Source organism: Silene latifolia, chromosome 6 (genome assembly GCF_048544455.1).
Source record: "Silene latifolia isolate original U9 population chromosome 6, ASM4854445v1, whole genome shotgun sequence".
In the NCBI taxonomy this organism is placed as follows: Eukaryota; Viridiplantae; Streptophyta; class Magnoliopsida; order Caryophyllales; family Caryophyllaceae; genus Silene; species Silene latifolia.
In genome coordinates, this window is record NC_133531.1 from 3,630,556 (window position 1) to 3,695,290 (window position 64,735).

Sequence of the window (64,735 nt, forward strand, 5' to 3'; positions counted from 1 at the left end):
AAGAAGGTTAATTAAGTGCTTTATTATTTAATAAAGTGGCTGAAGCTTGTGAGTTGTTTCATACTCCCATAAAAATAAGAGAACATTAGAGACAAGGAAGGCTATAATTGGGAAAATAGCGACATAATTTTGGCAATTCTTAGTAAACATCCGGCGATAAAAAGCCGCTCTCAGTTGTTATAGTTATAATAGGGGGCGTTTGTTTTGCACATGGGTATGAGTTTGGAATCAGGAATCATAGCTGGGTGGTATGGGGTTGGAACTCCATTTGTTTGTTTCAATTCTAAGTGATATGGGTTTGAAATCTGGTTGAAGTAAAAATATATAAAATAAAATATTCTAAATAATAATTTTTGATATTATAAAATCATAAAATTTTTTTTTTGCTTAAATAAGTATATAAAAAATCGATTAGAATATGCCATAATTTTTTTTTACATGTTTTACTCATTTTAGTTTGAAACCCATGAGTATCAACCTTATACCCACCCCACTCTTTGGGTATGAGAAACCCATAACTCATGGGTTTGAGGTATGAGTAAAATACCCTATAAATTTCAAACAAACATTTTGTACGGGTTTGACTCATTTCAAATTCATACCTCATACTCCCTCCGTCCCGGTCATTTGTTGTCCTTTTCCATTTTTGGGTGTCTCAGTCATTTGTTGTCCTTTCTATTTTAAGAATGAACTTGATGAGTAATTTGATCATTCTCATTCAATTTGTTCCACTTGTCATTAAGTTATTGGTCCTCTCCTCTTTCCTTGTTCTTTGTGCCAAAACCAAAGGACAACAATTGACCGGGACGGAGGGAGTACCTTTTTTATTTGAACCAAACACCCCCTTACATCTATTAAAATTTTCCTTATTTTCGATCAACGTAGTTAATTAAATAATCTTTTACTCTCGACATTAACTTGTTTGTTATATATATATATATATATATATAAACGAAACAATTTTGGTAAGGTTGTTGCCCACAATAGGATGTTTGCTCGTACGTTCACCACCGTGAAATCAATTACGTTAACCGGGTCGTTGTGTCCACGTAAAATGGCTTTACAACTTAAGAGTATCATCACCAAGTTTCGTAAGATATCTTATGTAACGCTTGCTATGTGCTTATTCCTAAGGGTTGAACGTGTCCCATTATCGGGTCGTCGACACTTGGTTATTCGTTCACCTAAGAGCACTTGTTATTATTCTTAACCCAAATTTTCTCCAAAATTGTCGTCGAGGTTGGAGCAAGTAAATTGGGAAGGGTCCTACCCTCGGCCGACCCTAAAACCTTACGATTTGCATCAATTGCACGCGAACTAGGGCCAGGGATGCATGATGTACTGTACTAGAGCTAAAGTAATATTTTAAGGTTGTGACGTATGAAACTTTGAAAGTGATCAAAGATCCGCTATTACTAAGAGAATAAAAGTTCTCTTTTGTCTTATTTACCTATGTGGTTAGTATTTGACTTGTCGTAAATTTGTGACAGATATATCCGCCACAAGGGAGACTTGCTGAAGCTTTAATTGACATGTTAAGGACAACAGAACTTTTCGAATGTTGGTTAGTTAAAAGGTTTTTTTTGTCAAATACAACGTTTAAAGAACTTTTTTTTTCCAAACATTACCTTTAAAAAAAAGTTTATCAAACACAACCTTTAATAAATTTTTTTTGTCAAACACGACATTTTGGCCAAAGTTTGAGCACTTGTAATGGGGTGACTTTCAGTCGATGTTTGAGATAGCAAACGAGGTCATTTTGAGGTGTTCTTAAACTCGTTGGAAAGGTGGGAGTACATGCTTTCCAGCGGTTGTCAATACGGTGGTCAAAAGTAGCTTCATGTGGGGTAGATTTGTGTCTAAAGTAAAGCTGGTCACATGAGGTTGATGTATATCAAAGTAGGATTTTTTTCGTGGGTCAATTCACTCCTCTTGAACCACCCTTGCAACCAACGACCACCACAAACAACACAACTACGACATATCCTGCACTCCCCTCAACCTACATACTAAATTTCAGACAAAAAAAACATCATAACCCCATTAAAAGACCCTCGAAGACCACTCTAACAACCCGTTTTAATCCCAAACTTCTAACCCTCTCTTACCAGCCTTTACGCACCAATCGACCCCACATAAAGCCACCTTTGGCCACCGTGTTGACAACTCCTGGAAAGCTTGTACTCCACCTATCCAACGAGTCCAAGAACACCTCAAACCAATCTCGTTTGATATTTTAAATATAGACTGAAAGTCATCCTATTGCAAGCGGTCAGGAAGATTAGAATCCGGCCAAAAAGTCGTGTTTGACAAAAAAAAAATTATTAAAGATTGTGTTTGACAGACTTTTTTTTTAAAGGTGGTGATTGGAAAAAAAAAATTAAAGATTATGTTTGACAAAACTCTTAGTTAAACTAGTAAAATCTTTGGGTGATTGATTATATTTCTAACTTGGGTATGAAACCCATTACATTAGAATTGTTTCGCCGTGTTTCATTTTGCACGAGAAGAAAAAAGACCTTATGGCTTTTAGAAAAACTCTATAACAGAACTTGTCTATAACTCGTCTCAAACTACATACTCTTCAAAATCCGATACAAATTAATTTATGTAATTTTAAACAAATAAATAATCTGCACCCTCTTGATAGGTTTATTGCATTTGGATTAATTTATGTAATTTTAAACATATAAATAATCTACACCCGCTTGAGAGGTTTCTTTGCTAAATTAATCGTGATACATTGTAAACCGCTCTTTTACTGAATGGAATGTTACCATGCCGAAACTATTAAACAAGCTCGTCTAGCTCAGTTGGTAGAGCGCAAGGCTCTTAACCTTGTGGTCGTGGGTTCGAGCCCCACGGTGGGCGTTAACTTTTTTACGCTCATTACCTGAGTAGCCACTACAATTGAAGACGCATCATCTACAAATGCAACATCTACAATTGAAATAAGCTTTGAACATCAGAAATAAAAGACTTGACTAACAAACCACAAAGTGATGTCTTTAATTTTTCGGACACAAGCATGAAAACCTTGCATCACATAAACCGGACAGTTTTTGTGAATGACACCAGATAACCAAACCACATATACACTGTACATACAGCGATATATCACTTTGTGTGTTTACTGCCTCGAAAATTACATCCTGACATTTACAAGACAAATAAGAGCTAGAAAGACGATACTAATCTGCGATTACCGTGTTGAGGTGGTGCTGCAACAGGAATGATATAATCACTATGACGAAGCTTTGCCTCAAACCTAATGTTCCCTCGCTTCAAGCTCCTCTCACAATTGACATAGGTGCCATTGGTGCTGATAAAATCCAAGAGCACAAAATTTTAGAAGCATTCAACTTCTCTTTTAAAGTAAACGTCTAAGTTCGACATACAGCTAGTACTACCGATTTGACAAATGCAAGAAAGCATCAAGAACATACAAATAAATAATACTCGTAGTAAATAATCTTGGTTTCGGTCACGGTTGAAATACGAACTGTTATTCGAAAGATGCAGAAACAGAAGGAGAATAGAATTACCAAACGAATTAGAAGCGATCAGAATGTAGAACCCGTAAGTAGTGCCGTGGTACACTACAAAAAAAAGGATACGTGGGCTGTATGAACAGTGCCTTGCGACGAATTTTCCATCGCAGATGTTGACTTTCTTGTTGACCTTTGTGCCTACGTGGCCTGCATGAACAGTGCACTGGACGGACTTTCCGTCGCAGGGCCAAATTTTGCGACGAGCATTTGCGACGCTTTAATCCGTCGCAGAATTTCCTTTGCAACGGAATTTCCGTCGCATAGCCAAATTTTGCGACGAAAAAACGCGACGGGCTAATTCCGTCGCAAATCCTATATTTGCGACGGGAATTCGTTATTTGCGACGGATTTGTCCGTCGCTATGGAAGCTTTTCTTTGTAGTGGTAGAAGCCACTGCCTTGAAAACTATTTCTCCGGTACGACCGTGGTAGCGATCAGCTAGTGCCGGTAGTTCCCCAAGGATAACACTACAGTCTCCACGCAGTTCCCCCCACTCGGAACTGTGAGACTTGGAACGATAATAGAGCGTGATTTGATTATCTGTGTGTTGAAAGTGTGGAATAAGTGTTGTATATATACAGCAGAGTAGACGGTGAAAGGGGGAGAGAATAACTCACCCACTAACAGCACTGACTTATTCCACTAACAGTCTCATTGACTGTTTCAACAAAACAGAAGCACTCCACTTGGATCCGGCCCAAAAGATAGGCACAGCCCGCCGCGGGCGTTTGCCAAATCCCAAATCCGGGCCGGGCCGGGCTCGAGCACGGCCCCCGTGCGCGCGAGCTGAATTAAGCACCTTGCAAGCCCTCCACAAAAGGCTTCCTTGACCCACTAGTGATATGGTAAGGAGGGTGGGTACATATAAACCCACAAAAATCCCTTTTCCTCACCAATGTGGGACAATTGGAAACACTCCAAAGGCAAAAAGCCCCTATATTTTTCAACACGAACTAGTTTTGTGGCCCGTGAATTTCACGGGATATTTTGTTTTTAGTGTGATGTTTTTAGTGTTTCTAGTAATTGAGACTTTATAAAATATCAAATCACATAGTAAGATTACGTCATGAATAATTCATGATAGATTGTTAGTAGAACTAAATGTGTCACTAATCTTCCTATGATTCTATTCCAATTAAGGTAAATGTATTAAGATTTTAGATTATTAACTAATTTATTTCTTTTTTAGTGTAAGTTCCATTGGTATGAAGTTTTGATCATATTTTTCAACTTCATCGTATGTATTTGCTTTGTTCTCATTTAGGGTGTGTTTGGATACCATTTTAGGAGGGAAAGGGAGGGGAGGGGGAGTGAGGGGAAGGAAAGGTAGGGGAGGGGAGGGGAGGGAAAATAAATTATGGTTGTTTGGATAACAAAAATGATGAGAGGGTGATGGAAGGGGAGGAAGAGGGAGATGGTAGAGTGGATGGAGAATGATGATGAAATGAGAGTAAAAAAAAAGTGTTCCTTCCAAATCTTGCCAATGATGGAAAGATTTTAGTTTGGTCTAAAGGAGAGAAATTAAATCCTATCATTCCCCTCCCCTTCCATTTCTCTCCTTCCATATATTGTAACCAAACAAAGGAAATTAAACCCCTCCTTTTCCTTCCCCTCCCTTTCCCTCTAATTCTCTCAATCCAAACACACCCTTAAGGTGTGTTTGTATAGCAAAAAAGGAGGGAAAGGGAGGGGAGGGGGAAGGAGGGAAAGGAAAGGGAGAGAAGGTGAGGGAAGGGAGAATGAAGGAGGTGATTTTCCTTCCAAATCTTGCCTTTGTTAGAGAGAAAATAAATTGGCTTGGAGGAGGAAAATGGAGGGACCCATTTTCCCTTCCCTCCAAATCCCTCCACCTCCATTTTGCTAACCAAACAATGGATTTCCCATCCCTTCAAATCACTCCTCTCCCTTTCCTTTCAAATTCTTCAATCCAAACATACCCTTAGGGTGTGTTTGGATAACAAAAGTGGAGGGAAAGGGAGGGGAGGGGGAAGGAGGGAAGAGAAAGGGAGGGAAGGGGAGGGGAGGGGAAATGGGGTGTGCGTGTTTGGATACAATTTCTCTCCAAATTTTGCCTATTGTGAAGAGATTTTGATTTGCTTTGAAGGAGGGAAAATGGATCCCTCCAAATCTTTCCCCTTTCATTTCCCTCAACCCTTATTTGCTATCCAAACAAGGGGTTTTAAATCCCCTACTCTCCCTCCCTTTCTTTTCCCTCAAAATCCCTCAATCCAAACACACCCTTAGGGTGTGTTTGGATAGGAGGATTTGGAGGGAAAAGGAGGGGAGGGAAAGGGAGGGATGATAAATCCTTTGTTTGGTTAGCAAAATGGAGGTGAAGGGATTTTGAGGGGAGAGAAAATGAATCCCTCCATTTCCCTCTTCTAAGCCAAATTATTTCCTCTCCAACAAAGGCAAGATTTGGAGGAAAAATGATCTCCTCCATTCTCCCTCCCCTTCCCTTCCATCCCTTTCTCTTCCCTCCTTCTCCCTCCCCTTCCTTTCCCTCCACTTTTGCTATCCAAACACACCCTTAGGGTCTACCAAGATTTATGTACTCTCTAAGACTTCATTCCTATTTCCTCTTTCTTTCTCTATTTAAGAGGAAGTTTAAGTTAATAACGATAATATTGTATAAAACAAATTCCACTATTTTGTTGGTTTATTCGCGGTAATTACCGAGTTACTTTTTTTATAGGGACAATTCATTGGAGAAAGAAGACTATATGGAGAAGTAAAATATTAGGATTGCTTAAAGAACTATATATAAAAACTAAGTGTAAGATTGCCGACATCAACGTGAATGAGTAATAGTTTATTGGACATAACAACAACAATACTCAATAATAATACTCAATATACTCTCTATAATCAAATAAATTAAACCATAAAATATAATCCACGACTTAGAAGCTCATGGACAAATGAGCAATAGATATTAAATAAATATTGTGAATAAAAAGTATCATAGGTTTTATAGCCATCACACAACCATAAACTCCCATATTTTAATTTTAAATTAGATAATTGATTGCTGAGAAACTTGAATTAAATAAGGAAAAATGTTAATGAAAATTATGGGTATTAAGTATTATAAAGAAATCTAATCAATTTATTAACATATTATATTACAAAAATTAATTAGATATGAATAAATTTTAATTAATTTAGTGGGTGTTAAGTATTATGAAGAGTTTTAATCAATTTATTATAACGTTTAATTAAAAAAATGAATTAAATAGGAAAAAATGTTAATAAAAATGGTGGGTGCAGGTTAAGTAATATGAAAAGTTTTAATTTATTAACATGTTTTATTATTACCAAAATTTCAATTAAAATGTCAATTTTAATTATAAATTATGACATTTATTAACATGTTTTTATCACAAAAGTTCAATTAAAATGTCAATATTGATTATAAATTATGAATTTTGATGTAAATTTGTAAGAGTTACATAAATTTAATTTATAAAAATGAATTAAATCTATAAAATAAGACAATTACGTGGCAATGAGTTTTGATGCTCACATTTCTGTGGCATTTCTTTATCCTACTTGGCTTTGTCTACGTGGCGTTTATTAGTCATTTTAGGGTAACCTTTTAATTATATTTTATAGATAATACTAACTCAAAATGCAGTAATACACAGTTGTTACAGAACATTTACAAAGCGTGCAATGTTGACGAGTACAGGCAAAAGATCATATTACCTGACCACAGCCATATTGAATAGTTTACTAACCATCAATACCTCATTTCCAAGCCGCCCGACCTGAAACAATCGGAAAGATTAATTCAAGAAACTATTATTTCAACAATTATACTATTAATTCAACGAATAAGCCGAGGTCGACGCTTGCTAACCATCGATACCTCATCTCCAAGCCACCCAACATTGCTAACCATCAATACCTTACTGTCGTCCGCCTCCTTTCACCGCATCTTTTAGCTAGTTGATCCGGCAAACTTGGTTGATGCAGTGCTTTTGGCGCATGGAGTCTCGCATAGGAAGGCGCTCCGCTGGTAGTTTATGTTCGGTTTTACGGTATCTGTCAAATGGATTTATTATTAGTCTTTGAAAAAATCAGGTGGAAGCAAATTAAAACAATTCTTGATACCTCATCTCCAAGCCGCCCAACCTGAAACAATCGGAAAGATTAATTCAAGAAACTATTAAGAACGTCAATAAAAATAAAAATTAAGAACGTCATCTAAACGAAAGTCTACCGCATCTCAAAGCAATGAATCACACAAAGATGATGTTTTGAACAAACCTTGAGTTCTGATCGATCAAATATGGCAAGTGCACAAAGACCGAGATTAACGCTCGCTGTTGTCCGCTTACCGCAACAACTTGATCGAATTTTTGAAAGTTGAGCGGCTACATTATTTTCTTGCGATTGTTGTACCGGAATCGTTAAGTGTTCGTACTGGTAAGGGGAATCGTTTGCTCGGTTTTTTTTTTTATTATATTAATCGCGGGTGCTATTACTTTGTCGTAAAAGTCGGGTGGGAGGCGGTCTGTAATGTTTGAAATTTTTTGCCATAGTGTATACAAAAAATGAGAGCAAAATCGTAGAAATATGTAGTAATCAAGAATTAGAAAGAGAAAAGAATAGAGAGAGAAGATTTTAATTGAGTAATAAATTGTATTATAGAAAGCGTTATGGAGCTGGTATGTATGTATAAACGCTCTGCTTGAGCAACTTCCTTAACGACCTCTGTAACAAACTTGTAACTAACTTGCTGCAATCTACATTCAGTTAAATCGTATACACCTTGAGTGGGTCCACCTGATAACCCAGTACCTTGGAGACCAATAGACCTGTCAAATGGGTCAGGCGGGTCGATTTCGGGTCGGGTCAGAATACAGGTTGGGTCAAATATGGATCGGGTCATACGGGTCACGGGTCAAGTTAGGGTCAGAATACGGGTCAAGAAATAATTTCTAACGCTTTTTTTTTACTATTTTTTTGATAAAAAAAATATTTTTTAAAACATGTAAAACATATTTAAAATCAATATTTAATTATATTCAATGTTTACATTGATTATACTGCGTCATTTACATAATTATTAAAATAAAGTTTTTTTTAATAATTATTTTAGTACTAAATATTATATAAGTTATATAAAATTGACTTTTTCATTGTGTTTGTATTTTTAAGTTATAAAAAAATAATTTTTTTAACTATTTTTTCAAATATAATATAAAAATATTAATATTTTAATAAAATTCTTGATTTATGTTTGACTCAACAGGGCGACCCGTTCGGGTCGGGTCTAGACCCTAACATAACATGTTATTTCGATTTCGGGTCAAACAGATCGTCGGGCGAAATTTTCGAGTCTTGACTCTGATAAACGGGTCGGGCCAGATTTTGACAAGTCTAGAGACCATAGTGTATAGTTGTACTTGTACCATAGTAGTCTATTTTCACTTTCCAATATTTCCTCTATATTTTTATTTTATATTTTTAAGAAAATGTACCCTTATTGGAGGTTAAACATCCACTATTTATTAAATGAATAGATAATCTCAAAAATTTTCCCTTTAAAAAGCATCTTTTTACATAAGTAAGTTAATTACAATTAATTACATTTATTAAATAAGGAAACTAACACTTATATAATTATATTTCATTAACTTATTATCTTTTCATTAAAATTAATATTTTCATTAAAGTTTAAACTATAATCTTTTAATTAAAATTTATATCAAAGTATAAATTGCTAAATCTTTTATTGATACTATTATTTGAGAATGATTTAATCGTACTACGTATAAAACATAACTGTAAATCGCTATTAATACTTTTCAGACAGGAAAAATTAAGAAAATTTAAAAATTGAAATCATTAGCTTTGTGTTTAAAAAAAAATATATTTTGTTCAAATACATTTCAGCACATTAATCAATTCCCATGATTAATTATCAGTTACAACTTCTTTTTTCTTTTCAAATCAAGATATAGTGACGAAAAATAGGAATTAATGAGATACCACTGATATATATATAATTAAGTAATTTATTAAAAATTAAAAAAAAAACTTTATATACAATGCATTTATTACACGGGATCTAAACTAGTTAACTATTAAATCGGAAGAAGCAATGTCACCAATATACATCGGAAAGTTATATGACCATTCCCGCCTACCAATTTGCCATGGTGTAAACCGGGCAAGCTCATGAGCCACCCTATTAGACTCCCTACCAGGGGAGGAACCAGGAATCGTACGTACCTAGGGCTAATTTTTTTCTTCAAGGTCGAAATACATTAGAAGGCTTTTTAAGTCGATAGGTATACATGCTTTTACCTGATATTATTATGAAGTACTCCTATATTGTATGTGGCATTTTCGTGATGTTTTACCCATACATGATAAATTTCGTGTTTTGTTAGTGGAGTTCAGTAACTTTATACAACTAATTGTATAATAGATTAACTGAAAGATATTATGTGGCTCCAAATCTTTTCCCTCAATTTCCTTCTAAATTACTAATCCAAACACACCCTAAGCATACCACAAACTCACAGTTGATTAAATTACAGTTCAGTATAAAATTAGCTTGGGTACTCAATAGGGAAATAAACAAATATTTGAGACAAGAGGAGGAAAGGGGAGGGGGTAACATTTTCTTAAAATAGAAAGGTTAACACTTGGTGAAACACCTCAAAATAGAATAGTAACAAATGATTGTGATAAAAGGGGTAATTTTTTTTTTGGTTAACCCATCTTTGTTATTTAAACAAAAAAATAAAAACGAAAGTGAAAGAAAAATGCCTTTTCTTACCCACCATTTTATCCATTTTTATATCCAAACAAGTTAATTCTCAAGTGTTCGGTACATAGCCACATAGGTACTATAAAAAGTGCGGTTAGCTTCTCAAAATTACGGTTTTTCATAGTTACTCACTTTGTCTCAAATTTTTTTTTTTACAGTATTAATTAATAAAACTAGCACAAAAACTCCGGATAGAGGGTATTGAGAGACCTCTCACAAGATAGAGTAAGGGACTCACTGAATTTTTTTCCCTATTATGGCTCCCATTAAATTAGTGAGAGACGATCGACCTACGGTAAAACTAGATTGATCTCTTAAGGTAAGACTAACTTATCTCATCCTTTCGAATGATAGAAGTAACTTTCAAACAAACTCAAAAGAGTTGGACATGAATGTCCAATAGAAGCCATAAAGTCGGCGATTTTGTTGGTTTCATGAAAGCAATATTTAATTATTACTTTATAAAAAACTGAAAATCTAATTTTACATCTTTGATGATATTAGAAATCTCTCAAGAAATTTGTCAAGTACTACAGATTGAGTTGATATCTCAAATTTTGTTTATTTTGATGAAAATAACTCTTACAAAGAATAAAAAAGTTAAAGTACTTTTATTGATAAACAATGTTGCTAGTTTTATCCATATATATTACGTTTCACTCTCACTTTTTCTTTCATTTTTCTATTTTCTATTTTTATTTTGAGGCGTGCGTTCACCCATGACGGTTCTAAAAGATGATTCATGTCAGCCGATCAACCAAAACCTTAAGGCGATGGTTGAGGCCCAACTATTATAAATATTTCTATTACGCTCCCTCACTCAAATGCCTTCGGGCTTGAAGAGTGGTTAGTTGTGCACCGGCTCCCCCGTACCGTGTGCTGGGTTTCCATTTCGAGTTTTTGAGGAGTTTTGAGGTTGCTAGGATTTGACCTGTGACCTTCGGTCACACTAGCTCTGATACCATGATAGATGAACCATCTCAACCAAAACCTTAAGGCGATGATTGAGACCCAACTATTATAAATATTCCTATTAAACTCTAATAGTCTAATGTGCGTATCTAAGCTTGTATGTATTTATTTTTCAGTTGGGACATAAAATAGGTCGACACTACATGCAATGACGAAGCTATGCTTTGGCCAGGCGGGCCATGGCCCAGGTAGAATTACGAACAAGTAAAAATTAACTAATGTAACAATAAATAGAAATGACCTAGTGGTTCGTTCATCGTTTAAACTTTGGTTGGGTCTCCTGTGGTCTTGTGTTCGAGCCATAGTAAGGCCAACTTTTTGCTTTTGTTTTTCTTAATTATTTTACTTGTTTCATATTCTTTTTACCTTGTTTTAGATTTTTTTTTTACCTAGTATATTTTCTCAAACAGTGTTTTAGCAAATCTCTCTTTGTACCTTGATCTTTATAAAGCATATGTAAACAATTCATAGAAACATGAATCATATAGTAAGGGAAAACCTGTTTTTACCACCGAGAATAATCCTTATATCAACAATGATATTGGTGGTGATTAAAATTTTATCACAAAATCACATTATGATACATATTAAATGTTTATTTATTTTTATCATGGTATAAACTATCGTTAGAAAATAATCACGGAGTATATAATATGGAGTCAATTATTTGGAAAAATCAATGATTAAGTCAATATTTAAAAGTATATTTTAATTATTGGTACATTTTATATAAAATTTAAAAGTCGTATTTAATATCGGGAGTGTTATACTAGTTGTGTGAGGTCTAGATAAATTGGTATACATCGGCGAAATTAAAATCGGCCCCTGTCTTTATTTTGTCCGAGCTTCGTCCCTGGTAATTATATCGAATATTTTCCCACATATGAACATTGCCTAAAAAGCAAACGTATAGAATTGAATGAAATGGGGAAGTAAATAATATCCATAACCGATAAAATATTTTTTCCAACAGTCGGGTATCCATAGTAATATCTCTCTAGTAGAAATCAATCAAACCGACGGACGATAAAGGTTTCTAAACTGTTTTTCAGGGGGAAATTATAATGGGGATAACTATAAGTATAAGTATTAATCTCAGATATTGAAGACTCGGCACGCCCACAGCGTATAATTGTGCCTGCTAATCCAGCAGCGACGAAGGCAGCGAGTGAGGCAGAGCGAAGGCCACGAGGAGACCACATTAAAGCAGCGCTGGCAGCAGTACAGGTGCTCATGTCCAACAGGTTCTCTTTCCCTGGGGTTCCGCGGAGATGCCCTACGGCTAATCTAGACAACTCTATGGAAAGTGAGAACAACGCGCCAAACCCGCCAACTCGGACAACGTTGGGGATTAGCTTTTGTTTAATCCCTCCGGATTTAAACTTGCAGAGATTGTATAGTAATCCTAATGATATTCCGCCTGTGAATCCATAACCGGTATTTACTATGAGATTGTCTTCACGTAATCCTTCAAATTCAATATAACTCGCAAGTTCTGAGGAATGTCGGCTCTTTTCCATTGTATTGTACCAAAAATAAACAAAGGAATATATTTCCCAACGATTATATAGAGTATTGGAAAGGGGGATGTATGGGATTCTTTGGGATTGATTTTGATTTAAGATTAAACTAGGGTTTTGAGATGCAAAGGGGAACTGCAAAGCATGGGATTCATCGTAACTCCGTGTATATAGGCCATGCCATAAGCCCACAAGTGAGTCTGTTTCGAAAAGGACGAGATTTTTTGGTAAGTTGGGTATTATTTATAGGGTTAGTGAGGGTAATTTGTCTTGTAAGACAATTCTCCCACTGTTAAAAAATAAATTTTTTTAATAGTTTTCCCTTTAAAAGAAATCTCACTAAATATTTTGATCAACGTGTTAATTAAATAAATCCAACACTTACCAAGTTTATGATTTCCTATTCCCACAAACTTTCCAAGTTAACTTGTTTGTTGTAGTCCGTATGACCGTATATATAAATAGAGTAAACACTTAATTATTACAACCATCAAATAAAAAAAAAAAAAATCAACTAGAAATTAATTCACCATGTTTTTCTCTAACGTTAAATCAAAGCTTCTTCAACTCTACCCTAATTTCACCACAACATCTCCATCAATTTTTGTTAATGTCAATGCTAACCCAAATAAAAACCCGTTAATCCGAAAAATAACCACGTCATCGTCTTTTGTTAATCAAAACTTTGGCAGGGTTGTTACCCCCAATAGAATCTTTGCTCGTACGTTCACCACCGTGAAATCAATTACTTTAAACGAGTCGTGGTGTCCACGTAATATCGCTCTACAACTTAAGAGTATCATGACCAAGTTTCCTAAGACATCTTGTGTAGCTCTTGCTATGTGCTTATTCTTAAGGGTAGAACGTGTCCCATTCTCGGGTCGACGACACTTGGTTTTTCGTTCACCAAAGCACATATCAATATTTAGAACTCCAGTTGTCGCCGATTTTATGTTAAAGTGTGTACGATTTGAAAATGCAACGGTTCTACCATCGACACACGTAAAAACCTTACGTTTTGAATCAATAGCACGCAAAGTAGGGCAAGGGATGCATGACGTATTAGGGGTAGACCAAGATTTTAAGGTAGTGGCATATGAACCTGGGGTCGACAGTGAATCGAACCCGGGTTTTACGGTGGGACGACAAACGAGTTATAATACTCCGAAAAGGTGGTGGTGGTCAAGTAATAAGGGTTTGATAAGAGGATATAGTACGAGGAATTTGAAAGGTCGTGAATGGAAAGTCAGTGTGATTGACTTTCCCAAAAACTATGGTGATTATGCTTTTGGCCACATTGGTATTTGCACTGGGTTGCTTGATAAGGCTTCAGATGAAGAAGTGGCTTTCATTATTGGACATGAGGTAATGAGTAATTCCTAACTTTATATTCATGAATCAAGTGATGTTAATTAGTTTAGTGGTAGCCGAGTTAAACCTTAAAATTTGCAGAAATGCAGGAGTTGAGAGGTATCGGGTTCGACTCCCAGCTGGGGCGCTGATCACTTGACCACTGTACAAAAAAAAAAAAAAAAACTTTATATTCATGAATCAGTTACGCGTCACCAAGTTGTATGCAATCTAGATATCACCATCTCACATGCAATATACAGACCAGGGGACGACTATAATGATTGGCCTATATAAGCTAAACTCTAATGTGTATATTGTACCTACCTTTTATTTTTCAGATGGGACACGGTGTAGGCGAACACACCATGGAGAAATTAATGTGGTATCTTCCAGAAACAATTATTATCGCCATGGCTATAATTATCTCGACGTGTTTGAGTCCACACGGTTTTAATTATCAAAGAAATGACGAAATTCGTGAGTTTGTTGAGAACGGCCGTCTCCGAAGGTATGTGTATCTAATCCTACTACTCTACTAGCAATTACATCTACTCGTATATATTTAAGCATTTTTGCGTAAGGTATACGTTCTATGTCACACAACTATATATAAGTTACTACGTCCCTTAATTAATACTTTCTCCGTATCACACCAATGGTAACATGGTATAAAATCTTGCGTCTTGGAATGTTCGATTTTAATGGCACACGTCAGTTACAACAATAACATATAAATATTAAGCTTTACAACGACCTTTTTTCATTAACAAAGTGTTTTATCTTTTATTTTTTTAAAATGATATTTTAATTATATCTAAAAAAATAATTAGACATAAATATCATATTATAACTAAGTTAATTAACCCGTTACAACGCACAAAAGTCAAACTAGTATAATGAATACGAGAGAGTAAGAATTTGTGTATGTATATCATTTAACTGAATATGGTTGTTACAATTCTAGGCGGGAGCACGAGGCGGACCATATAGGAATGATGTTGATGGCTTCAGCTGGTTACGACCCTCAAGCAGCACTAATTTGTATATCCAAATACCTCAGTTCCCACGATTTACCATCACCTAAGGGTACGCATCCAAATGGCTGCGATAGAATTACTTATTTAAAGAGCCCAGAAAGGATGAATAAAGCCATGAGTTTGTATAAAGAGGTAACATCAAGCTAAATAAAATGATCAATTTTATGTAGAATTTCTAAGGGGAAAAAAATTGGTTTAAATAAGCATTCTTATGACACAGGTGAGAACCGAACCCCCAATTCATAGTTCTCAAATGCTTTATCTAATAAATTGGTTAAAGTTTGTGAGTTGTTTCATACTGATACTTTCATAGAAATAAGAGAAATTAATAGATGTATTATATTGTTGCTATATCGTTTGTAATTTTGTTATAATTAGGTTATGAGGTACCCCTGTTATTCTTGGTGTGTATATAGAGATATACCCTCGGGTATACGTAATAGTCACCAAATTAAACCATCGTATCTAATCTAATTACTATTCGAGACTAAACTCCGCTTTTTTAATATTATATCAGAAGATTAGAGATAAGGAAGCCTATAATTGGAAAAATAGTGACATAATTTTATGATATTACTGTAGTAAACATCAGATGATAAATAAAAAGCGGCTTTCCCAGTTGTTATACTTTCTATTGAAAATTTCCTTTTTTTTTTTATCAACATAGTTAATTAAATTATCTTTTACTACTTCTATTAGGATAATGAGTCCATCTCTTACCAAGCTTATGATTTTACATGGTACCCCTATATTTTTTCATATTGTATGGGGTACCTCTCTTTTTGAGCTAAAAATATTTGTTTGTCTATAATTCTTGGTCATGAACTCGAAAACGATAATTTTTTTTTTCAAATTAAAGATCTCGTAAAGACGATCAATAAGAAAAAAAACCGTTATTATGAATTCGTAGCCATGAGATATAACCGGTCAAAGTTTATTTGGTTAAAAACGTCTGATTGACCGTAATTCTTGTAACAAATTTCAAAATTGACAATATATTTTTTTTTCAAATAGAATATCTCGTAAAGGCGATCAATTTGAGAAAAAAAAAGAATCATCGCATTCCGAATTCATTACCACGAATTATTGGTCGTCAAAGTTTTTTAGTGCAAAAGAAGGGGTACCCTTAGAAAACCAAAAAACATGAGAATACCATGTAAAATATTCCTTAATTTTTTTTACGTAAGCTTGCATCAATGAACAAAAGATCATATTACAACATAAGGTATGACTCATCGCAAATCAATTACGCCGTATTAATTAGCCCACAAAAACCAGTAGCTACAACAGTCTTCCGAACACAATTGTACCTGACTTACCAAATACTCTAAATCAAGCCTACAAAGCCACAATCATAACAAAAATGATAGTCATTCTACCATTAGTATTTTATTGTTATTATTTTATTTTTTATATATCGCCAAATATTATTATTATTATATATTATTATAATATTTACTATTATTATTATATATTATTATTATTATTATTATTATTATTATTATTATTATTATTATTATTATTTTAGTTGATTGGATCGATTAGATCAGATCGTTCGATTCGATTCATTTCAGTTATTTCGATTAAGTTGATTCGATTGACAATTTGGTCCAAACGAACAGGGCCTAAGACGATTAATGCCATTAGCTAATCGGAAAACCAACCGTTCCTTCACGAGTTAAACGATACGAAAAGGGTAATACTATGAAGAATAAAATCGAAATTTGAAATTATAAAAGATTTATAAAAGGAAAATAAGTTAGCGCTACCGGGTAGCGTCCAATCTCGATGCCCGCGTCACCGTCTCACATGCTTTTAAATATTTCTATGAGTATGAAACAACTCACAAACTTTAGCCACTTCATTGGAGATTTGAGTCGAAAATTCCAATTAAATTCACCATTTATTTAGCTTGATATTACCTCTTTATACAATCATGGCTTTATTCATCCTTTTTGGGCTCTGTAAATAAGTAATCCTATCGCAACTATTTGGATGTGTATCCAGGGACGAAGCTAGAGAAGAATAGCAATCGGAGCCGAATTTTAATTTTATAGAATTTTTTTTTTTGGGTAAAATTTTAGTTTCATCTCAAGTGAACCTTGCATCATTACATTTTAGAACTCTTATATGTAATGAATAAATCTAACAAATAATATGAATGTCAATATGTTTATTGTTAGAGACTGTATTACAAACTAAAATAAAAAAATTAGTACATTTATAAAGATCTCACTTGAAAGCTCTCCCTAAAAAAAAAAAAAATTGCTTGCAAAATCATAATAATAAATAGAAGAATCATTTTATTTATGTAAAGTGATAATCTTAAACTAAGGAAGAAAATTTAAAGAAGGAAAACGTGTTAAAAAAAGGTCGAAATTTTTGAAAAAAAAATTAGAATAATAGAAAAGAAAAAAGGAGCTAGTTGGATTTGAAACCTTGACCTTCTATAATTAGCCCCTACTAGACAAAAGAAAACACTACCATCTCAACCAAATAGAAGATATGCTTCTCATTCACAAAACATTCTAATTATTCTTGCCCGGGCCATGGCCCAGTGGGCCAAACCATAGCTTCGTCACTGATAATTACTAATATATAGCAAAAAAAAATAGTTATGTGAGATATTGTTTAAATTGTCTTACCGCATACATTGTAAATATCAAATTTTTATAATTTTTATTAATATGTAACTAAATTTTTATAATTTCTATTAGGGGGTGTTTGGTTGGGGATGTTGGAATGAAATGGAATGAAATGGAATAGATTTGAGTGATTCTAGTATTTGGTTGGAGCATTTTGGAATGGAGTCACCCCAACCCCTTGGAATCCCATACCCACCTTCCTACCCAGGTTTCTAACTCCATTCTCCCTCTATACAATTAATAATAGGTATGAGTTTCTAAATCCACCCCTCATGATATCTCATTCCATTCCAATCCATTCCGACCTTTTGAACCAAACAACCCCTTAATATTAATATGTAACTAAAAGATATGAACAAAAGAAAACAAGCTTTTTTTTTTGTCTCACGAAGCGCGCACATAGTCGCATTACAATAAAGGGAAGGGGATTCGAACTTGGACCTATTGTAGACATCTTTGGTAAGAAAACAAGCTTTTTTTTGGACGAAGCGCGCATATAGTCGCATTATAATAGACGTGTGAAGGATCTCTTTTCTAATTTCGTTGTCATTTTTTCAATTTCTCAGATAACTAGATAAGGCAACTTTCGGTATATAATCATCTGTGTGCTCATAACAGTCATAAGATATATTAAGATCCCATATCGATATACTCATGGCCTGTGTTCAAACCACAACGGCATAAAATTGAGAGTATACCACAACAAATACGAAAGCTCAGAGGTCGTACACATTGAGAAAGGGAAGACCCGATATAGTTGGGAAATGGGGGCTGCAAAATTATAAATTCATCGGAAAAAACACCACCTCTTAACAAAGGAATACCCGAAAGAGTTTCTATAGAATCTCTTGATCCCAACTTAAATAGACCCAAATATTACGCTCTTGACCCGACATTGACTCATGACAACCCTTAAACTTAACCCAAAACCAACAGTTGTCTTCTATGACACCGACCATTCTTGACTCGTGACTCGACCATGACATTCATACTACACGACACAAGAGAGTAAACTATTCTTGCAGTAAGAAAGACATCAGCCATCCGATCGTATCCCGCGCCAGCCCACTCCCTATATTGACTTGCACTGAACCCAAACTGCAATCATTTAGATGACAAGCAAACTTTGATCAATGATATCCTCCTGCAAATAAAAATCAAGATAGAATGAGTTTTTGAGCACATGGCATATTGGCATCGTATTAGACGATACACGTTTGAAAAGCTGTTACAGTAGTTCAGTAAAGCCAATGAAATGCAGAAATTTTTCCGACTGGTACAGTGGTACGGGTACCCATCATATGTATTGAGTACTTTGAGGTGTACTTTAAGAGGCTATAACTCGTGTTTAAGAGCTCAGAGAGTGATGATTTTTATTCCAAATTGATTATCTTTTCGAGAACTACGACTTGAAAAAAAAAATTGTCGAGTTTGGAATTCATGACTAAGATATTGGTCACCCAAAGTTTGTTACGTAAAAAAAAAACTTTTGACGTACAAAAACTCCTAGCCACGGAATCCAAATACGACAATTTTTTTTTTCAAATCGTAGTTCTTGGAAAGATAATCGATTTGCAAAAAAAAATTATCACTTTCTGAACTCGTAGACACGAGTTATAGCCTCTTAAATTTTTCCGGAACAAAAAATTGGGTATTTTGGGCAAAAATTGGGTATTTCGGCCAATTAAGTGAGGAATTAAAGATTTACTTACTTGAACTAGGAAGATGACAGAGTACTGTAAAGCTGAGATAGCGCTTGCTGATTGGCGGGTTCAACATTCTCGCTGATAACAGGTCCGAAACTCCCAGAAGAAAACCCAGGCAAGTTAGCCAAGGAAGCTAACAAGAACTGCTTAGGGTCTTTTATCTCTTTTAAGGGGTCCTCTTCTTTTTTACCAGCATTATAAAGACGAACATAACTTGCAGAGTAACTACCAGCTTCCACAAAATCCGGTACCTCGGTTTCCTCTTCTACCCTTTCTTCTTCTGGTCTAGTAACAAGAGTTACAATACTATCCAACATTTTACCCCAGAGACTAGCAGATGAAGGATTCAGAAGACCAGGGTATTCACAAATAAGTTTTGTTGAAGCTACTGCGGTTAACTTGGTCTCGGTATGACCGGTGATTTGCTTGAGATTAGGCATCCAGAATTTCTCCAAGATCGTAAGGAATATGCCGAGCTGAATTTTGTCCATGATTTCGACAAGATTGTTCAAACCATGTTTGACTATAAACAGAGACATAAATATAATAAGGCACCTGATGAACTTTGTATTCGGGCTACTCTGGAGACGAGTTAACAAAGAAATCAAAATGCGTTCTGTTTTTCCTCCAATGACTCCCAAGCTAAGGTTCTCAATAACTGTGTTAATCACAAAAAATGCCTGTTCAACTGTTTTGTTGGAATTAAGAAGGTTGCCATATATATTAAGCACCTGGTCAAGCTTGCCCCCTTGGTTAAGCTCATTGGGAGCCATCCGAAGGAAAGCCTGAAGCAGACGTACAAGAGCTGGGACATCAGAAGATTTGGTCCACAAATCAGGAAGCAAAAGAATGTCAAAGAATTGCATGTAATGAGATGGCAAAGGAGGTCGGTTAAGCTCAACAAGCTGTGCCAATAACTGAAATGCATATGGGAAGAACTCAGCAACATTGGTGGTCAATATTGTCTGGAGGCTTGGGAAAAGGCTAGATTCAAAAGTTGGTATGACGGAGGAGTCCCGCTCAGAGACACGCCTAACAAGAACAGCCACTGCCTCAAAGAGATAATGATTAAATACAGGGTTTTTCGGGTTTTTGCACACTTCATTGAGGATTGAAGCTAAACTTGACATGCAATGAGGAGCAGCATCGTTAGGCACATCCACAACACCAAAAACTCGCATGATACACTTCATAATATATTGATTTTCTTCAGACTCTGGGAACTTCAGAGCGTTGAAAAGATTTTGCAATAACAACAAGAGAAATGGGCCAATATCAGATGCAATATACCTGGCTCTACCGCCTTCATCCTTGACCAAAAGAAGTTTCTCAATGAAGATAGCAGCATAAGAGTGGACCACATTGGACTCACTACCAAGAAACCGGACTACTTCAGGAAACAAGGGCATCACACTAGACTTTGGGAGCTGGTTTCTGAATACTGTTAGAAACTTAAGGGTACCAGCTTTGAGTAGCGGATATGAATTTACATCTTGAATTTGCAACTCAGGAACTACTACCAATGCAAAGAATGACTGAAGATCGAAATAACCTGTCAATACATTAGGAGCATTCGCTCTGACAGTGTTCAGAGATGTAACCAAATATATCGCAGAGTCCTTGTACTTCCAATTTGCAGCTGGGTTCTCAGCACATGAGGCCAACATGGTCTGTACAATGACATTGACCATGGGAGCAACCTTATCCCTATAGTGGATGGCAATTCCCTTGAGAAGTTCACAGGCTGCCCTTCTCCTAGTGTCAATATCACTCCCTTCAAGATCCCGTCTGATGAATTCTACATAATTCATCTCAAAGAGCTCTTCATCGTCTTCCGTCAACATCACATTTGGAATGACAATGCTTCGACATATCTGTTCTATAGAAGCATCATCAACAGCTATCTTGTAGTGGTGAGCCATCTCACTGACCTTTTCCAAGAACTTGATTCCTGTTATAGCAAGATGATCACGTCCTGGGGTTGCTGAAACTGTAACAAGAAGGTTTCGGTGTGCTCTCTCAAAGTCAACCACATATTTCTCGAAAGCCTCCTCGGTTCTTTGGACATAGAGGGTCAAGATTTCAGAAATAGCAGCACGAAGACCGTCAACAAGAGCCAACTCCCCTCCTTGTTCAAGAGCGGGGAAGGCAGTCGTGAGATATTTACCGAACACATTCATAAATGAATCCATGTTGTCTTCAAAGAGGTCAGGCAACTCCTGAAAGTTAAAAGAATAAAATATCCTACAACAAAGTCTCTGTGATTCAAAGAGAGGTTTCAAGTTTGCCGCAGTAGCACCAGAATTGCCGCCAGAATCAATCAGCATAGCAGTATGGGAGAATAACTTCAGTAACGGGACAGCGAAATTATCCAAACAGTACCTTAAATCAAGTCGCAGATTATCATTACCATAACCATGCCGGAACTTCTTAAACAGAGCATTTGCGGTGCCAAGAATTCCATTAATAGCTAAATAATTCCCGCCGCCGTTGAGGGCCTGCTCAAGCTTAACATTCAACGTAGGAAGCAACTCAGTCCATTGTCTCGGAAAATCATGCTTCCCAATCTCAACTAAAGCCTCGCTGAGCTGAGCTTGGACATTATGTGTTGAATCCAGCATCAGATCAACAATGTGCTCCTTAATCTGCTTCTTCTCCTCGTCGGGAATAGGGTTCGGTAAAACAACATTAGGCTCTGGTCGTCTAGCATACGGCGCCCAACGAGCTTTAAGATGATTTTTGAAATTCACGGCAGCAGCTTGCCTGACGTTCTGATCAACGCCCGGTGAACGTATAAGAGTGAGAACAGCAAGCCCATAATTAGGTTCATCAGCATTTTTCATAAGGCTGGCTTCAGCATTGCGACGAGGCTCCGCTTGGGGAGAAAGGGTGTTAAGAAAACAATCAGACAAAAACTTCAATCTTTCTGCAGTGATAGCCATCTGCAACCAGACAGACAGACAGACACAAACTTTTTAGCACGTTCTTAATACACCTCATATATATACATACTTCATCCAACACAAACAACAGTCTAAAATAACTCTATTCCCTCCGTCCCAAATCCCAATCATCACACTACCTTTTTTAATTCTTTGTGAGGCGTATTTTTCCCTCTTAATTGATAACAAATCCAGATTAATAACATCAACAATGTTTTGTGGGTTGTGGCATATCATCGACACCCAACTTTTTAGCACTTCCTTAATACACCTCATATATCCATGTTTCATCCAACGCGAAGAACGGTCTAAAAATAGCTACTCCCTCCGTCCCATTCATTTGCTTACCGTTTTTCATTCTTTGTGAGACATCTCCCCTCCTCCCACTTCAAAACCCCCTCTTTCTCCCCCCACAATTTCTCCCAAATTCCGCAACTTCAACCATAAACCCTCCATCCCAATCATTTCTTTACCTTTTTTATTCTTTGAGAAGCGTATTTTTTCCCCTCACTAATAACATAACAAATCCAAATCAAACTACACCGTCTACTAGTAATCAAGTATGAGAGCAATGTTTCGTGAGGCGTATTTTAATCAAACACTAAACAACCAAACTACGGAGTATAACATAAATTGACAATCATAAACCCTAATCGAAAAACCGCATAAAAAAAATTCAGAAATTAAATGTTAAAACAACGATAAATCGAAGAACTACAGCATAAATCGCAACTAATAAAATTGATTAAAACAATTAAATTAAAAAAAGAATAAGAAATCGTACCTTTAGAGAGAGAGTGTGACAGTATCGATTGTCTAGAGAGAGAAAAAAAGATGGTGAAGATTTGAAAATCAAAGGGGGAGAAGAATGGCGAAAAATAATAACGTTGTGGGCCGCATTTTATACTAAGCAGTATTGGTGTCGGTATATGACATGGGTATTTTGGTGGGCTTTGGTGTTGGGTTTGGATATAATTTAGAACTTGAAACTTTATTTTGACCCGAGTCGTCACTCATGTCTTACATATTGGGTCTACTACATAGACCTGTCAAACGGGTCGGGCGGGTTGGGTCCCGTGTCGGGTCAGAATACGAGTCCGGTCAAATACGAGCCGGGTCGGGAGTGGATCGGGTCATGCGGGTCACGGGTCGGGTTAGGGCCAGAATACGGGTCAAGAAATAATTTTTAACATCTTTTTTAAACGATTTTTTTAATTTAAAAAATATTTTTTAAAAAAATAAAACATATTTAAAACTATTATTTTAATCATATTCAACATTTACATTAATTATATTGACATAATTATTAAAATAAAGTTTTTTTAATAATTATTTTATTATTAAATATTATAAAAGTTATATAAAATTGACTTTTTAAGTTGAATTTGCAATTTTAAGTAATAAAAAATTAATTTGAAAATAAAGTAAAAAAATTAATTTTTTAATAAAAAAACGGTATAAAATGTCGGTCGACAATTTTTTTTCCCTCAAATCGTATATTATGGCGAAATATTCATTTTAGAAAAAAGATTTTGCCGAATCTGAATTTCGGTCTAGGAGTTATACTCAATTGAATTTTTTTTATAGCGACAAAAAGGGCATATTGTGCATAAAAATCAAACATGGGTATTATGTACACAAACTTAAAATATTGGGTACCATGTGCAAAGTGGTAAAGTTTAGGGGTACCACGTGAATTTTCCGTAAATATTAATATTTTTAATAAAATTCATGATTTTCCCTTGACCCAACGGGTCGACCCATTCGGGTCGGCTCTCAATCCTAAAATAACGGGTCATTTCGGGTTCGGGTTAAACGGGTCGCGGGTCGAAAAAACCGGGTTTGTAACCCTAAGAAAAATGGGTCAGGCGGGTTGGGTTTCCGGGTCGGGTCGAGTTTTAACATGTCTAGGTCTACACATGCATCCTTTGACCCGAGTTTTAGACTGTTATATTAAAAAAAAAAAAAAAAAAAAAATATAATCTGAGAAGTACTTCGTGAGGAAGCGAGAAAGGCTAGCAGGGCACTCGTTCCCTAGAAAATTAAAAAATTAAAAAATCTAAGTTAAAATTTTGAGTTCTTTACGAAATTTCCTTGTTACATTACTTATTTAAATCATGACTTCGCCACTAATCTCGAGTCTAAGAAATTATCCACATTGTTTAATCGCCTTGTTTAAAAGTAAACAATCCTCTTGACGACTTTCATTTTTAATTGCAACTATACATTCCGATCTTCCTGCATAGAGATGCTACTCAATCCGGTTATCAACTTCTAATTCACTAACATTCATCTTGATTAATAAAATATGGATCTGTTTTCAGCCATTTTCACTATTATAACAATCATAATCTTAGCCATCTTCGTCACCATCTCAACTCTGTTTATAAAGATCTTTTCAGGAAAATCAATCCGAAATCGTCATTATCCTCCCGTTGACGGAACCGTCTTTCACCAACTATTCTACTTCAACACATTATACGACCACCAGACCGAAACTGCTCGAAAACATGCTACATTTCGACTTCTTGCGCCCGATCAAAGCGAATTCTATACATGTGATGTTAGAAATATAGAGCATATTTTGAAGACCAAGTTTGAGAAGTACGCGAAAGGGAAGTATAATATTGATATACTTATGGATTTGTTTGGAGAAGGGATTTTTGCTGTTGATGGTAATAAATGGAAACAACAGAGGAAGCTTTCGAGTTTCGAGTTTTCGAATAGGGTTTTAAGTGATTTCAGCTGTGTTGTTTTTCGTAAGAATGCTGCGAAATTGGTTCGGATTATTTCGGGATATTCACAGGGGAATCTTGTTTTTGACATCCATGTAAGTAACTTCATGCTTTTCATTCACTTGCTCCGCTCTCCGTTGACTTTCAGAAATTATTGGGTGAGACGGTCTTATATTGTGAAGACGACCTCTTTATATAAAAAAAAGACTTATTTTTATTAATAGCAATAGATGAATGGTTTTCTTACGCAAAAGAACCGTCTTATTCTAGAATTTGTGGTTTTCGGATGAAAGTTGATCATTAAACAAGAATGTTAAGTAACTTCATGCTTTTTATTTATTCACTTGCTCTGCTCTGTTGACTTTCAGTAATTATCGTGTAAGATGGTCTTATATTGTGTGACGGTCTCTTTATATAAAAAAAAGACTTATTTTATTAATAGCAATAGATGAATGGTTTTCTTACACAAAAGAACCGTCTTATTCTAGAATTTGTGTTTTTCGGATGAAAGTTGATCACTAAACAAGAATGTTATGTTACATTAACGACCGATGGTTGGAGACCGATCTTGAGACTCCAACCATTAGCTTAAGCTTTTGGTTGAAATCGTTTCTTGATTTATTGACATGGTAGTACAGCCAGTGTAACCAGAAGGTCACGAGTTCAACTCACCGCCCTCACTTCTAAAGTGGAAATGTTAGCACCAGGTATGGGGAGGCTTGCAGTTACATCCACACTTCAAGCCTAACCGATTGTGGACTCTAACCATCAGCTTAATCTAAGCTTTTGGTTGAGATGGTTTCTTGAGAGTAACAATGACGGATTTTCATAAACCTTGCAGGATATGATGATGAGATGTACTTTGGATTCGATATTCAAAGTTGGATTCGGAGTGGAGTTGAACTGTCTTGAAGGATCAAGCAAGGAAGGTGTTGAATTTATGAAGGCTTTTGATGATGCAAATGCATTGGTGTACTGGAGATATGTTGATCCATCTTGGAAGATTAAGAAAGCACTTAATATCGGTTCTGAAGCGTCTCTTAAGAAAAACATCAAAATCGTCAATGGATTTGTTAATGAAGTGATCACCACAAAGCGGAAACAATTAGCTCAGCAGCAACATTCTGTAAGATATGAATAAGGACTCGCAATTGAACAACTTGAATCGATTTTTCACTGTCTCTCAGTTTTTTTGTTCGTGCAGAAGATTAAATTGCAGAAACCGTTTGTACATTCAACCGTCTTATTAACAAATCATGATTTTTTTTTTGATGACGAGGGGGTTGAATCCCCCGAGCCCATGCATTCCCGCACCACCACATGGACCATGTAAGCCACCCCCTTCGGGGGTTGCAGTGGCCAAGTAGTCATCGCCCCAGCTAGTAGTCGAACCCGGGACCTCTCAACTCCTGCATTTCTGCAAGTTTCAAGGTTTAACCCGGCTAGCACTGGACTAACACCACTTGGTTAACAAATCATGATTGTATTTTTTGCAGGGTGCGAAGGAAGATATACTGTCTAGATTTCTGGAACTCAGTACGGTAGATCCTGACCAGATGACGGATAAATATCTAAGGGACATTATACTGAATTTTATGATTGCAGGAAAAGATAGTACTGCAAATACAATCTCATGGTTTATTTACATGCTTTGTCGAAACCCATTGATTCAGGAAAAGATTGTTGAAGAAGTGAGGGAAGTCATATCAGGGTCCGAGTCTGTGCTTAATGTCGATAATCTGGTTGATCGAGTGACTGATGAAGCACTAGACAAGATGCATTATCTTCATGCAGCTCTTACTGAGACCTTGAGGCTATATCCTGGAGTTCCTGTGGTATAACCTCGAATTTTTTGGTTAATGAGTGTTTATTAGCAAATTAATTAGGTAATTAGCTTTCGTTTGAAACTATTTTGATTCATAGTGTCCACGTCATCACTTGTATTTTTTTTTTGTGTTTTTGTATGAAGCCGTTAGGATAGTTAGCGGTTTTAATTGTTCTTATTTTTCAAAACATACTGCAAGTATTAGAAAACGTCGAAGGATAAGCCGCTAATGTCTTTAGCGGTTTTAGCCCTTCATATTTCTTGAACATAGTGCAAGTGCTAGCAAAATATGGATTTTTGCGGGAAGCCGCCCATCTTCTCAGCGGCTTCATGTGTATTTTTTTTTGTTTTTAATCTAAAAAAAAAATATAAATGATGACGTGGAAACTATAAACCAAAATAGTTTCAAAAGAATGCTAATTACCTAATTAATTTGCTAATAAACACTCATCAACCAAAAAATTCTATAACCTCTGTATTTTCAGCACAGGGCTAATGTTGCGAGATTTTTGAATCACTAGGTAATTTACCGACTTATTGTTGTTGCGTATATCATAATGTAGGATGGAAGGTCAGCACTAGAAGACGATGTACTGCCAGACGGTAACAAAGTGAAGAAAGGAGATGACGTATACTACATAGCCTATGCAATGGGTAGAATGCCTTACATCTGGGGAGATGATGCTGAGGAATTTCGCCCAGAGCGATGGCTTGACTGTAATGGAGTTTTCCAACCAGAATCACCTTTCAAATTCATAGCGTTTCATGTAAGTATTTATTTTTCCAAACCAGGTTAAGTATTTCCGCGTCTTCTGAACATCTGACTGACCTTACTACCTGTATGATAATGGATGTGACAGGCCGGGCCGAGAATTTGTCTAGGAAAAGATTTTGCTTACAGGCAGATGAAGATAGTTTCAATTGCGCTTCTTCAGTTCTTTCTGTTCAAGTTAGGGGACGAGACGAGGAGGGTTACTTATAGGACTATGCTTACACTTCATATTGATGGGGGTCTCCATGTTAAAGCACTACCAAGAGCTCAAAGAATAAGCTAAACTACTGGATATGATTGTCAAGCAATTGAGAGAACTACTTGTAAGGTGTCAACTGTCAAGTAACCATATTTTGATTTGTCAATGTAAACACAGTTTTTCGACTCGTACTGACTATATATCACATATCGTGTCAACCGACCCCAAATTATTGTTATTTGTGAGTTCGAGTCTTTGTTGTTATTGTACATGATTTGTTGAAGTTCGGAAAATTTCAGGGAACACATCTCTGAGATATGATGCTTTATTTACAAATTGCAAGTTCCTAGTTTTTTTGGTGTATACGGTATACCATCTGATTTTATCTGGATTTGAGCCGGTTAAGACCACTATAACGATAAATTTCTCCCTCATAAATTGCAAATACCTAGTAATACGCGAAAAGCTTACACAAGAATTGTAAGAAAAGAAGCAATGTGGCTTATAAATTATTTGTGACACTATTTCACACTTAAAAAGTGAAAATGTTGCCAAAAGTAAGAAGACGGTTACATAAAATGGATCACTATTTTATTCTGATCAAATGTAAATAAATGATTTAGCCTTTTAGATGGTCAAAGTCTCAAAAGTAATAAACATGTCCAGTGCTAACTGTAAAATGTTTAATCTGAGTTTAATTTAGAAATACTAAATAATAACACTCTTTTAACTATAGAAATTTACAAAAAATATATAACTGTCGACAGGTTAAATTAGAGGTCGCGGGTTCAAAGCCCGTGGATACAACTGTGTTAAAATTTATGAGCGGAAATTTTATCGCCCTATTACCCGGCTCAAGTCCAGATTAAACCGGATGCGGTTGATTTATGCACAAACAAAAAAGTGGTCTCTCATGATCACAAGATTCTCTCTAGGGTTTTGCCTATGAGAGCCTCCGTCTACTCTTAGTCTTTAGATCCTCCTTGTTTTTGAAGGTCTTTTCTCTACTTCCTTCGTGGCTTTGGCGGTTTCTTCTGGTTACCTTTGCTTAGATAGTTTCAGGTTGGTTGGTTAGGGCTTGTGTGAATGGATTCATCTGCTGAGTCTAGCCGGCGGATGGATAAGAGGATTATGGAGCATGATGACGATTTTGTGTGGGACGTAGGGGATGCGGAAAAGGAAAAGGAAATCACTGAATTTCTACTCGTAGGCAGAATCTGGTCTTCAAAGGCTATCAATGCTAAGGCGGCGGTCGACACTATGATCAAACTTTGGAGCACGAAAGGTACGGTTATAGGAAATCTTATTGATGCAAAAAACAAAATTTTTCTATTTAAATTCGCCATGGAAATAGACAAAGCGAAGGTCGTGGACGGACAGCCGTGGCATTTCGATAAGTATATTTGGTGCTTTAATGATCCTAATTGTGAAGGGAAACTGTCGGATACGCCATTAAATCAAGTACCATTATGGGCTAGGGTTTATGATTTACCACTCCGTGGTCGATCAAATCTTTCGAACGTGAGTAAGATTGGAATGCAGCTTGGTCATTTTGTTAAATTAGATGAAGCTCCACTGCCCGAACTGGAAAGGGCAATAAGAATCAGAGTGTTACATGATGTGAGGAAGCCGTTGAAGGATATGGTGCACACTCGAATGGCTAGAGGGGAGACGATTGACTTCGAAGTGAAATATGAACGACTTCCTATCTTTTGCTATGGCTGTGGTGTTTTAGGGCATGGCGAAAAAGATTGTGATGATGGACCGTATGAGGAAGGGGAACTACGCTACAGTGAAAGGCTGAGAGCATCTCCTAGGAGGGTGGTTAAAACGGCTGTGGAGGTGAATTATAAATGCTCGAGGGATTTGGGTGGGGTATTCGAAGATGAGCATCGACGTAAAGAAGAAGAGGATGTGTCGAGGATGATTGCCAAACTTCAACAGATATCGTTGTTATCAAAGAGCAAGAAAGGTAGGGCACAAACTGTAGAGAAGGAGGTGGGGGCTGAAACTATGAGGGGTATGATGGAGGGACTTGTTAGTGTCGATTCTAATTTAGGGAGGGAGTCTGCAGGGTGGGGGGAGAAGGTGATAGGGCCGGAGTCCTTGAATGGTAATGAGGAGGGAGAGGGGACTGGTGTGTCTGAGAAGAGTGGAAAGGGAGGAGTTTCTAATGAGAGTAGGGGAATGGCAACTTGGCAAAGAAGAATAAGGACGGAGGAGGTGGGGAAACCGATGAATGCGAGTGAGGCAGGAGGTTTGAGGGATGGGGCAGTGGGAAGCAAACGAGGACTTGCAATGGTGGTGGGTGTTGAAGAGCAGGGTGTGTTGAAGAGCCGTAAAATCATGGATGTATGTTCATCTGAGGCGGAGGTTGAGGGCACTCAACCCCGCCGGGCCCAATGAATATCCTTAGCCTTAACTGCAGGGGGCTGGGCAACCCCGATGCAGTAGGCGGTCTCCGTAATTTATTACGGAGAGAGGCCCCCGCTATGGTTTTTCTCTCCGAAACCAAACTTAGCGGTAATGAATTTAGGAGAGTTAGGGCTAGCTTAGTTGATTATGAGGGTATGGAGGTGGATAGTGCTGGGAGGTCTGGTGGCCTTGCTTTTATGTGGAAGAAGCACTTAAACTGTTCTTTTAGATCGGCATCCATTCATCACATGGATTTTGAGATACAAGGAGATGAGGGGAGTTGGAGAGTGACTGGGTTTTACGGGTGGCCTAGTGTAGCTGATAGGCACCTTTCGTGGGAATTACTTAGGGAGTTGGGGGGCCAGTCGAATGATCCGTGGGTTTGCATAGGTGATTTTAATGAGATTCTCTTCGCGACAGAAATGAAAGGGGGAGTTCGGGCTCAGTGGCAAATGAACAATTTTAGGGAGGCTGTGGATGACTGCGCTCTTAGGGAGGTTGAGTTTGAGGGATATGCGTTTACGTTTGACAATGGCCAGGAAGGAGTGGATAATAGACAATGTCGCCTTGACCGAGCCTTATGTAACGAGGCATGGACTGATCGTTATCCTAGAGCAAAGTTGTATCATTTAACTCGGGAATGGTCTGACCATGCCCCTATTTTACTCCGGTTGAACAGACGGGAAGTGGAGGAGCGAGAGGTTCGTAGGCCTTTTCGGTTTGAGCAGATATGGGTGGGAGAGCAAGGGTGTGAGGAGACGGTGAAGGATGCGTGGGAGGGTGGGGATATTGACCTTGTGGCAGCTCTGTCTCGGTGTGCGGACCATCTACAAAAATGGAAGGGGATTAGTATAGGCAAAATCATGAAAGACTTGCAGACCAAAAGGCGCAAATTGACCCGTCTAAATGAGGGTGGCAGAACGAAGAGGGAGGTAGAGGAGAGGAGGAGATTGGTTCGAGATATTGCTTGTTTGCTGAAACAGGAGGAGGTGTTTTGGCGACAACGCTCTAGGGCGTTGTGGTTAAAGGAGGGAGACCGTAATACTAAATTTTTTCATCAAAAGGCGGGGCAAAGAAAGCAACGAAATCACATTGCTAGACTAATCGACAATAATGGGAGGGTTAGAGAAGGCAGGGAGGATATTTCGAAAGTGGCTACTGACTATTTTGCGGAGTTGTTCACTTCTGGGCAGCCTAGAAATTTCGAGCATATGCTAGATGGGATTGCGGGGAGAGTGACGGATAGGATGAATGAGTTGCTGCGATGTGATTATAGTGAGGAAGAAGTTGTGAATGCGCTGAATCAAATGCATCCTTTGAAAGCGCCGGGACCAGACGGGATGAATGGACTCTTCTACCAAACCTATTGGCATATTGTGGGTAATGCGGTGGTCCGTACCGTGCTTAGTGTGTTGAGAGGAGCACCTCTTCCGGAGGGCATCAATAAAACCCATATTGTTCTTATCCCAAAAAAGAAGGCACCCGATAAGATGGTCGATTTCCGCCCAATTAGCTTATGTAATGTGGTCTATAAGCTAGTTTCGAAAGTTTTAGCTAATCGTCTCAAGCTGTTTTTGGGGGATATTGTGTCAGAAAATCAGAGTGCGTTTACTCCAGGCCGGTTAATTACGGATAATATTTTGGTTGCCTTTGAATTATTCCACTTTATGAAGAACTCAAGAAATAAAAATGGGCATATGGCGTTAAAACTCGATATGTCTAAAGCGTATGATAGAGTGGAATGGCATTTTCTGGAACGGGTTTTATTACGTATGGGATTTGACTCGAGGTGGGTTAATCGCGTCATGATGTGTGTTTCATCGGTCACTTTTTCCGTTTTGATTAATGGTAGCCCGTCGGAGGAATTTAGACCGGAGCGTGGACTGCGACAAGGGGACCCGTTATCACCTTACCTCTTTATTTTGTGTGCCGAAGTTTTGTCGAGTTTGGTGAGGCGTGCTGCTGAAAATGGATCGCTACATGGGATTAGAATTGCACCGGCTGCTCCTGTTGTTTCACATTTGTTTTTTGCGGATGATAGCATTTTCTTCATTAAAGCCAACCTAGGGGAAGCTATTTGCGTACAAAATATACTTCAGGAGTATGCTGCGGCATCTGGGCAAGTCATTAATTTCGACAAAACCACTGTGTCGTTTAGCCGTGGTACTAGGGTGACTGATAGAAATTTGGTGGCTGCGAGACTTGGTGTTCGAACTGTTGAAGTACAAGAGCGTTATCTCGGGCTCCCCACTGTTATTGGACATTCAAAGAGAGTTGTGGCTAGTGTCATTCGAGATAAATTATGTAAGAAATTGCAGGGATGGCGAGGACAATTATTTTCGAAGGCGGGTCGGGAAGTGTTGATAAAGGCTGTGGCCCAATCAATCCCGACTTATGCAATGAGTGTCTTCAAATTGCCGGCCAATTTTTGCGATGAACTACGGTCAATTGTGTCTCGATTCTGGTGGGGGTCAACGAACGGGAAAAGCAAGATCCCGTGGATAGCGTGGTCAAAGCTTTGTCGACCGAAATGTATGGGAGGACTGGGTTTTCGCGATTTCCACATGTTCAACATGGCTCTCTTAGGAAAACAAGCATGGCGTTTAGTCACGAATAAGGTTAGCCTTATGTCACGAGTGATGGGAGGGAAATACTTTCCTGGGGGTGATTTTATGAGTGCTAGTATGGGCACGAATCCGAGCTATACGTGGAGGGGAATTATAGAGGCTAGGGAGGTGTTGCTCAAGGGGTTAAGAAGGCGGATTGGAGATGGGATGAGCACCAAAGTTTGGACTGACCCATGGATCGCGAACACGCAGACGAGGAGGGTACTTTCACCAAGACGGGATGCGGATGTAAACATGATGGTAGCTGACTTATGGAGCCCGGATGGTACGTCATGGGATAAGGATAAGGTTCGTGAGTACTTTCTCCCTTTTGAATATGACCGGATTGTTAGTATGCGCATTAGTCTCACTAAGCCAGAGGACGCCTGGACATGGGAACTCGAAAAGAATGGCGAATACTCCGTCAAATCTGCCTACAGAGCGTTAACAAATGGAAGGGAGGATGAAGGGGGTCCGTCTGACAACTCGAAGGACAAAGTTTTGTGGGCTCGAATCTGGAAAGCGAAGGTTTTGCCTAGAATCAAGGTGTTTATGTGGCTCCTCTGTAATGATGCCATAGCCACGAAGTACAACCTAGCTACTCGGGTTCGCGGATTTGGTGTTGGCTGTCCAGTTTGCGAGAACGATATGGAGACTAGTCTTCATTTGATTCGGGGTTGTGGGGTTGCGGGTGGGTTGTGGGATAGGTTGGGAATGGAGGTGCGGATGGCGGATGGGTATGAGCGGGTGAGGGAGTGGGTGGAGGATGTGTGGAGGGAGTTGGAGGATGGTGAGATAGAAACATTTATGACGGGTTGCTGGGCATTATGGGAAGCTCGAAATAAATGGGTCTTCGAAAATACACGTGTAGACATCGAGAAGGTACGGAGGAGAATTGTGGATCTGTGTAGGGAGATGGGTGAGGAGGAGGGAAGTACGTGCACAGGGGAGGGAAATGGAAGTGGGAGGAGGCAGTGGGTAAAACCAGATGGAGAGGTGGTGAAGATAAATGTTGATGCAGGGGTAAGGGAGGGATGGGGCTCGGGGTTTGGGGTCATCTGCCGTGGAAATGAGGGTGAGGTGCTGTGGGGTTTGAGCGAACATAAAGAGGAGATGATGGAGGTGCGGATGGCAGAGGCTGAAGCTATGGTGATCGGAATTCAGGAAGCACGAAGACGGGGATACACGAAGATAGCCATTGAGAGCGACTGCAAGCCTTTAGTTGATGCGTTGTTGACAAAGGAACAGGGACGAAGTGATTTCCATTTGTTGTTAGACGATATTCTTTCGGTTTGTGATAGTTTTGAGTCGGTCTCTTGGTCTTTTGTTAGTAGAAATTTAAATAGGGTAGCGCACGAGTTAGCTCAGTTAAGTGCGATTCATAGCGGTCGTAAACTTTGGGATCTTGGCGATCTTCCACGTTACGTTGTTGATCTTGTTCATTTTGATTCTTATGGAATGAATTAATCCCATCTTTGGGATTTCAAAAAAAAAAAAAAAAAAAAAAGTGGTCTCTCAAAAACTTGGAAAAATAATTCTAACCGCCTTTAGTCGAATTTTGAAGCTCGAAACTTCACAGGAGCCCAAATCTTCACAACGCATCAATTAGGTACGCTAACTTGATTTGATCAATCATCGTATCATCGATACCTAAAATATTTTATAGGAATTCATATATTTGATCAATATAGTTCAATTACTTGTTTAAATTATCGGATTTTTGCTCTCAATCTTTGCTTCACTCATCTTATGTTAAATGATATGATTGAAGAGTGATTGCACATCAACTGTTTGTTAAAATGCGCGTAAATTTTGCGGTTTTTTTTATTGTATTTCTATGATTTTAACATGAAATAATCAAGCAAACAATTAATTTTGATTAGATAGTTGTTGTTTGTATTACATGTAATGTTGTGGATTTTAGGTGTGTTGTTTTGGTTCTTTTCATGTTCATGTGACGGGATTAAATATACGCTAGTTGACGCAAACCTACTGCAATTCTTCTCTTGTATTGGCTGTATACATTGTATTAACTCTCAATGTCGGTCATGATCACTGTAATGGTCAGGGAGGCGCTTCTAGTGTCATGGTTTATTATGACATTTTTAATACGGAGTATCACTTAAAAGCCGTATTGGTCTAGTTATGTCTTTATTGGCCTTTTATCAGCCAAGTAATTGCATAATTAGCCTTGTATAAGCTGTATTGGTCTAGTTACGTCTTCAAATCACTCATATAAGCCGTATTGGTCTAGTTACGTCTTGATTAGCCTTGTATAAGCCGTATTGGTATAGTTTCGTGTTTATATCACTCATATAAGCCGTACTGGTCTAGTTATGTCGTTATTAGCATAGTATCAGCCAAGTGCTATACTGTTTAGCAGTTTGTGCTTCATTTGCCAGTGCAGTTCTCAACACAATCTAACATCTAGTTAGAAACAACATCTCTAAGTAACACACTGGTAAGGTCACAACCACGTTCACTTGTATTTTGCGGTGCTTGTTTTGATTTGTGTGGTTTATCACCAACTAGAGGTGATCGCATGGCAGATTGGAACGTAGCGTAGCTTCTATTGTTGCAGGATAGTTGGTGACAGAAAGAAGAAAATGAATATATTGAATTTGCTGTAAATCCTATAATTGAATGTGTGGTCAATCTTTTTTTTTTTTACCAGGCTCTGTTTGCAGCAAGGAGTCAGGGACAGATACAACATCGAGCACATTGGAGTGGGCATTCACAGAACTACTGTGCAATCCTGAAAAACTGTCTAATGCTCAAAATGAAATAGACCGTGTAATTGGGAAGCATAACAGACCAATTCAAGAGTCCGACCTCTCAAAATTACCCTATATCCAAGCAGTGGTGAAAGAAACCTTGAGGTTACACCCACCTATTCCGTTTCTACTACCACATAAAGCCGAAAAGATGTAGAACTATGTGGCTACTTTGTCCCCAATAATGCACAAATATGGGTTAATCTGTGGGCAATTGGTTGTGACCCAAGCGTGTGGCGGAATGCACTTTCGTTTTTGCCCAAAAGGTTTATGAAGAGTGAAGTTGATGTCAAGGGTAGAGATTTTGAGCTAATTCCCTTTGGAGCAGGAAGAAGAATGGGTCCTGATGTGCCACTGGCTCATAGGATGGTGCATCTAATGTTAGCAACTCTTCTTCATTCTTTCGATTGGAAACACGCTCATGGGTTATGTCCTGAAGATATAGACGTTGAGGAAAAGTTTGGACTTACTCTACAAAAAGCCCAACCATTTCAAGCTATTCCCCTTATAAGATGATCCAAGTATCCGACAACCAGGCAAGTAACTGCTTTGTTTTATGCATAAAGAAGAATAAATATCGTCTTATAAGCTGCTATAATTCCTCTGTCCGTGGATAAACATCTTGGTTTTCATTTTAGGCATCCATGAATGAACTTCCTGCTTGTGATATTTCATCTTTTTTATGTTATTTGTGGTCAATATGGTTTGTGACCTCACATCATTTTAGCAATCAATTTAGATTTCCGTTCACATCTTACTATGTTCGTTAACTTTTGAGCAAAATATACCAGGAAGTTTATTCATGGAAGAATGGAGTAGCATCTTTGTAATGGTCTGCTATGCTTTTTGGTTGCTGAAATGAAAGAGTGATTTTGTGTGTGGAAATTTAAGTACCAATAGTTTTTCACAAATTATGCGTAGACTATAGTAGAGTTGACCTGTTTAAGAGTGGGCGGAAGAGCAAGAAGGCTCGACACAGAGAGAGGCCGGCCTTGGTGAAAGTTCTTACTTGTATGGGCACAAGTAATAGTAACATGTCGAGGAAAATGAAAGTTTTCAAAAGATATGGAGCCATTAATCTCAGTGACCTTAAATAAAATAATATACATAAAGAAGAAATATTTAAATGTAAACGCCGTAGAAAGGGAGTAAGATTGTTCATCTAATTGTTGGAAAAATTGGTGTCTATTTGTAATTTTGTATTGTTTCTGAAATAACAACAAAATATTTATCTAGTACCTAATAACCTAAACAAGACGAATATGATTAGTTCAATAATTAATTTGAATATCCTCTTTTAGCACATTTGAAGTTTAATAATTCTTTGAATCGTCTCACCTGTTCAAAATCAGAAGCTTTTAGACTGCTGTCCAGTCTCACAAGTGACCACACGTATTTTTGGTCAAAATTGGAAGCGTTTGTTTATTTTTGGATATTATGTGGTCAAAATAAAAACACAAACACTTCAAAAGCTGATACTTGACTTAATGAGTATGACTTGAGCAAATGTACACATGACACAGTCGGCCAAATACATTAAAACTACCTACACAAGAAGTTGACGTGTTGGGATATTCTCACAATTACTTTCCAAAATATGAAAATTGTACGATTTAAAGAGTATAGATATAAGCAAATAAGGATCACATATGATGATGCAAGTGGGGTAAATGTGTGTCTGAGATGAAATGCAGGTGATATATTGAAAGGTAATTTAAAACTATCAAAAAGTGAAAAATGAAAGATATTTTAGAGACGGCGAGAGTATTTTCTAACATGCATTGTGATATTTCCAAGTTTTTTGTGCTCAAACTTGAGTAATATTCTTGTGGCCTATATTAAGGGTTTTTATGGATCTCGATTTAATAGGTTGGAAACTTAATGCTTTTATAACAATGGAACCTTACATCTTATCTCTAATTCTTATCTCTATAATCTTCATCATCTTTTTAGTCATTAAAATTTGTCAAAAATCTACTGTATCCAAACTTCCACCGGGTCCTAAAGCATGGCCTATCATAGGCAACATACACCAGCTCGGCGACAGACCACATTGTTCTGTCGCTGAGCTATCAAAGAAGTATGGCCCCATAATGACTCTCAAGTTAGGGACTAAGACCACTATAGTAATATCATCCCCTGCAGTAGCAAAAGAAATGTTCATTAAGCACGACTTAGCACTTTCTGGTAGAGCATTCCCGGATGCAACTAGGGTATCGAACCATCATAAGCATTCCATGGTTTTTCTCCCAGTAGGACAGAAATGGCGTGACCTTAGAAAAATCGCGGTGGTTCAGGTATTCACTAACCATCGTCTGAATTCGAGTGAGGGTTTAAGGCAGGAGAAAGTAGGTGAGCTAGTTGATCATGTACGACATTGTTGTGAGAAAGGCCAGGTTGTCAGCCTAGGCAAGGCCGTCTTTACTACAACGTTGAATTTATTGTCCAACACATTTTTCTCAATTGATCTAGGTAACCATGATTCGTCGAGTCAGCAAGACTTTAAGGTCATTGTTCGGCATGTGTTAGAGTTAGTTGGGAAGCCGAATGTTTCAGATTTTTTCCCGTTGGTTAGGCACTTGGATTTGCAAGGAGTGTTGAGAAAGACTTCGGTTTATTATAATAAGATGGCCGGAGTTTTCAATAGGATTATTGAAAAAAGATTGAGTGACGGTCTTGCCGTAAAAGATGATGTTCTTGGTACTCTACTTAAGCTGGCTGAAGATAATGAGTTGAGCCTGGAAGATGTCAGACATATGCTCACGGTAAGACTTCTGTTGTCCAAGCATATATAGTTCAATGCTAAAAAAAGATTGCATGTCTGCTCCCTACCCCTCCTTAGCAAGAACTCCTGATAGATTGCTACATAATTAACTACGGAGTACTTTGCTAAATTAGTCACTAGTTTGTTGCTGAAACAGAGAAAACTAGGAGTCATTACGGCAAATAAACGGTGATGACTCAATCCGAACCCCAAATGCTCTGACCCACAATTACCTGATCAGAACATAACCCGACTTGACTCCAAATGACCCAAGTGAATTCACGACGACCCAAGTGACTTGAATCAAAAATTACCCGACCCACTGACCTGCACCAAAAATGACTCGATAACATCGTGTCCTGGTTCAAAGTGGCTGACTCAGATGACTAGTTTGCAAGTGTCATTTGAATGTGGCCATTGTTTTTAGAGTTGCAAGGGAGACTCAGATGACTAGTTTGCAAGTGTCATTTGAATGTGGCCATTGTTTTTAGAGTTGCAAGGGAGAGTTTATGATCTAGAAATGACTGGGCTCAATCATTTTGGAATTTCGGTACCCTTGGTTATCCCATTTCTGATTATGAAGTAACATAGTTTTTATACAATTTAAGTCCCGATTTTCATCATGAATAATCTACAATCTATATTGAATGGGTAAGACTACGTACAATCGACACCTCAGCCCGCCACTGGGGACAATGGCCAATGAGCATTCAATACACTGATATATCTTGATCACATGCATCACCTGTTCTCATATATACTTTTGGTGTGCATCAGGATCTATTTATAGCCGGGACGGACACAACATCAAGCACATTAGAATGGGCAATGACAGAATTATTGCGCAACCCAGAAAAAATGGCAAAAGCTCAAGATGAACTAGACCAAATAATTGGCAAGAATACTACAGCAATTCAAGAATCTGACATCTCAAAGTTACCATATATTCAAGCAGTGGTAAAAGAAACATTCAGGTTACACCCACCAGCTCCATTCTTAGTACCTCATAAAGCCGAAAAGGATGTACAACTCTGCGGGTTCTCCATACCCAAGGATGCACAAATATGGGTCAACGTATGGTCCATAGGACGCGATTCAAGTGTATGGCCAAACGCTATTTCATTTTTGCCTGAAAGGTTTATGGAAAGTGAAGTCGATTTTAAGGGCAGAAATTTCGAGTTAATACCATTTGGAGCAGGAAGAAGAGTGTGTCCCGGCATACCACTGGCTCATAGGATGGTGCATCTAATGTTAGCAACTCTTCTTCATTCTTTCAATTGGAAACATGCTCATGGGTTACGTCCTGAAGATATAAATGTGGAGGAAAAGTTCGGACTAACTCTACTAAAAGCCCAGCCACTTCAAGCTATACCCCTTATAAGATGATCCAAGTATTCTACTACATAGCAGGCAAGTGACCGAGTTCTTTTATGCATAAAAATTACTACCGTCTTATAATTCCTCTGTCCGTGGATAAACTTCTTTGTTTTCATTTAAGGCTTCCATGAATGAACTTCCAACTTGTGATATTTCTTACTGAGTACTTGTGTTATTTATGTTATCTTTTATAAATATAGGTTGTGACCTTTACATCTTTTAGCGACTTATGAGCAAAACTTACCAGGAAGTTTATTCGCGGATTGATGGAGTAACACTTTTGTAATGGTCTACTATGCATTTTGGTTGCTGAATGAGACTTATATGGAGTATGTTTAAAATGAGCTTCACTATGGTCAGTATTGTTTTGGAGGCTTAAAGATGCTTAAATAAAAATAGTATTGTTTGTCCAAAAGGAGTACTTTTTTGTGTGTGGAAATTTAAGTACAAATAGTTTTTCACCAATTATGTGTGTACTGTAGTAGAGTTGTGTTTAAGAGTTTGTTGGCAGAAGATCAAGAATGAGAAAATTTGAGTAAAAGTATTCTCCCCTCTATCCTAGAATATACTCCGTAGTTCTTATGTTTTTGAGTACTATACTAAGGGCATCAATAATAGAGCTTTGTCAACAAAGGTTTGTGTACTTTTTAGAGGTTTGTTGACAAACAAACTCTCTATTGTTGGGAATGGGGGTTGAGGTTCATAAATGAGAATGTTTACAATTTTGTATACAGGTTTGTGTTTTTGGTTGTGAGTGATAGTGGACCCCATGTAGTATACTTTTGTGAGGTTTGTCTATATTTAAGAGATTTGTTTGTTGTTGTATTGAGATTTGTGTATTGAGTGATATGACATTAGACAAACCTCATTTGGGGTTTGTCTATTGCTAATGCCCTAATAACACGTTGAGGAAAATGAAAGTTGATGAAAGATATGGTCATTAATCTTACAACAATAAGTCTCTCTTGTGACGGGTCAAATATCACCCACATGGGTAGATAAGACAAAAATTAAAGTGTTTAGGGAGTCACAAATGATTTGTCTTATCCATCCATGTGAGTTTTACTTGACCCGTCACAAGCTTGTGACGGATATCGGCCGTCACAAATGAGAATTTGTGATCTCCCAAATAACAAAGGTAGAAATGTTTATTTTATTTTCTAGTTAGTTGTATAGAAAAAGTAGGAACTTTATTAACGGTCTCAGGATAAAGGGGGTTAAATATGAACTCAGAAGCTTGGTATTAAGAGGGTACAATAAGATTGTTTCTTTGTACGTATTTTGTTAAGCACACTTTGATTGATTGACCCTTCATTTCTCTTTAGTATATTTTTATTCAATATTTTGCATCTGCCTAAAGCTTATGTGGTCATACTTTAACTTTTATGAGTATTAAATCTTAGTTGACCAAAATGTACACACGGTAGAGTTGGCCGACTACACATGTTGACGCGTTAGGATATCATTTTATACTTCTTGTTGTATATTTTAATGTGCATTGTGAATTTTCTAAGTGTTTGTGCTCAAATTTGAGTATATAAGGGATTTTATGGACCTAGATTTAATAGATATATGAAATTTGCTTCTACAAAAATGGAACCTTACACTATATCTCTAATTCTAATCTCCATAATCTTCGTCATCTTTTTCGTAATCAAAATTTGTCGAAATTCTACTAAATCCGAATGTCCTCCGGGACCTAAAGCATGGCCTATCATAGGCAACATACACCAGCTTGGCAATAGACCACATCGTTCTGTCGCCGAGTTATCAAAAAAGTACGGTCCTATAATGTCTCTTAAGTTAGGGACTGTGACTACCGTAGTAATATCATCCCCTGAAGTAGCCAAAGAAATGTTCCTTAAGCACGATTTAACATTTTCTGGTAGAGCATTTCCGGATGCAGCTAGGGTATCAAACCACTATAAACATTCTATGGTGTGGCTCCCAGTATGCTCAAAATGGCGTGACCTTAGGAAAATCGCGGTGGTTCAACTATTTACAAACCATCGGCTTGATTCGAGCCAGGGTTTAAGGCAGAGGAAAGTAGGTGAGCTAGTTGATCATGTCCGACATTGTTGTGAGAAAGACCAGGTTGTTAGCATAGGCAAGGCTGTGTTTACTACCACGTTAAATTTGTTGTCCAACACCTTTTTCTCGGTAAATCTAGGAAGCTATGATTCCTCGGATTTGCAAGAGTTTAAGGACATTGTTTGGGCTATGATGGAATTGGGTGCAACACCGAATGTTTCGGATTTTTTCCCACTGGTTAGGCACTTGGATTTGCAGGGAGTGCTGAGAAAGACTGCGGTTAATTATGATAAGATGGTCGGAGTTTTCAATAGGATTATTGAAAAAAGATTGAGTGATGGTATCGCCGTAAAAGATGATGTTCTTGGTACTCTACTTAAGCTGGTTGAAGATAATGAATTGAGCCTTGAAGATGTCAGACATCTGCTCATGGTAAGGTTTCTTGTTTTTTATTTTTATTTTTATTTTATTTTATTGAATTCCCGTTTGTCATGCAAACGTTTATTTTAAGATAAGATGGTCGGAGTTTTCAAGACGAGATTGCAACGTCTGGTCCCTACCCCTCCATAGACAACAGCTCCCCATAGATTGCAACATTCATGACTACTAGGGTGAAGTAACTGCTATATTGTTGAGAAATATATATGGGTCTTTCTTTCTAATAAACTTGACGAATCAAATGATCCGACGTGAATCAACCCAACCAAACCCGATTTGGACATGCAAAGTACGACTTTAAAGTTGACTGAAACCCAAAGTGATCTGAACCCAATGTTCCAACCTGAGAATGAGCCGATTTGAAAGGTTTCAAAAAACAAATTAGCCCATCTCAAGTATGACCCGGTAATACTATTCCCGAAAAATGATTTCACACGAATCCGACCCCAGCTGAATGACATGTTAGCTAGATATGGCCGGTGTCTTTAGAATTGATGGAGCATTATACAAAGTGACAATTTAGGATAGCCAGCTCAAAATTGGTGTAGAGCTTAAATACCCTTGTTTATTCCATTTTCATCTGTAAAATTATAGTTTGATGCATTTATGTGGCAATTTTCGTTATGGATAATCTCCTATCTATATATTAATGGATTATTAATACATCCCAATCACCCGCACCACTTCTCATGTATACTTTTGGTGTGTATTAGGATCTATTTGTAGCGGGGACAGACACAACCTCTGGCACATTAGAATGGGCAATGACAGAATTACTGCGCAACCCAGAAAAAATGGCAAAAGCTCAAGATGAATTGGACCAGGTAATTGCCAAGGATAATGCGGCAATTCAAGAATCTGACATCTTGAAGTTACCATATATTCAAGCAGTGGTGAAGGAAACATTCAGGTTACACCCACCAGTTCCATTCTTAGTACCCCATAAAGCCGAAAATGATGTACAACTTTGCGGGTTTTTCATACCCAAGCATGCACAAATATGGGTCAATGTATGGTCCATTGGTCGGGATTCAAGTGTATGGCCAAATGCTCTTTCATTTTTGCCCGAAAGGTTTTTGGAAAGTGAAATCGATTTTAAGGGCAGAAGTTTCGAGCTGATACCATTTGGTGCAGGAAGAAGAATGTGTCCCGGCATGCCACTGGCTCATAGGATGGTGCATCTTATGTTAGCAACTCTTCTACATTCTTTTAATTGGAAACATGCTCATGGCGTAAGTCCTGAAGAAATAGATGTGGAAGAAAAGTTTGGAGTTACACTACAAAAGGTTCAGCCACTTCAAGCTATTCCCTTCATTAGATAATCTTCTCAATTGTAAGATTTCAAACTGGAAGATAATTTGTTTCTTACACCTAATGCAGATTGCATCCTTTTTTTTCTGAGTAACTCTCTTATAGGACATAAAACGGGCCAGTAGAGAAAAATCCGATTTAAAAGTGGAAGTTATTAATAAGAAAAAGGGATTTATCGGATTATGATTTCGGCTATTGTTGTGAAGGGTCACTCCTGAGTGCTGTGATATAAGGTCTCATACAACACAAATTTTTTTAAAGTAGTTGGTTGTATTTCTTTTGTTTGCTTTTATATCCGATTTTTCTTAGACATGAACTCTTTTCAGCCATCTTCACTGTTATAACAGTCATCATTTTAGCCATCTGTATCGATCTACTCTGGAAAATCAATCCGAAATTCTTACTGTCCACCCATTGATGGAACCGTGTTTTTCCAACTATTCCACTTGAACACTTCTTGCCTTGGATCAAAGTGAATTCGAACGACAGATGTTCGAACCATAGAGCACATTTTGAAGACCAAGGTTGAGAAGTACGCAAAAGGGAAGACTGGAAGTACAACATCGATATATTAAGAGTTTTGTTTGGGGAAAGGATTGTTGCTGTTAATGGAAACAAATGGAAGCAACAGAGGAAACTTTCAAGTGTCGAGTTCTCAACCAGGATGTTAAGGGATTTCAGCTGTGCTGTTTTTCAAAGAAATGCTGCCAAATTTAGTCAGGTATATTTCCGAATATTCTTAGGCTAATGTTATTTTTGACATCCATGTAAGTAACTTTGTGCTTCTCGAGTTGCTTGCAAGCTGTCTCGTCTCATTATCATCCCTAGGAAGACAATTGCGCTGGTCTGTTCACTTTTGATTTTGATGGCCTTTGAGAAGGTAAGATGACCCGATTTGGGGTGGATTGAACTGCCTATGATGATGCAAATGCATTGGTATACTGGAGATTTGTTGATCCTTCTTGGAAGATTAAGGGTGTGTTTGGATAGTAAAAGTGGAGGGAAAGGGAGGGGAGGGAGAAGGAGGGAAGAGAAAGGGATGGAAGGGAAGGGGAGGGAGAATGGAGGAGGTCATTTTCCCTCCAAATCTTGCCTTTGTGAGAGGAAATAATTTGGCTTGGAGGGGGGAAGTGGAAGGATTCATTTTCCCTCCCCTCAAAATCCCTCCACCTCCATTTTGCTAACCAAACAAAGGATTTATCATCCCTTCCTTTCCCTCCCCTCTCTTTCCCTCCAAATCCTCCTATCCAAACAGACCCTAAAGGAGCAATTAACATAGGATTAAGGATTAGGGATCTATTGGCCGTATCAAACCAGGATTTACTTCAGCCGACTCCAAATGATTTTGGGACTAACGTTTATTGTTGTGAAAGTGACAATTCGATTAAGTCAGTGTTTGAACAAAAAAATGGTCAGAATTTTTGCAGGATGTGAAGGAAGATATATTGTGTAGGTTTCTGAACTCAGCAGGATATATCCTTGTCAAATGACGGATCAATATCTAAGGGACATTATACTGAACATGATTGCAGGAAAAGATCGTACTGCAAATACAATCTCATGGTTTATTTACATGCTTTGTCAAAGTCCATTCATGAAAATATTGTTGAAGAGGTGAGGAAAGTTATATTAGGGTCTGAGACTGTGATTGATGTCCATAATCTCGTTGATCGAGTGACTGATGTAGCACTAGACAAGATGCATTACCTTCATGCTGCTCTTACAGAGACTTTGAGGCTTTATCCTGGAGTTCCTGTTGTTTGGCCTGTTTATAGATCTGCACTGTTTGTTTTTCAATATGAATTTAATTCTTTGGCTTGTAGGTATAAAATAAGGCAGACTGATGCACAAAACTGTCTTGTTTCCATTCTAAACTCCCTCACTTCTTTTTATAGCTGTCATTCAATGCAATTTTCGATTTTTTATCTTATCACATGTCATTCGTAAAAAGCATCCTAATTATTTTAAGACTTCACATATGTGAATCTCCTTTACCCCGTCAACTGAGCCTTGAGGCACTGGTGTAATATTGCAGTTGACACAATTATCTGTGCTTTCTATACAAAAAAGTAGCAGTCTATTCTCTTAATGTTAACATTACTTCATTACTGTTTTCTGTTCATGTGGAAATACCTTTGTATTTTCAACACGGTTAGTGTTACGAGATTTCTGAGTTACTAGGTAATGTTAAATACTGCTGTTGTTGGATATACCACAGTGTAGGATGGAGGGTCAGCAGAAGAAGATGATGTACTGCCAAATGGTAACAAAGTGAAGAAAGGAGATGACATATACTACATAGCCTTTGCAATGGGAAGAATGCCTTACACCTGGGAAGATGATGCTGAGGAATTTCGGCCAGAGCGATGGCTTGACCGTAATGGAATTTTGCAACCAGAATCACCTTTCAAATTCATAGTATGTACGTGTTTGCTTTTCCGAAACAGGTTATGACTTATAGTATCTACCCCTCATTGAATGTACCAGCTAAGCTATCAGACATCTGTACATTTCATTAGAGGAAACAGTACGTACTTAGTTTCAGTGTTTCCGCTTCTTCTGAACATCTTATTGACATTACTACCTGTATCATATTGGCTGTGGCAGGCGGGGCCATGAATTTGTCTCGGAAAAGACTTTGCTTACAGGCAGATGAAGATAGTTTCAATTTTGCTTCTTCAGTTCTTTAGGTTCAAGACAAGACGAGGAGGGTTACATATAGCCATATAGGACTATGCTTACACTCGGTCTCCTTGTTAGAGCACTACCAAGAGTTCAAAGAATAAGCTAACTACTGCACATTGTTTGTCCAGCAATTTATAGCTAGTACTACTAAGGTCTTAAGACTAATTTGTCAATGTAGACAGTTTTTTCAACTCGACTGCATCCATATATATATGACAAATTGTGTCCATCGATCCCAAATCATTGTGATGTGTAAAGTGTTTGCTATTGTATTTGTTTTGTCCAAGCCTGGAACATTTTGACATTTTCTTTTTATATCTTACAAACAGCGAGTGCTTGGCCAATTACAATTTCACAATTTAGAGTAAAAATGATATCAAATTAATAAAACGGTATAAATGATGTAAAATGGATCACTTTTCCATCCGCTCTAATCAATTATTTACACGTGACTAAAATATTCTTTACAAAAAAGTAGGGCGACGGATGGAATAATACACATGATTAGTGTCAACGATAAAATGTTTATCCTCATTTAAATGAAGTATTATAATAAATAAAAGAGTCATCTTGATTAAGGTTGTAAATGAGGTGAGCCCCTCGACAAGCCCTTGAAATCGGCTCGGTCGAAATTCGACTCGAGATCAGTCAACTGAGCTCGAGCCAAGCTGAGCCTAGCACACTAAGGCTCGGCTTGGAGGCTTTTTTTTTTTAATTAATTAATGTAACATACTCCATAGTGTGCATCAATAATATTTAAATTAATTTATATCATTTTTATGATAAATTAACTAAAATATTAATTTAAAAAATAAAATAACATATGAAATGTTATTTTAAGCTAATAAACGAAAAAAACTAGTTTAAATTCAAATTTTTAACTTAAAAATTACGCAAATTACTCTACAAGTCTATATTAGAATTTAAATAACCCTAAGAAAAAAATGTACTTAAACAAAACTTGAACTCGGACTCAGACTCGTAAAATATCATATGAGCCGAGCTTAAACTTTGGTTTCAAGAATTCAAGCTTGAGCTCTCGGACTCAATTTTTACAATATGGACTTATGGAGCTCCTCGGTTCGGTTACACCCCTAAGTTACCGAATGTATAAAATCCGTCATAAAAGTGGTCTCTCAGTAAGGTCTTGTTCTTTTGGACTGAAATTGTCTGAACTGAACTTAATGGAGCTGAACTGAACTGAACTGAACTGAATAGAGTTGAACTGAAATGAACTGAACTGAAATAATAATAATAATAATAATAATAATAATAATAATAATAATAATAATAATAATAATAGTAATAATAATAAAAATAAAATAAAAATAAAAATAAAACAAATGTAAATAGTAATATAATAATAATAAATATGTTATTAATAATATTAATAAAAATGAATATATTAATAAAATAATAAATATAATATAATAATAGTAATAATAATAATAATAATAAATATTAAAAAAAAATGTTATAATAAATAATAATAATAATAGTAATAATAATAATAATAATAATAAATGTTATAATAATATTATTCATTATTAATAAAATATCAATATATTAATAATAATAACTAAAAAACAAATATGATAAGTATAATATTAATATTATAAATAATAATAATTAATATAAATAATAATAATAATAACAGATGTAATATAATAATTAATTAATATAATAATAATAAATATGTTATTAATAATATTAATAAAAATGAATATATTAATAAAATAATAAATATAATATAATAATAGTAATTGTAATAATAATAATAATAATAAATATTAGGACCCTAAATATTAATACCCTAATATTGCAATTAATCATAATAGTATAATAATAAATGTAAATAGTAATATAATAAATATTAAAAATAAATTTTAATAAAATAATAACAATAGTAAATAAATTATTATAATAATAATGATAACAATAAGAATATAAAATAAGAATAATAATATTAATGTTGAAATAAACTACTCTGAATCGAATCAAGTGGTAAGTCGAATCTGAATTGAATTGAATGGAAATGAATCGAATCGAATCGAACTTAATAGAACTGAACTTATTAGAACTGAAATTAAGACCAAAAGAACCGGGCCTAACTCGGGAAAAATAATTTTAACCGCCTTTACTCGAATTTGAAGTTCACTCCACATGTATTATTTTAGTTGGTAGATTTTTTTTGTAGGACCATTTAAGCTACTAGCTCCATGAAGCTAGTAGCTCAATTTAAGCTAGTTCAATGGAAGTGCTCCAATGGTCAAGCAAGTAGTTTGAAATTTTTTTTATTTGTAAGCAAGTCCTTTTGGGAAACCATTGGAGATGCTCTTAGGTATTCTTTCTTGGATTTGATCAATCATCCATGCCTAAAATAATTGTTAGGAATTCATATATTTGATCAATATAGTTCAATTAATCGTTTGAATTACCGAATTTTTGCTGTCAATCTTTGCTTCACTCATTTTGTGTTAATGATATGACTGAAAACTAATTGCACATCACCTGTTTGTTAAAATGCCCGTAAATTTTGAGGTTCGTTATTGTATTTCTATGATTTAACATGAAATAATTAAGCAAACAATTACTTGATTAGATAGTTGTCGGTTGTATTACATGTAATGTTGTGAATTTTAGGTGAATTGTTTGATTCTTTTCATGTTCATGTGATGTGATTAGTTATACGCTAGTCGAACGCAAGCCTACGCGATTTTTCTGTTGTATTGACTGTATACATTGTATTATATCACATTATCACAATATCGGTTGTGATCACTGTAACGGTCACAGAGGCGCGTCCGGTGGCCATGGTTTATTATTACTTTATTACATCCCTTAAAAACCGTATTAGTTTAGTTACGTCTTTATTGGCCTTGTATCAGCCAACTAATTCGGTAGCCAAGTCGTATTGGGCTAGTTACGTCTTTATATCACTCATATAAGCCATATTGATCTAGTTATGTCTTTATTGGTCAGGTATCAGACTATCAGCTATAAGCCTTGGATAAAAGCTGTATTGGTATAGTTACGTCTCTATACCACTCATGTAAGCCGTATTGGTCTAGTCACGTTTTTATTGACCTTGTGTTAGCTAAGTGCCATACTAATTGCGCTTCATTTGCCGGTGCACTTCTCGACACAATTAACATATAGTCAGAAACAACATGTCTATGTAACACACCGGTAAGGTCACAATCACATTCATTAGACTCCCCCTTACCTCGTCATTTACAGGAGTCATTGAAGCACAGCTAATGTCGATGAACAGACCTTTATGCCTGTTAATTTCATCAATCCTTGAACAATTGGGTTGCAGCTGCAACCCATAAATCCCTTTTAAACCGGCCAATGCTACAAGAAGTACATAATTATACGGGTTGGTCGAACACATGACACCGTTTTTATACAACTCACTGATTATTTTTCGGATTAATGATTTAATTTGCTGTGTTTGTTTCTACTGCTGGTGTGAACTCATTTACTTCCGTTGTCCCAATCATTTGTTTACCCTTTTTATTATTTGTGAGGGATATTTTAATCAAAGGTAAACAAATGATTGGGACGGCGGGAGTGCATAAATTCTAAGGCCAAACTAAATCATTAAGAGTTCCTATATATATATCTGCTGCCAACATCAGGAGCATTCCTACATACCAAGAGAGCTCTTACAGTTCTAAATTCATGGATTACCGCAACATAACATTTCTTTTCTTTTCCATCTTAACTTTCCTTTTCTTACTTAAGCTCGCTTCAAAATCTGGCAAATCCAAACTTCCTCCTGGACCAAAATCATGGCCTATCATAGGCAACATTCACCTGTTTGGCGACAAGCTTCATTACTCTGTCACCAATCTTTCTAAAGCCTATGGACCTATAATGTCTCTTAAGTTTGGAACTGTCACCACCATTGTTATCTCATCCCCGGAAATAGCCAAAGATATGTTCCTTAAGCATGACTTAGCCCTCTCTAGTAGGAAGCAGTCAGATGCCGTTAGGGTGTTAAATCATGATAAAAATTCCATGGCTTGGCTCCCTGTATGTCCCAAGTGGCGAAATTTAAGGAAGATTGTAACCATCCAAATATTCACAAACCATCGACTCGATGCTAGCCAATTTATAAGGCAAAAAAAGGTCAGTGAGTTACTTGAGCATGCAAGATGGTGCTCTGAAAATGACCTGCCCGTTGATATAGGCAAAGCCGGGTTCACTGCCTCGCTAAACTTGTTGTCCAACACGTTGTTCTCCGTGGATTTGGCTAGTCACGAGTCCTCCTTTTCACAAGATTTTAAGGATCTTGTTTGGCATATAATGGAGGCTAGTGGAACTCCTAATATCTCAGATTTTTTTCCTGTAGTTAGGTACTTGGACTTGCAAGGTCTACGGAAACGGATCAAGGGTCTTTTTCTTAAGGTGATGGAGACTTTTGAGCAGATCATTAATCAAAGAATGAAAGATGAGGCGGTTTCTAAAGATGATGTTCTGGACACTCTCCTCAAGCTTGTAGAAGATGATACCTTGAGCCTTGATGATGTCTATCATATGCTACTAGTAAGCATAGCACCTTTCACCTAAAATTTTTTGATGTTTGTGTTTATAGCTGCCTGTCTTTGGCTATTTTTCTAAATATTGATGTGTATTGATTGGTTAATATGGGTTAGAATCAAACCTGTCAATTCTGACCCGACCCGTTTGACCCAAACCCGAAATGACCCGTTATTTTAGGACCGAGACCCGACCCGAATGGGTCAAAGGTAAATCAAGAATTTTATTAAAATATTAATATTTATATATTATATTTGAAAAAATAGTTAAAAAAATATTTTTTTTATTTCTTAAAATTACAAACACAATTAAAAAGTCAATTTTATATAAATTTTATTATATTTAATGTGTATATTGAATTTGCTGTAATTGAATGTGGTCAATCTTTGTTCTTTTTACCAGGATCTGTTTGCAGCAGGGACGGATACAACATCTAGCACATTAGAGTGGGCATTCACAGAACTACTACGCAATCCCGAAAAACTGGCTAATGCTCAAAATGAAATAGACCGGGTAATTGGGAAGCATAACGGACCAATTCAAGAATCTGACATCTCAAAATTACCATATATCCAAGCAGTGGTGAAAGAAGCATTGAGGTTACATCCACCTATTCCGTTTCTATTACCACATAAAGCTGAAAAGGATGTCGAACTAAGTGGCTATTTTGTCCCCAAGAATGCACAAATATGGGTTAATGTATGGGCAATTGGTCGTGACCCAAGCGTGTGGCCGAATGCACTGTCGTTTTCGCCTGAAAGATTTCTGGGTAGTGAAGTTGATTTCAAAGGTAGAGATTTTGAGCTAATTCCCTTTGGTGCAGGAAGAAGGATGTGTCCTGGCATGCCACTGGCTCATAGGATGGTGCATCTAATGTTAGCAACTCTTCTTCATTCTTTCGATTGGAAACACGCTCACGGGTTACGTCCTGAAGATATAGATGCCGAGGAAAAGTTTGGACTTACTCAACAAAAAGCCCAACCACTTCAAGCTATACCCCTTATGAGACGATGATCCACCTATCCGACAACCAGGCAAGTTTTTTTTTTTTTTTTTTTTTTTTTTTTTTTTTTTGACGGTAAGAGAAAATATTTTGGGATGATTCATGTCAGCCGATCCCAAATTATTTTGGGGTTAAGGCTCTGATAATCCATGGCGGATTTTGTAATGGAATGATCAATCCTATTAGAGCATCTCCAATGGACGGCTACAATACATTGTAGCCTGATTTGTCAAGTCGGTTTTTTAAGCTGTTTTGCTTTTCAACTACACACCGCTCAAATGAAAAGCTACAACATTTTGTAGCTTATATGGGTCCCACCTTATTAATTTCATCCAATAAATAAATTTACCTTTTTTTTTTCATGTCAAGCATGTAGCTTGACAAAGCTACAATGCTTTCAAGCTACATTTGTTCACTCTTTCTCTAATGGTAAGCTACTTGCTTGAAATTTTACAAAAATTGTAAGCAAGTCCCTAAAAGCAACCATTGGAGTTGCTCTTAAGGTTCCTAGAACAATGACTTGTTGAAAAACAGTGAACTGGCAAGTAAATGCTTTGTTTTATGCATAAAAAAGAATAAATACCGTCTTATAAGTTATAATTGCTCTGTCCGGGGGATAAACATCTTGGTTTACGTTTAAGGCGTCCATGAATGAATTTCCTGCTGTGATGCTTCTTCTCTTTTATGTTATTTATGATCAATATGGTTTATGTCCTCCCATCATTTTAGCAGCAATCAATTTATATTTCCGTTCACATCTTACTATGTTCGTTAACTTTTGATTAAATCGTTCCAGGAAGTTTATTCATGGAAGAATTGTTCGAGGGCTTAAAGATGCTTGAATAAGTAAGATTAGTATTACTTTTGTGGGCGGAAATTTAAATACAAATAGTTTTTCACAAATTATGTGTAGTACTGTAGTCGAGTTGAACTGTTTCAGAGTTTGTTGGCGGAAGAGCAAGAAGGCACGACACAGAGAGAGGCCGGCTTTGATGAAAGTTCTTACTTGTATGAGGAAAGTATTAGTAACATGTCGAGGAAAATAAAAGTAGACAAAAGATATATAGTCATTAATCTCAGTGACCCTAAATAATAAGTATACATAAGGAAGGTATATGCGAAATTTTAAATGTGAACGTTGTTCAAAGAAATTAAGAGCTTTATTTTTGCATGTAAAACACTTTATTTTAGTCATTTTGTTATGTATACTTGACTGATCGTAATTTGTAACCTTCATTCCTCAAATAGCAATATGTATTTTTTTTTTCTAGTTTGTTTATTTTTGAATATTTTGCATCTGGGCCTACCATTTATGTGGTCAAAAATAAGAATACAAACAGTTTGAAAAGCTTAATACTTGACTTAATGAGTATGAATTGAGCAAATATACACACGGCAGAGTCGGCCGATTACACTAAAAAACTACTTAAATTAGAGGTTGACGTGTTGGGATATTCTCACAAATTACTTTCTAAAATACGAAAATTGTAGGATTTAAGCAGTGTAATTATAAACAATAAGGACTACATATGATGATGCTAAAGGAATAAATGTGTGGCTGAGATGAAATACAAGTGAAACGGACTCATTATCCCTCACTTGATAAAAAATTGGTAATCACTTCTCATAAATTAATTTTGTGTCACAATAAAGAATAATGGAATACAATATGGAACACAAAATAGGATAATCTGCTCTCCAATAAAATTACTCTACCAAAGTTGGTTGGTGTGAGTGGTAAGAGCTCTCATCTCTTAAACAAGTGGTCACGGGTTCGATTCCTGACCCCATTAAATTGCCTTCAGTACCCCGAAGGAGATTGTCCCAGCTGTCGGTAGGGGATACTCCTGGTCAACACCAAAAAAAATAAAAAATAAAAAATAAAAATATAAGTCTATGATTGTACCTTTCATCCCTTAAATAACAACAAAATAGTTCTTGGGTACCAAAAGTCCAAAACAAGACTAACGTGCTTATGTAGTACAATAGTTAAACATTTTGAAAACCTCGTGTACCATATTTTGCATGTGGCCTAAAACTAAAGCTACGTACGTTAGCCACAAGTTTACTTCTTAGGATAAGTATTATTTAGTAGAGTAGATCTTTCTTAAGACGGTCTTATTCTAATATCAAAAAATGTCAACATTTTTAATAGAAAAGTAACCATTTAATGATCAAATATTATAAATAAAATTAACATTTTTTAAATAAAAACTGATGTTAACATTTTATCAGAAAAATTAACATTTTATCGTAAAATGGTGACATTTGTTTTATCTTAATTTCAGACGAAGATAATACGTCTGAAACAAGAATTTGCCTATTTAGTAACGGTCTAACGAAAATTATTATGGAGATGTAAGTCATAGAATTATTGTAAGCTTTTACAATAATGGAACCTCACATCTTATCTCTAATTCTCGTCACCATAATCTTCGTCATATTTTACGTCATCAAAATTTCTCGAAATTCTACTAAATCCAAACGTCCTCCAGGACCTAAACCATGGCCAATCATAGGCAACATACACCAGCTCGGCGACAAACCACATCTTTCAGTCGCCGAGCTATCAAAAAAATATGGTCCCATAATGTCCCTCAAATTAGGGACTATGACAATTATAGTAATATCATCCCCTCAAGTAGCGAAAGAAATGTTCCTTAAGCACGACTTAACATTTTCTTCTAGAACATTCCCGGAGGCGACTAGGAAGTCGAACCATCATAAGCATTCCATGGTTTGGCTCCCAGTAGGGCCGAAATGGCGAGACCTTAGGAAAATCGCGGTTGTTCAACTATTTACAACTCAACGACTCGATTCAAGCCAGGGTTTAAGGCAGAAGAAAGTAGGTGAGTTAGTTGATCATGTACGATATTGTTGCGAGAAAGGGAAGGTTGTTAGCGTAGGCAAGGCCGCGTTTACTACTTCGCTGAATTTGTTGTCCAACACGATATTCTCGATTGATTTAGGTAATCATGATTCATCGAGTTTGCAAGAGTTTAAGGACATTATTTCGGCGTTGTTGGAATTAAGTGCAAAGCCAAATGTTTCGGATTTTTTCCCATTGGTTAAGTACTTGGATTTGCAAGGAATTTCGAGAAAGGGTTCGGTTTATTTTGATAAGATGCTTGGAGTTTTCGATAGGATTATTGAGAAAAGATTGAGTGATGGTATTGCTGTAAAAGATGATGTTCTTGGTACTTTACTTAAGTTGGTTGAAGATAATGAGTTGAGCCTTGAAGATGTTAGACATTTGCTCATGGTAAGCTTCTAATTATGTTTTTTTTATCAAATAATTAAGAAATGATTAGCAATTTTTTTTCTATTTTCAAATGGAGCTATGCTCAATATAAACCCGAGAAAATTCCAGATGACCCAATCCGAACCTGAAATGATCCGATTCAAAATTACCCGACCAGAGCATGACCTGATCTGACTCTAAACAAGCCAAAAATGATTTGATTCAAAGTGACCCATACCCAAAATGACATACCACACCTGAAAATGACCTGAATTTTGAGTATTTTTTAGATCCAATATTTTGATTTTATATCGAAAAAAATTTAACCAATCCTTGAATCAAAATATTGGATCTAAAAAATACGAGTATAGATTATTGTCTAGCAATTTTTTTATTCGAGAATCTCTTTGGTGTTTGTTATTAACACGTTAGTATATCTTGATCACACGTGTACATTCTCATGTATACTTTTGGTGTGTATTAGGATCTATTTATAGGCGGGACAGACACAACCTCTGTCACATTAGAATGGGCAATGACAGAGTTATTGCGCAACCCAGAAAAAATGGCAAAAGCTCAAGATGAACTAGACCAAATAATTGGCAAGAATACTGCGGCAATTCAAGAATCCGACATTTCAAAGTTACCATATATTCAAGCTGTGGTGAAAGAAACATTCAGGTTACACCCACCAGGTCCACTTTTAGTACCTCATAAAGCCGAAAAAGATGTAAATCTATGTGGGTTCTTCGTACCCAAGGATGCACTAATATGGGTCAATGTATGGTCTATGGGTCGTGATTCAAGCGTATGGCCAAACGCTCTTTCATTTTTGCCCGAAAGGTTTTTGGAAAGTGAAGTCGATTTTAAGGGTAGAAATTTCGAGTTATTACCATTCGGAGCAGGAAGAAGAATATGTCCCGCTATACCACTGGCTTATAGAATGGTGCATCTAATGTTAGCAACTCTTCTTCATTCTTTCAATTGGAAATATGCTCATGGGCTACGTCCTGAAGATATAGAGGTCGAGGAAAAGTTCGGACTTACTCTACAAAAAGCTGACCCACTTCAAGCTATACCCCTTATAAGATGATCCAAGTAACCAGGTTTTTTTTATGTATAAAATTTAATAAAATAAGCGTCTTTTAATTCCTATGTCCGCTGATAAGCTTCTTGAATTGGTTTTCATTTAAGGCGTCCATGAACGAACTTCCCACTTGTAATATTTCTTACAAAGCACTCGTGTTATTTATATTATTTTTGATCAATATGGGTTGTGAGTTATGACCATCACATCTTTTAGTGACTTATGAGCAAAATGTACCACGAAGTTTATTTGCGGATTGATGGAGTAAAACTGTAACACTTTCGTAATGGTTTCCAATGCTTTCTGGTAGCAATTGGTCTCCCTTGTGACGGGTCACCATTTGTGGCGGATATTTTGTGAGTTAAAATGGTAACAAAATGGGTTAGTGGAGAAAGGGGACCACATGAATAGTGTTGCAGAGAGAGAAAAAGTGGGTCCTTTGTGAGGTAAAATGGTATCCGTCACTCCAGAGTGACGGATATTGTTGATCACAAATGAGATTTTGTGTTCTGGTAGTTGAGAAATTAAGAGTATGTTGAAAATTTAAGATTAGTATTTTTTGGTCAACAAGAGTACTTTTGTGTGTGGAAATTAATATTCCCTCTATATATATAGTAACATTAAAAATCTTGACATTATTTATGATCGTAGGAAATCTTTGATATTATTCTTAGGGGTTGTTTGGTTACCCATTCTAAAACACATGAATTGTAATTTATGGGATTTGCAAAATGGGTGAGTTGTTTGTTTGTCCCAAATCACATGAATTGAAGTTCCATGGGAACTCCAATTCCTCCATAATGTGGGAAGTTGCTTACCTAGGTGACTAGGTCCCCCTAGGTAAGTTGAAATTCCGGTGGAATTCACTTCTCACATTCCAACCAAACAACTTTTTCCCATTTCATGTGATTTATAAAATCATGGGATCTCTTAATTCCTTGAAACTTCAATTCTCTTAGCGAACCAAACGACCCCTTAATTTATAAGACAAAATATAGTCATGTGAGATCTTTTTTTATTTATCGTTATGAATGCTATAAGAATATAAAATTTTTATAATTATTAATAATGTGTAACTAAAGATATTCATGTTGCAAAACATGTCTCAACAAGTGTGAAAAAAGTCAATGTTACCATTGGTGTGGTATTGAGGGAGTATGAATAAATATAATAGTTAGACTTAAATCATTAATTTTAAGGTTTTTGTGAAGATGGTTCATCTATTATGGTATCAGAGGTACTTAAAATTCTGGTAGCCTCTAATAACTCACGAAGTGGAACGGATTTCAGCACATAATAGGAGGGAGTATGTGCACTAATCACTCTTCAAGCCCAATAGGCATTCAAGTGAGTTTACACTTTTTCTTTTTTAGGTGTTTCAGTCAATAATTTAAATTTTCATTCTCTAGTAAAAAAAACCAACCCATATAGGTGGGGCCGTGGGAATATTGTATAACTACATTTCCTCTAAAGCTGATCATGGGCCGGGTCGGGATGATAAAAATCGCCAATATGTACGGGTTGGACCGAGTTGGGTCAAATGAGTGGGCCTATTTAACGAGCTCAAACCCAACCCCTATGGGTTAAATTGGATTTCGTGCCTAAATGGGCTTTTTGGGCTCTAAAATTTACGACTTACCAAACGAGATAGCATTATATATACCTTCAAGAAGCACTTTAATAACGTAATTAGTTTATAAAATCGTACAAAATATGATGAAGCGCATATGAATAAATTAGAAAAGTATAAGAAACACAACTGTCGATACATTAGAATGTTTAACGAGATATTTATGCTATGTAAACTTCACTTTTAAATCTCAATAAATATATACATGAGCTTTTAACGAGTTATTTATAATTTTAACGCTACTTAAACAAACTCAATAAGAAAAAATATTCCTTAATTAAATAATATCGGTCGGGCCGGGCCAAGATTTGGGCTAAACGCTTGGCCCAAACCCGCCCTAAAAGTACTTTCAGCTTTTTTGGGCCCGTCCATGGGTTTTTTGAGCCAAAATAAAAACCCCAAACCCTTCAAAAAATTGGGCCGGGCCAGGTCGATTAGCTTGGCCGTTTGTCACCTCTAAATTTTCCTCCTCATTTCAAGTTGTTTTTCATTTTTTTAATAATTATAAACACATTCCTCTTTCCTTACTTTAATAATCGTGTATGAAATAATTGTAAGCTATTAATCGGGATAGATAGTATACATAAGGAAGAAGTATGATTGTTCTTTGAATGGTTGGAAAAAGTGGTATCTATTTGTATTATTTCTCAGATTTATCTAAATTTTGTACCCGTGGAATCACGGGTGCGTTTGAGATTAATTGTGTAAGTACACGCGTACCATAATCTCATTTGTTTGATACATATCGACATCTTTATTGCTTTCACTGACACGCAAAAATGTTTCACATAAATTGTTGTTTATGTATTTTGGCGAGAAGTAAAACAACATATTTATTTTTAATTTCACGGTATTATAATATTGGACGGGCAAATAGATCTAATAACGTACAACTGTAATCTAGAACTACTTACTTCAACGTTAAGAATTGTGATATAAAATTAACCATGTCAAATGAATATTTGGTACCTACGTAGCTTATTTTTATCATTGACCAATGTTTTCTTATATACTCTGTAATCAAGTTTGAAAGTGTGTGGTTGTACAAGCAATTATAATGTCACCTTTTAGGACTATCATTATATAAATTTGATAATACGGAAAATTCACGTGGTACCCTCGAACTTTGTCATTTTGCACATGGTACCCAACTTTTTAAGTTTATGTATATTATACCCTCCATGTTTGATTTTCATGCACAACATATCCTTTTTGTCGCTCTAAAAAAACCCAATTGCACATACCTCCTAGATTGGAATTCAGAATCGACCAATTTTTTCTCGTTAAATGATTATCTCGTCATAATCTACGATTTGAGGGAAAAAAAAATTGTCGACTCACATATTATAGGGTTTTTTAACGAAAATCTCAAATCAAACATATCTTCGATCATAAATTTCCGAATGACCAATTTCTTTTTATCAATTTATAGATCTCGAAGAGTTAATCAATTTGGAAAAAAAATTAGTCAATTCCGATTTCTGTTCTATAATTTATGCTCAATCGAAAATTTTAAAAACGATAAAAAGGACAAGTTGTGTTTGAAAATTAAATTTCAAGGATATCATGTGCACAAACTTAAAAAGTTGGGTACCGCGTGAAAAATGGCAAAGTTCGAGGGTATCACGTGAATTTTCCCTTGATAATATTATGAGTAATATTATATTAGCTAACATAATATATGTATTTATTTATTTAGTACACTTTTCATTTCCACACTCTTACCTTTAAAAAACAATAAATCCAATTCTCTAAAACCTAATTTTATTATAGAAAATGTATTTGATTTGTTTATTAGAAATTATATATTGATCATATTAGTGTTTTTCTTCTCTGTTTTCTAGTATTCATTTCCGTTTTATTCAGGGGCTTAGGTTTTTAAGGGTTTCTTTGATTGACGGTGGACGGTAGCTATGTTGAAGTGAGCCGTAAAAGGCGTGCCGGTGAGAAGGGTACAATGACGGTGAAAAATTGGTCGATGGGCGAGAGAGCCGGTGCTTAACATGTTTCTAGAAGCAAGGGACAAAGCGGGTTGATAGTGGCTTGGAAGGGATTGATACCTTGTAGGCTAGGAGATGGTAGGCGTGTTGACGGTGGAGTAATGTGTTTTTGTTTATTTTCCAAAAAAAAAAAATCTTTATACCATGCACGTTTGTTTAATTCTCTATCTCTATTTTTTTATATATTTTTCTCTTCACGCAATATTATTTATTTTGTTAGATGATGTAATTCTGGAGTTTTTTTCCTCACTTGTTGTAGCTCGTGTTATTTTTGCTTTGATTTGTTTTGTTCTCATCGTAATACATTTTATTTAAATTGTTGCATAAGACGACTTTAGAAGGGTTACATGATGTATTTTATATTGTCCTTATAGTTCAATATATTAATTTTCTTACGCTATTATAATATTTGAGGACATTATATAAAAAAATATGTTAAGATATTAATTTTTAAATTCTCTTTATGCATCCAATTTATTAAATTAAGGAGATATACATTAAAAGAGGGGATAACATTTACAAACAATGTAAAATATAGATTTATGTAATATGACTTTTATTTGTCGTATAATTGATTTTGACAATAAAATCCAAATTTTTTTTTTTTTTTTTTTTTTTTTTTTTGATGTAGTATAATCTAATTTAAAATAAAAATCCAATTTTAATGTGCATGATGCTCTAAATTGTATTTAATGCTACAAATATAATAAATTTTTTCTTTTTTCTTTTTTAAATAATAAATGGTAATAATGTGGCATATTAGGCTAGATATGTTGATGTGGCAAATAGATAAGTGTTTAGTTTGTGTTTTTGTTCCGGGTGTAATTCCGGAGCAGGATTGTGACCACTTGAGCTTGTAGAATGATGTCGTTGCTCGTCTCTTCCTTTCACTCTTTCCTGTAAAGATGAACAAACTGAGGGCTCGGCTTGGGGCCGAGCGTACTCACTCCGACGCTCAAGTCAGTAAACTTAGAGAGATAAGTTGTATGTTTAACTTGGCAAAGTATATTGTAGAGAGATAAGGGAGTTTTATACCAGATTTTCCAGTGTATTTCTCAATGAGAGATGTGGAGTATTTATAGACTTTCACCTTTTGTCACGTAGTGGCCAAGTGGCGTAGCGGTGGAAAGATCTGTCTTACCCTCGGCCGAGGGACCCATGACAGGCCGCGGGCTGGTTGACTCCATGCCGAGGGGACCGGATGCGAGTATACGGATATGCCTCTCGGCCGGCTAGTTGCCGAGCCGAGACCAATGACAGCCGACAGGCTTTGTCGGTTAGGCCGTTTTTCTTTTGACTTGTTGTCTTTTAGCTTTGACCTTGGTCAATATGTTGACTTGGTCAGCGGGTGCAGAATATGCCCCATCAATTTGCCCCCAGCGTAGTCTATGCCGTGGTATGGACCTTCGATGCGTGTTGAGCGTATTCTGCGCCTGTCGAACTTCTTCCTCGGCTTGGTCCTGTTCAGGCCGTACCATATCCCGGCGAGCGGCAACAAGTATAGGGAGACGGGCGGTCGTCACCAGACTCACCTGGCCCTTCGGACAGCTTCAGCTGTTCGGGGGCCAACTTTTGAGCCTTTCCTCCTGTAGACACCTCGTTTCTGCACCCCTCGCAAACCACCCGGTGATGATTGGGCCGCATGTTTGGTTCGCGGAACGATTAGTGACAGTTCGTAAGATTATCGTCAAGTGATTGCTCAAAAATTAATGTCAGCCTCTTAGTTGTCATCCACGTCCCGATACGGTCGTTTGTGATAATTAGAGTACATTCGAGTCGGGTCAAAAACCGTCTCCATTTTCGATGATTTGTAAAATCCCGAGTCGGAATGTTCTGGAATGTTCCGGATATTTCTATTCCATATTTCTCAAATTTTATCTTTTGGCAAATAATATCCCGTAATATTCAAAAGATAATCGAATTAAATCCGTCCTACCATAACTAAAACACGGAAATCTTTCTTAAACAGGAGGAAACCTCTTGGGAATAGACGCAGCAGGTGCTGCGCCTCTTCCAAGAGACGCAGTGGCTGCTGCGCCTCTTCCCAAGCCCTTCTTTGCATGATTTACGTATCTTTTTTTATATCTTTCCGAGATTCACTTCCAAAGAGTCTCCGAAACCCTATTCCTCCGTGTGATTAGTATAAATAGGAGCTTTCGTTCCTCATATTTCTCACGCGAGTGTCCGCCCTTCTCTTCTCCCTTTGCATTCTAGACTTTGTTCTTACTAATTGGCGCCTACGTGCTTGAACATTCGACCACGTAAGCTCGGATCTTTCCGGGTACCAGCCTCTCCGTTGCATGACCGACCAATTTGACCACTACACTTAATCAATCTAATTAATCAATTTGTTCAATCGTTTTCCTCTTACGAGGGCACTCTTTCCTTGCATTCGCGTCGAGCATCACTAATCGATCTTCTTAGTTCTTCTCGTTTCGTCAACATGTAAGTCTGAGGGTGTATAATTCTCTTTATTTATTGTATTTTGTTTATCGTATAACAATTGTAAGATTTATGTCGAACACACCATTAAAACCGATTTCTAAAAACCATCTTTAAAACCTTTTTACGGATTTCCAGTAGACAGACGAAGAGAAAAGACGCAGCAACTGCTGCGCCTCTTCGAAGGAGCGCAAAGACTGCCGCGCCTCTTCGTGAGGGCCGCGCAGTTTCTGCTTCTTTTCTTCTTCTCCGTCCTCTCGTAATTCGTGTTTGTGTTTGTTTTATTTGTTTCTTTTTGTTCATTAATTCGTTCATCATAATAACATATCAATTCACATGTATATAATTGTTCATTCATCATTAATATGCTTAATTCATCATTGTTCCGACTTAAATCCTAGATAATCAATATTTACGGGTTTTCGTCATTAATATTCAAATCTGGGTTTTAGAAGTTCAATTTCGTTCATATTGAGTTTCTGGAATTCATCGTTGATATATTTGCATCCATATTCATTGATAATTCATCATGTTTAGTTTCATTCACCGATGTCACTAATTAATCGTTCATTAACATCGACCCTTCACATAATTAATCCGTCTAATTTCCGTCTCATTCATGTTTCATTGTTTATTGCTTTCATGACCATCATTCATATGTAAATAACATGCTAATCACTTTCATCCGAGTAATTATTGTCGTAATCAATCATTAAATTAACAATTGACATTAACGGTTCATTAAAGCTTCACGCCAGAACTCACCCTTGGAACAGCGCAAAGAATCGCGCGCTCTTCCAAAGGGCGCGCATACCTGCGCTTTGTTCAGGATGAGTTCTGTCTCTCGAACTTCCTTTCGCTTGACCTATTTAGTTTACGTATTAATCAACTAATATTCGTATGATCACGCTAATATCATTCGTTAATTATTTCTTTTATTCCTTTCTCTCAAATTATCCGTTTTAAAGGTATTTTCGACATAAATCGCCTATTCCGATGTAATTAATGTAATTTTCATTATTGCAATTCATAGTTATTGTATTTCTCTTATTTGTATGTTTTCACATGTAAATCAAATATTAAATCCAACTTCGACCCAATTGTGTGCTAATTACGTGTCAACCGACTTAGTCTAATTCTCACATGTTAGGATTAAAACTTGGATGTTGCATTGCATGCATATAGCCGACGATATATCAAGTACGAATAAACTCCCTAATCATTAGTAGAGGCCGCTATCGAGGCGGGCGGGATTAGGTGTTCGATCAAAAGAGCTTCCTAATACGTACCCTCACCCCTTACTCCAGATCTCCGTGAGCACCCGTGTTCATTGGCATCCACGAGAGTCATTCTAGACATAGAATGCTAAGGGTAACGATTGCTTAGTGTTCATGTCACTACTTTGTGTCCTGACATGACACGAGGTATTCGAACGGTTCCAATTTCCCATAAAAATTGGTGGCGACTCCTTACAAAATGCAAACGCTTGTTTTCGAGCCCCTTCGTCCCAAGCGCCCCCGTGGGCGGCCCGCTGTCCACAGTTTGGCGACTCCGCTGGGGATCATACACTTACGTGTAGCTAGGGTGAAACTCGAACAAGGTTAGGGAATAAGTTTGTACAAGACAATTGTCGGTTTTCATAACTCGGTCTTCCTAGACCGTTTAAATTCGGCCTTCCTAGGCCCAACCCAACCCATTCGACCAATCGTCCCGTCTAAACGGTCCTAATTCTTATTTGGGCCTAAGGATGGATAGCGATTGACGTCATCCATACCATGATGCTTACTCTTGTTTGTATCAAGGGCCTTCACTACTTGAGGAAATGGACTAGGAATCGGCCTTACTCTTGTTTGGCACGAGCCTCTCCACAGACTTCGGGTTTGATGGTTCGGTATGGCAACCCACCCTTTAAAACAAAACCTTTCTAAATGCACTCAGCATCCCGTTATAATGCTTGTATAAATATGCAAAACCTTATGTGATCACCATTTCAAAACAAATCATGACGAATTTTCAAAAAAATCAAAACCCGTTTTCAATCAAGAATTTCGAAAATAGGGCCTTTAATTAGTACAAAGTCCGGTCAAAACTCTGTCCGTTTGTCAAAATTCGGGCCACAAGCCCATTTCAAAACCTCACTTCGAGTCCACTCCTACAACTACACTACAGTTGGCTAGGACACACATTTTCAAAGACCTAGTCTTTCTTCAAAAACTCACTCAACACAAGTGGCACACACCCACTTCACGAGTCAAACTTTTCCTCTTTTAGCAAATGTGATAGAATGGTCGATCGTGTTTTGATTCGTCGCCGGTCTCTTATCCAGTTTCCAAGATGCC

General features: G+C 36.8%; 6 protein-coding genes, 1 non-coding gene and 2 pseudogenes across 8 annotated transcripts; 8 read left to right on the plus strand and 1 right to left on the minus strand.

The window, feature by feature from the left end:
• Nucleotides 1-2,798: 2,798 nt before the first annotated feature.
• TRNAK-CUU (transfer RNA lysine (anticodon CUU)) lies at nucleotides 2,799-2,871 on the plus strand. The gene has a single exon. It is a non-coding gene; the product is annotated as a tRNA-Lys (tRNA).
• Nucleotides 2,872-18,619: 15,748 nt separating this feature from the next.
• On the minus strand, nucleotides 18,620-23,382 carry LOC141586013 (exportin-2). The gene is made up of 3 exons (XM_074407109.1): nucleotides 23,298-23,382; nucleotides 19,578-22,513; nucleotides 18,620-19,009 (listed from the first exon to the last, which is right to left on the minus strand). The coding sequence occupies exon 2, from the start codon at nucleotides 22,511-22,513 to the stop codon at nucleotides 19,583-19,585; it is 2,931 nt and encodes a 976-aa protein (XP_074263210.1). The 5' UTR covers nucleotides 23,298-23,382; the 3' UTR covers nucleotides 18,620-19,009; nucleotides 19,578-19,582.
• A 1,439-nt stretch (nucleotides 23,383-24,821) lies between these two features.
• On the plus strand, nucleotides 24,822-28,128 carry LOC141586983 (cytochrome P450 704C1). The gene is made up of 5 exons (XM_074408392.1): nucleotides 24,822-25,343; nucleotides 26,090-26,374; nucleotides 26,745-27,083; nucleotides 27,637-27,840; nucleotides 27,934-28,128. The coding sequence occupies exons 1-5, from the start codon at nucleotides 24,822-24,824 to the stop codon at nucleotides 28,126-28,128; spliced, it is 1,545 nt and encodes a 514-aa protein (XP_074264493.1).
• A 2,318-nt stretch (nucleotides 28,129-30,446) lies between these two features.
• On the plus strand, nucleotides 30,447-36,915 carry LOC141586993 (uncharacterized; annotated as a pseudogene).
• Nucleotides 36,916-37,585: 670 nt separating this feature from the next.
• Nucleotides 37,586-40,395, plus strand: LOC141586014 (cytochrome P450 76T24-like). The gene is made up of 2 exons (XM_074407110.1): nucleotides 37,586-38,604; nucleotides 39,381-40,395. Exons 1-2 carry the CDS (start codon nucleotides 37,690-37,692, stop codon nucleotides 39,987-39,989), a joined length of 1,524 nt encoding a protein of 507 aa, XP_074263211.1. The 5' UTR covers nucleotides 37,586-37,689; the 3' UTR covers nucleotides 39,990-40,395.
• Nucleotides 40,396-40,485: 90 nt separating this feature from the next.
• On the plus strand, nucleotides 40,486-44,388 carry LOC141586015 (cytochrome P450 76AD1-like). The gene is made up of 2 exons (XM_074407111.1): nucleotides 40,486-42,443; nucleotides 43,163-44,388. The coding sequence occupies exons 1-2, from the start codon at nucleotides 41,553-41,555 to the stop codon at nucleotides 43,769-43,771; spliced, it is 1,500 nt and encodes a 499-aa protein (XP_074263212.1). The 5' UTR covers nucleotides 40,486-41,552; the 3' UTR covers nucleotides 43,772-44,388.
• Nucleotides 44,178-46,669, plus strand: LOC141587002 (cytochrome P450 704C1-like; annotated as a pseudogene).
• Nucleotides 46,670-49,427: 2,758 nt separating this feature from the next.
• LOC141586016 (cytochrome P450 76AD1-like) lies at nucleotides 49,428-53,226 on the plus strand. Of its 2 annotated transcripts, XR_012519455.1 has the most exons (4): nucleotides 50,080-50,999; nucleotides 51,396-52,027; nucleotides 52,793-52,842; nucleotides 52,937-53,226. XR_012519455.1 is itself a non-coding variant. In XM_074407112.1 (3 exons), the coding sequence occupies exons 1-2, from the start codon at nucleotides 50,133-50,135 to the stop codon at nucleotides 52,005-52,007; spliced, it is 1,479 nt and encodes a 492-aa protein (XP_074263213.1). In that variant the 5' UTR covers nucleotides 49,428-50,132; the 3' UTR covers nucleotides 52,008-52,027; nucleotides 52,793-53,226. The 2 variants fall into 2 exon arrangements, 1 of the variants encoding a protein (XP_074263213.1); XM_074407112.1 differs by having other exon boundaries at nucleotides 49,428-50,999; nucleotides 52,793-53,226.
• A 1,138-nt stretch (nucleotides 53,227-54,364) lies between these two features.
• LOC141586017 (cytochrome P450 76T24-like) lies at nucleotides 54,365-56,448 on the plus strand. The gene is made up of 2 exons (XM_074407113.1): nucleotides 54,365-55,258; nucleotides 55,722-56,448. Exons 1-2 carry the CDS (start codon nucleotides 54,389-54,391, stop codon nucleotides 56,328-56,330), a joined length of 1,479 nt encoding a protein of 492 aa, XP_074263214.1. The 5' UTR covers nucleotides 54,365-54,388; the 3' UTR covers nucleotides 56,331-56,448.
• The last annotated feature ends 8,287 nt before the right edge of the window (nucleotides 56,449-64,735 follow it).

Coding starts and splice junctions, on each gene's coding strand:
- LOC141586013 (XM_074407109.1), bottom strand. CDS start 22,513: ATGGCTATCACTGCAGAAAGATTGAAGTTTTTGTCTGATTGTTTTCTT.
- LOC141586983 (XM_074408392.1), top strand. CDS start 24,822: ATGGATCTGTTTTCAGCCATTTTCACTATTATAACAATCATAATCTTA. Junction 25,344..26,089: donor ATCTTGTTTTTGACATCCAT/GTAAGTAACTTC, acceptor TAAACCTTGCAG/GATATGATGATGAGATGTAC. Junction 26,375..26,744: donor TAGCTCAGCAGCAACATTCT/GTAAGATATGAA, acceptor TATTTTTTGCAG/GGTGCGAAGGAAGATATACT.
- LOC141586014 (XM_074407110.1), top strand. CDS start 37,690: ATGGATCTCGATTTAATAGGTTGGAAACTTAATGCTTTTATAACAATG. Junction 38,605..39,380: donor ATGTCAGACATATGCTCACG/GTAAGACTTCTG, acceptor GGTGTGCATCAG/GATCTATTTATAGCCGGGAC.
- LOC141586015 (XM_074407111.1), top strand. CDS start 41,553: ATGAAATTTGCTTCTACAAAAATGGAACCTTACACTATATCTCTAATT. Junction 42,444..43,162: donor ATGTCAGACATCTGCTCATG/GTAAGGTTTCTT, acceptor GGTGTGTATTAG/GATCTATTTGTAGCGGGGAC.
- LOC141586016 (XM_074407112.1), top strand. CDS start 50,133: ATGGATTACCGCAACATAACATTTCTTTTCTTTTCCATCTTAACTTTC. Junction 51,000..51,395: donor ATGTCTATCATATGCTACTA/GTAAGCATAGCA, acceptor TCTTTTTACCAG/GATCTGTTTGCAGCAGGGAC.
- LOC141586017 (XM_074407113.1), top strand. CDS start 54,389: ATGGAACCTCACATCTTATCTCTAATTCTCGTCACCATAATCTTCGTC. Junction 55,259..55,721: donor ATGTTAGACATTTGCTCATG/GTAAGCTTCTAA, acceptor GGTGTGTATTAG/GATCTATTTATAGGCGGGAC.